The sequence below is a fragment of the Triticum urartu genome, chromosome 5A, assembly GCF_056163025.1.
Source record: "Triticum urartu cultivar PI428250 chromosome 5A, HENAU_Tu73, whole genome shotgun sequence".
NCBI classification, from domain to species: domain Eukaryota; kingdom Viridiplantae; phylum Streptophyta; class Magnoliopsida; order Poales; family Poaceae; genus Triticum; species Triticum urartu.
This window is the reverse complement of record NC_141877.1, coordinates 215,148,295-215,220,383: the sequence shown is the minus strand read 5'-3', so window position 1 is coordinate 215,220,383 and position 72,089 is coordinate 215,148,295. Positions and strand designations below refer to the sequence as shown.

The window sequence follows — 72,089 nt, the reverse complement described above, 5'->3', positions numbered from 1 at the left end:
CATCCTTACTGGTCATGCTCAAAAGAGGCACGGATCAATTTGTAGCAACATGAACACATGGCATAAAAATTACAGCAGGAAAAGGACTTAGTGAAATTCTAAGTCCCTGAAACCAGCAACATTAAGTAAGCTACTTTGCATGCTTGTGCTAGTCACCACAGAGATCACAAAAATACATGGCATACACCCCTGTAAAGATGGCATGGCATACTTCAAAACACATGTAGAGCTCAAAATCATAGCATGCACACATTAATCATGGCAAAAATGACAAAAGTGCATTTGCTGAAAATAATCTGAAACTAACATCACATAGCCCTCTTCCAACAGCATTTCGGGCATCAAGATAAACTCAAATGAACATGATGCAATGAGATGCAATAAAGTACTCGTCGAGACGAACATTTCGATATGCTACACGCACAAATCGGAGCAATGGTGATGAAGTTATGATGCTGAGAACATGTGTAAAAATTATTGAGAGAGAGGGAAAAAGTCAACCCTAGGAATTAGGGTTTTCCAGATCTGAGATCCGATCGGCACTATAGCTGGTGGCGCGTGAACCGATGATCGTCGTCGTACTCGCCGGAGATTCACCGGAGACTGCGGAGGAAGGACGAGGTGGCCGGATCCGGTGACTCGGCGCTCGCCAGTGGCCGAATGGTGATGGCGGCGACGCCGGGAGGTGAGGGCGGCGGTGGAGACTAGGAGGCGGGGTCGGAGCGCGTCGGGTGGCAAGGCGCGGCTGGTCGGCGGTGAGCTGTTCCAGCGAGGTGGCGGGGAGAGCGGGGCTGCGCTGAGGCGGCGAAAGGCTCGGGCGGCGGCGCGCGGTGACCCGGGCCGCGGGGGCTCTCCTCGGGCCCGGCGGGCCTTGGCGGCGGCCGGCGCCGGTGTTGCCACGTGGCGGAAATAGGTAGGTTCGGCGGAGCGGTCGGACGTGTCCGGCCCAAATCGGACACGTCCGGCGGTGAGGGGAGCGGATTTTTTAGGGTTAGGGGTGGAGAGATCCGAAAAATTTCGGGGAGGAGGCCTTTATATAGAGGTAGAGGGAGCTATGAGGCTCCAAATTGAGCACGGTTTGCGGCCACGCGATCGTGATCGAACGGCCTAGGTGATAGAAGGGGTTTAGGTGGGTTTTGGGCCACTTTGGAGGGGTGTTGGGCTGCAACACACACGAGGCCTTTTCGGTCCCTCGGTTAACTGTTGGAGTATCAAACGAAGTCCAAATGGCACGAAACTTGACAGGCGGTCTACCGGTAGTAAACCAAGGCCGCATGACAAGTCTTGGTCCAATCCGAAAACGTTTAACACTCGCACGCGAAAAGAGGTAGATAGGAACACCGGAGGACATAGGAGCATCGGAATGCAAAACGGACAACGGGGAAAATGCTCGGATGCATGAGACGAACACGTATGCAAATGCAATGCACATGATGATATGATATGAGATGCATGACAAAGACAAAATCACACGGAGACAAAAACCCGACAACGAGGAAATAACATAACTTAGTGCCGGAAACGGCAAGAGTTGGAATACAAATATGGCAGGTTACATACGGGGTGTTACACCCCCCGACTGCTGGGACCCACCAGCTACACCATCGCATGCAAGGAAGTGCATCCGGGCAAACCCATCGGCTACACCTTCGCACGCAAGGAAGTGCGTCTGGGCAAAAAAACAAAACGATTCGCCCCCGTGACTGCTGGGACCCACCAGCTACATCTTCGCAGGCAAGGAAGTGCCTGACAGTCGGGACCCACTTGCTCGAAGCGTACGTAACGTTGTCATTCTGCTCGCGAACGTGTACGTACATACTGGTCGATGTAGAGGCGCGCACGTGTCGTAGTAGAGGCGCGTAGGTAGCATGTACACATACGTACAGCGGCCAGGGTGCAAGAAAGAAAATACGGCCACGTATGTGTACATACGGGCAGGGTCTCGAACGCTTACTCACGCATACGTACGGCCAGGGCTCGTGTACATGGCTGGGTCGGAACAGAGAAACAACGTCGTCATCGTGTTCATGGGGAGGCAACGGTATGAGTCATGCTCATGGGGAGGCAACGAAATGCGTCGTGTTCATGGGGAGGCAACGGAATGCGTCGTGTTCATCGGGAGGCAACGGAATGCGTCGTGTTCATCGGGAGGCAACGGAACGCGTGGGAGCCAACCGGCTGGGTCGGAACGGAATGCGTGGTCGTGTTCATCGGGAGGGCTTGGATGGAACAGGCGATGGAAACGAGGCCTGGCGTACCGCAGAACGGAGGAAATGGACCTCCTACGGTCGAAACGGGGGTCTTGTTGATCGGGAGGGGTGTGGCGTACCGCAAAACGGAGGAAACTGACCTCCTACGGTCGAAATGGGGGTCTTGTTGATCGGGAGGGGTGTGGCGTACCACAAAACGGACGAAACGGACCTCCTACGGTCGAAACGGGGGTCCTGTTCATCGGGAGGGATGTGGCGTACCACAAAACGGGACTCCACGGGATACTGTTCATCTCCACCGTCGACCTCCTCTAGCCTCCACGGGCTACCGTCGACCTCCTCCAGCCTCCACGGGCTCCTGTTCATCCAGCCTCCACCGTAAGCTACTCCACCGGCTACTGTTCAACCACCCCTCCACCGTCTACTGTTCATCCAGCCCTCCACACCACGGGGTCCTGTTCAACCACCCCTCCACGGGCACCCCTCCATCGTCTACTGTTCATCCAGCCCTCCACACCACGGGGTCCTGTTCATCCAGAGGCAACGCCACCGCTCACTATTCATCCAACACCCCCCCCCCCGCAACGCTCACTGTTTATCCAATCGATCGGCTTTAGTTAGCAGCAATAGCAAAGGAATCGCTCGATCGAGTTCAGTTAACAGCCATCGATCGATCGCTCAGGTTCAGTAACACGTAGCCTGCAGTGCAATTGCTCGGGTTCAGCTAGAGCCCAACACCTCGCTCGGGTTCAGTTAGAGCCAACGCCTCGCACACACGCCCGTACGTGTACGAGAGAAACGCGCATGGCTCGGCCCCCGACCTCCCACCATAACCTGGAACTCCCCAAAAATTTCCTCGCCCTTGCTTCTACCATAGTTTTTTTTGTCATGGACGGCCCAAAGAATTTCATGCAGCTGCGTCTCCGGCCCGCCCAAGACGAAAAGCCCATTTTTTGTCATGATTTTTTGTCATAGAAGTAGGATCCCACCACATCTATGATGATAACAGGTTTTGTCACAATTATCGTCATAGAGGTGTCATATGTATGACAGAAAAAAAATTCGTTTGGCCCAACGGATGTGTCTTTTTTGTAGTGGATGAAGTAGGCTTGTCGTCCATCTTCCAAGGCATAGGCTCACCATCATAGAAAGATGAACAAGTCTCCGGGATCCTCAAATCTGCAGCCAAACTCATCCTCTTGAATCTATATTCATACTCACAGTTTTGGTTTTGCGGGTCATAGATTTGGGCTTGGAGGTGCTCGATCTTCTCATGAAGCTTGAAGATGGTCTCCCCAATGTTCTTGGCATCCAGCTTGTGGTTGTTGGTGAACTCTGCGATCATCATATGGTTGGCGTTGAGTCCGTGTTCCACCATCTCCTGGCACTTGAAAACTTGTTGCTCCATTGCCTCGAGCCTTGTCTCCACGCTTCCAGTCCTCCTTGGTCCCTCAACATCGCGGATGTGCAGCACCCCCTCATGCATCTCAATGGTTTAAGGGTGTTGCAGCACTTCCGCGAGGTGGGGGTTGATGACCTTCTCGAAAAACTTGTCCTTGGGGGCACTTGGAGATGTCATGATGATCTAGATCTGTCAGAAAAACAGCTCAAAATAAGAATAGAGGACAATTGCGTGATACAGGAGTCAAAACCTTCGGGAGATTATATAATGAATTTTTACAGACCAAAATACGTAACGTGCAACAAAACGGAGTCCGGAGAGCACACGAGGTGCCCACGAGGTAGGGGGCGCGCCCAGGGGGTAGGGCGCGCCCTCCACCCTCGTGCAGCCCTCGTGTCCTTCCCGGACTGCTTCTTATTTTTCTATTTTTCTAAATATTCCAAAACGGAGAAAAATTGCCATTAGAATTGTTTTGGAGTCAGTTTACTTACCGTACCACATACCTATTCCTTTTCGGAGTCTGAAGCGTTCCAGAAAGTGTCCCTTGTGTATTCCTTCGGGGTTACGGTTTCAATAACATTGGTTTCAACAGTTATAGGATTGCCTGAGATATAATGTTTGATTCTTTGACTGTTCACCACCTTCGAAGTTGTTGATTTTTATGGGACCGAAACGATAGACCTCCTCGAAAACGTAAGGACCTTCCCATTTAGAGAGAAGTTCTCCTGCAAAATATCTTAAACGAGAGTTGTATAGCAATACATAATCACCTACATTAAACTCACGCTTTTGTATCCTTTTGTCATGCCATCTTTCAACTTTTTCTTTAAACAATTTGGAATTCTCATAGGCTTGGGTTCTCCATTCATCAAGTGAGCTAATGTCAAATAACCTTTTCTCACCGGCAAGTTTGAAATCATAATTGAGCTCTTTAATAGCCCGATAAGCCTTATGTTCTAGTTCGAGAGGTAAGTGACATGCTTTTCCATAAACCATTTTATACGGAGACATACCCATTGGATTTTTATATGCAGTTCTATAGGCCCATAATGCATCATCAAGTTTCTTGGACCAATTCTTTCTAGATCTAGTAACAGTCTTTTGCAAAATTAATTTGAGTTCTCTATTACTCAATTCTACTTGACCACTAGACTGTGGGTCATAAGGAGATGCAATTCTATGATTAACATCATACTTAGCAAGAATTTTGCGGAAAGTACCATGAATAAACACTACACCACGGCATGAGTTTAAGGGCAATTAAGTGCCGGGGAAAATATGAGATACAGGGCAATGTATCTGCCAGGAATGCTCTAACTGCCGGGAAAAGTAATTTAGGTCAAGATATCCGCCGGGACAACTTCTACAAGTAGGTCAGTCCATCTGCCGGGGACAGGTGTTTATTTGCTACGTCAGATAAACTGCCAGGAACCGTTGTGCAGGGCAGAAAATCTGCCGGCACCCGGAGACAGACAGGGTGCGAAATATACGCCCCCCGCGCGCGCGAGACTGTTAAAATTTCGCTCCGCGGGTTTCTCACAGCCATCCATTCCCCACCCTACCTTATCCATTCTCCGCGAGTACCTTATCCAATCGTCCACCTTCCGCAGCGAGGCATCGCCTCCCAGATCTCGCTGCTTCTACACCCACACCGGCGCCGGTGCGCCGCATCTCCCAAATCCGTCCCTGGATCGACCCGCCTCCTCCAGTCTTCTCTATCCACCATCCGAACCAAGAGCTGTTTCCGTCATCTCCACTTCCCCAAGCCGCCCCTGTCGCTGGCACTTCCACCGTGATGTTCACGATGACGGCCGGCTGAGGGATCCGTCGGAGGTCAGCGGCGAGTTCGGAGGCGACCTCCGCAAACCGCCTGGCGATTTCTCCTCTGTCCAGAGCACGCAGTCGACGCTGGCGCCGGCAAGTTTGTTCACCATGGCGACCGCGCCTGGCCTTCGGTGCCCTCTAAGCTCTACCCGCCTTTCACCTTGCGTTGCCTATGGTGTGCCCCTGCCATGTCAGGTAAGCCTGCAGGTCCGGCGCCCACAACCTCTCTGTTCCTCTGCTTTCCTCAACATGTGTCCGTATGCTGCTCCCTCTTGTACCTTTTCGTTCCTCTGCTCTACTTCTTACTGTTAGGAGTAATCTTGAGTCATGTACGAGTTGCTAGAGAAGTGCTTGCTATTTCAGCTAGGTTAATTAACGCAAAAGTGAGTTACTAGATCTTCCTCACCCTAGTATTGTTTGCCACTGTAATTCCTGCTGCACTGTCTTCAGTTAGCTAAGTGTTTATTATTCAGTTTCGTCAGAATAAGCATGCACCGGGAGTCTGTTCTGGTGCGTGCACCTAGTCTTTGTTTTTCTGCATGCAGTAGCTAGTGCCGCAGTGTTCGCTCTCGTGGGATGGCACGAGATCATGCCGGACATGGCGGCGTTGAGGCAGCGTGCAAGTGGCTGTGGGATGGCACAGCCGTTAGCTCAAATGTGGCCGGTAGACTAGGATGATTCTGTTACTGTAACAGCATATAAATAAAAGGAGAAGAAAACGCTGCAGTAAGTTGCATGCAGCACAAATTACTCTGTCTTTTGTTCTTCAGTTACGAAGGATGAGTGACAGAGAGCACCGGCTGCAACTACAAGTATGTCTTCAGGTGTCTACGCGTGGAAGAGTACTAGTTGTATCAGAGTAGGTTTAGGCTAATTGTGTTCAATGTGGCCGGTGATTAAGTGTCCTGGTACTGGTAGTACTAGGACGGCCATGTACGAGTTGGTTTCAAGATCAAGAACAAGCAGGTCCTTGGTCGGTTGTCTCATGCATATTTATACATATGCGGGTTGCGTGACATTGTACCACAGGGAGCTGACAAGAAAAAGCGGAAAAAAGAGGGCACGATACAAGCCCTTGGCTACAAGTTTTTTGTGTGTGTGAGTGTTCGTCGTCTCTGATGTGATTGATCCATGGGCAGAATTCCAACACTTACAGATAGTAACTGAATGGTCCAGATAAAGTTTATTGTCGAGAGTTTTGCTGCATGATAGGTGTACTAAATATGTTCTGTTTTAGTCTCTCTTCCCCTCTTGTTGAAAGCAAATCTTCACTCCAAATATAGCTTAATCAATCAAATTCATATGTGCTGTTTAGAATTTCTGCAGTGAAACAAGCCCTTTTGATTCTAGCGTTGTTGCCTTGGAACAAATAATCATTCTAGGGTTTGTTAAGATATTTTGTTTACAGTTCTGCATATATAGGCAGCCAATAGAAGTGACATAACATGGGCTTTTGTGGGTCTGTTCTTGGTTGTTCAGAAATGTGGCCAGATGACATTGTGACAATTGATTTTGAGTCTGCTAGCATACATATTTTCTGACATGCAGTTCTTTAGTTATACTTAATGCCACATTCTGTGCCCTGGTTGTGTTTGTGAGATACTGAGATGTCTTTCTGCTTTCATTGCATATGTAAGATGGTCGGGAGCTTGTAAAACTGCATGTCATATCTGATGGTTGGATATATGATTTTGTTGTTCGCCTCCTACCCTGAAAGTACATGGTGTAATTAAGTTATCTACGTTAATATGACAAGTTTCTGGAATAAGCGTGATGAATAGATGTATCTTCCTATTATGAAAGTGATTATGTTTTTTAATGAAGTGATGCAGCTGCAGCGGCGTGTAACATGTATTCATTGCAATATTGTCTTATTTGTGGAGAGATTGGTCAGTATTTTGTGGTTGATGGTTGTAGCTGGCTTTTCCTCCTAAAATTTACATGTGGTGGGACCAGAATACATGTGCCATCAAATTCACTTTTTCTCCTAACATACTTATACTTAGCAGTCTGATCTTTGTAGAAAAAACCTTGCTGGGTCATGGTGAATGTTGCGAAATGGAATAGAAAGAAAATTCTTGTGCTTGCACAGAGTGGAAGCGGATGTGATTGGGGGGTCACCGTCAAGAGAGTGCTTCCTTGGCTCGCTACCAAAGGAAAATGGTGAGTTGCTACTTGAAACTATCATCTTTATTCTTATATTTTTTAGCAAAGGCAAAAATATTCTAGGTTCTGCTCTTCATTCAGAATATTCACAAGTAAATGATTTCCTTCCTAGTATATCTGACATTTCAGCCACTATCATGGAAGTAATAGAGCTGGTCATTTGATTAGGCTCACAAGTAGCTGGATTTTTTTATGTGAAGATGCATCAATGCATTTTAGGACTCGACGAGTTGTGTGGCCTCACGGAAAATTGGCTTCCTCGCGTCGATGTGCTGCTTGCTTTCTTCTTTGTATTTGTTCAAGGTGAAGGTTTGGTGACTGATATGATTGGGTACATGCATGCTATCCTGGGACACCTCAAGGATTAACTGTTGTTCATAAAACATGTTTGGTATGTGTATAACTGTATATGGTCCTTGTGTCCGTATATTTTTTAGGGGAATAACTGTTGTAATCTCTACTAACTTTGTACTAACCCAGCATCAATTAATATGGATCGGAGGGACTAATATAATTCTGACTAGCTCTTGCTTTCAGGTGATTGTCAAAATGCATTCCCGAACTTCAATACTTGTGAGATGCTGTAATTGGTTCTTTTTTCAGGTCACTAGTATACTACTCTTGCAGTCACAAGTTCGTAGATGTGTGTTCTGTGAGCTAAAAGGATCTATTTCTAGCATCTAAAGAAGTTATGGACATTTTAGTATCTATCTGATGAAGTAGCACTCTAGGATGGATCAGTTTCTTACTGAAACCAGATGGTATATATCTAGTGATGTAATACTGGACATATGAACCTACAAATGTATGCCTATGTATGTACTCCCTTCGTCCCATAATATAAGAACGTTTTTTACACTAAACGTTCTTATATTATGGGACGGAGGGAGTATGTAGACACGATGGATTGTTGTCCTTTTGGATGTTATGTAGTACTGGACTTATGAACATATACAAAGTGTATACCAATGTATGTATGCAGACATGATGTATTGTTGAGATATATATTATGTCTCAGTTGATGCGACTTTAATTACTCTACATTGTATTCTAGATTATTGTACAAAATTGAGTGGAGAGAAGTGATATCGGTTGAACTCGAAGGGGATTTGTGTGTTGGCAGTGTACTTGATTAAGGGCACATCAATTGCCGGGAATTGTTCTAACTGCCCTGCATTGCTAGCCTGCCAGCAAAAATCTATGTGCCGGGAATTGTGCTAACTGCCGGCCAAGCTTCAGCCAGTTAGGTCAAAGTAACTGCCGGGGTTTCTTGTAAGTGCCGGGAATTCTCTTTCCCGACAGGACTTTCCAGGGCAGTTTGCAATTGCCGGCAAAAGGCATTCCTGGCAGATAGTCTGACTCTACTAGCTTGTTTTCCCGGCAGATAAAGTGACCCCTAAGTTTTGTCATGGTGTAGTGAAAATGTGAACCACCATCAGTCATTAAATATCTAGGGACTCCAAACCTCGGAAAAATAACTTCTTTAAGCATCTTAATAGAGGTGTTATGATCAGCACTACTAGTTGGAATAGCTTCTACCCACTTAGTAACATAATCAACAGCAACTAAAATATGTGTATATCCATTAGAGGCAGGAAACGGTCCCATATAATCAAAGCCCCAAACATCAAATGGTTCAATAACAAATGAATAATTCATAGGCATTTCTTGATGTCTACTAATATTACCAATTCTTTGACATTCATCACAAGATAAGACAAACTTAAGGGCATCCTTGAAGAGAGTAGGCCAATAAAAAACAGATTGCAATACCTTATGTGCAGTTCTATCTCTAGCGTGGTGTCCTCCATAAGCTTCGAAGTGACACTTGTGTAGGATCTGTTCCTGTTCATGCTCAGGTACACAACGCCTAATAACACCATCTACTCCTTGTTTATAAAGATGTGGGTCATCCCAAAAGTAATGTCTTAAATCATAGAAAAACTTTTTCTTTTGCTGGTATGTGAAACTAGGTGGTATAAATTTAGCAACAATGTAATTAGCATAATCAGCATACCATGGAGCAGTATGAGAAGCATTTATGACATTTAATTGTTCATCAGGAAAGCTATCATCAATAGGTAGTGGGTCATCCAGAACATTTTCTAACCTAGACAAGTTATCTGCAACGGGGTTCTCATCTCCCTTTCTACCAATAATATGCAAATCAAATTCTTGTAGCAAGAGAACCCATCTAATAAGTCTAGGTTTAGCATCTTTCTTTTCCATAAGATATTTAATAGCAGCATGATCCATGTGAATAGTTACTTTAGAATCAACAATATAAGGTCTGAACTTATCACAAGCAAATACAACTGCTAAGAATTATTTTTTAGTGGTAGCATAATTTCTCTGGGCATTGTCTAGAGTTTTACTAGCATATTGAATAACATTTAATTTCTTATCAACTCTTTGCCCTAGAACAGCACCTACAGCATAATCACGAGCATCACACATAATTTCAAAAGGTAAATTCCAATCAGGTGGCTAAACAATAGGTGCAGAGATCAATGCTTTCTTAAGTATTTCAAATGCTTCTACACAATCATCATCAAAGACGAATGGTATATCTTTTTGTGATAAATTAGTCAGAGGCCGAGAAATTTTTAAGAAGTCCTTAATGAACCTCCTATAAAAGCCAGCATGACCAAGGAAACTTCTTATACCTTTCATTTCCTTGGGACACGGCATCTTTTCAATAGCATCAACTTTAGCTTTATCAACTTCAATGCCCCTTTCAGAAATTTTGTGCCCCAAGACAATACCTTCATTAACCATAAAGTGGCACTTCTCCCAATTCAAGACAAGGTTAGTTTCTTCACATCTCTGCAAAACTCAATCAAGGTTGCTTAAGCAATCATCAAAAGAGGATCCATAAACAGAGAAATCGTCCATGAAAACCTCACAAATCTTTTCACAAAAGTCAGAGAATATAGTCATCATGCATCTTCGAAAGGTAGCAGGTGCATTACATAAACCAAAAGGCATATGTCTATAAGCAAAAGTACCGAAAGGGCAAGTAAAAGTGGTCTTTGATTGATCATCAGCTGACACAGGTATTTGAGAGAAAGCAGAATAACCATCTAGAAAGCAAAAATGTGTATGTTTGGATAATCTTTCTAGCATTTGATCCATGAAAGGTAAGGGGTAATGATCTTTTTTAGTAGCCTTATTTAATTTGCGGAAATCAATTACCATCCTATAACCTGTAATAATTCTTTGCGGAATCAATTCATCTTTGTCATTAGGAACGACAGTAATACCTCCCTTCTTAGGAACACAATGGACAGGACTTACCCACCGACTATCAGCGACGGGATAAATTATACCTGCCTCAAGGAGCTTTAGTATTTCTTTTCTTACCACTTCTTTCATTTTAGGATTCAGCCGTCGTTGATGATCAATAACTGGTTTGCCATCTTTCTCCAAATTTATTTTGTGTTGACATAGAGTGGGACTAATGCCCTTAAGATAATCAAGAGTATATCCAATAGCAGCATGGTGCTTCTTCAGAGTTTTCAATAATTTTTATTCCTCCTTCTCTGAAAGGTTAGCACTAATAATAACAGGATATATCTTCTTTTCATCAAGATAAGCATATTTAAGAGTATCAGGCAATGGTTTAAGCTCAAACACGGGATCACCCTTGGGTGGAGGAGGATCCCCTAAGATTTCAACAGGCAAGTTGTGTTTCAGAATAGGTCCCTGTTTAAAGAACACTTCATCTATTTCCCTTCTTTCATTCATAAACATATCATTTTCATGGTCTAGCAAATATTGTTCTAAAGGATCACTAGGAGGTACGGCAATAGCAGCAAGACCAATAATTTCATCTTTACTAGGAAATTCCTCTTCATGGTGTTGTCTACGAAATTTAGAAAAGTTGAACTCATGAGACATATCACCTAAACCAATAGTAACAACATCTTTTTCATAGTCTATCCTAGCATTAACAGTGTTTAAGAAGGGTCTACCAAATATAATGGGACAAAAGCTATCTTGTGGGGAACGAAGAACGAGAAAATCAGAAGGATATTTAGTTTTCCCACACAAGACTTCAACATCTCTAACAATCCCAATTGGTGAAATAGTATCTCTGTTGGCAAGTTTAATTGTGACATCAATATCTTCTAACTCAGCAGGTGCAATATCATGCATAATTTCCTTGTATAAGTCAATAGGTATTGCACTAGCACTAGCACCCATATCACACAACCATGATAACAATGATCTCCTATTTTAACAGAAATAACAGGCATGCCTACCACAGGTATATGTTTATCTTTAGCACAAGGTTTAGCAATTCTAGCAGTTTCATCACAGAAATAAATAACATGCCCATCAATATTATCAGCCAAGAGATCCTTAACAATAGCAATATTAGGTTCAACTTTAACTTGCTCAGGAGGTGTATAGGTTCTAATATTGCTTTTACGAACCACAGTTGAAGCTTTAGCATGATCCTTTATCCTAACAGGAAAAGGTGGTTTCTCAACATAAGCAATAGGAATAATAGGATCATTATAAGTGATAGTCTTTTCTTCAACTTTAATAGGTGCAGCTACTTTTACTTCTATGGGAGGATGATATTTAAACCACTTCTCCTTAGGGAGATCAACATGAGTAGCAAAAGATTCACAGAAAGAAGCTACTATCTCATAGTCAAGTCCATATTTAGTGCTAAATTTATGGAAAACATCGGTACCCCTAAAAGATTTAACACAATCAAACTTAGGTGTCATACCTGACTCCTTACCTTCGTCGAGATCCCAATCTTCAGAGTTGCGTTTAATTCTTTCCAATAAATCCCATTTGAATTCAATAGTCTTCATCATAAAAGACCAGCACGAGAAGTATCGAGCATGGTGTGATTGTTATCAGAAAGCCGAGCATAAAATTTTTGGATAATCATTTCTCTTGAGAGCTCATGATTGGGGCATGAATATAACATTGATTTAAGCCTCCCCCAAGCTTGAGCGATGCTTTCTCCTTCGCGAGGCCAAAAATTATATATATAATTGCGATCACGATGAACAAGATGCATAGGATAAAACTTCTGATGAAATTCCAATTTCAATCGTTTGTAGTTCCATGATCCCATATCATCACATAGCCTATACCATGTCAATCTCCCTTCAAAGATAAAGGGAAGACCTTCTTCTTGATGACATCATCGCGCATACCTGCAAGCTTAAATAATCCACATATATTAGGTTTCATCCACATATATTAGGTGCTCATCAGGATGTAATGTTCCATCTCCTGCAAAAGGATTAGCTAGCAGTTTTTCTATCATACCTGAAGTAATTTCAAACTAGACATTTTCATTTTCAGTAGGTTGAGTAGGTTGAGGAGCGACTCTTTGCTCTATTGGTCGAGGTGAAGATACCCCGAACAAGCCCCTCAAAGGATTACTTTCCATAGTAACAAGTGACAGTAAATTTCAGCACACTATATAAATTTTTCCTTACCAAATTCCACCTACCAAAGGCGCTTCACTCCCCGGCAACGGTGCCAGAAAAAAGTCTTGATGACCCACAAGTATATGGGATCTATCGTAGTCCTTTCGATAAGTAAGAGTGTCGAACCCAACGAGGAGCAGAAGGAAATGATAAGCGGTTTTCAGCAAGGTATTCTCTGCAAGCACTGAAATTATAGATAACAAATAGTTTTGTGATAAGATAATTTGTAATGAGCAACAAGTAACAAAAGTAAATAAAGTGCAGCAAGGTGGCCCAATCCTTTTTGTAGCAAAGGACAAGCCTGGACAAACTCTTATATGAAGGAAAGCGCTCCCGAGGACACATGGGAATTATCGTCAGGCTAGTTTTCATCATGTTCATATGATTCGCGTTCGGTACTTTGATAATTTGATATGTGGGTGGACCGGTGCTTGGGTGATGTCCTTACTTGGACAAGCATCCCACTTATGATTAACCCCCATTGCAAGCATCCGCAACTACAACAGAAGTATTAAGGTAAACCTAACCATAGCATGAAACATATGGATCCAAATTAGCCCCTTACTAAGCAACACATAAACTAGGGTTTAAGCTTCTGTCACTATAGCAACCCATCATCTACTTATTACTTCCCAATGCCTTCCTCTAGGCCCAAATAATGGTGAAGTGTCATGTAGTCGACGTTCACATAACACCACTAGAGGAGAGACAACATACATCTCATCAAAATATCGAACGAATACCAAATTCACATGACTACTAATAGCAAGACTTCTCCCATGTCCTCAGGAACAAACGTAACTAATCACAAAGCATATTCATGTTCATAATCAGAGGGGTATTAATATGCATATAGGATCTGATCATATGATCTTCCACCAAATAAACCAACTAGCATCAACTACGAGGAGTAATCGACACTACTAGCAACCTACAGGTACCAATCCCAGACTTAGAGACAAGAATTGGATACAAGAGATGAACTAGGGTTTGAGAGGAGATGGTGCTGGTGAAGATGTTGATGGAGATTGCCCCCCTCCCATGAGAGGAGCGTTGGTGATGACGATAGCGATGATTTCCCCCTCCCGGAGGGAAGTGTCCCGGCAGAATAGCTCTACTGGAGCCCTAGATTGGTTCCGCCAAGGTCCCGCCTCGTGGCGGCGGAGTCTCCTCCCGAAAGCTTGCTTATGATTTTTTTCCTCCACGAAAGACTCCATATAGCAGAAGATGGGCATCGGAGGGCCAACAGGAGACCCACGAGGCATGGGGCACGCCTAGGGGGTAGGGCGCGCCCCCCACCCTCGTGGCCAGGGTGTGGGCCCCCTTTGGTATTTCCTTAGCTCAGTATTTTTTATTATTTCCAAAAATTAACTTCCATGGGGTTTCAGGACTTTTGGAGTTGTGCAGAATATGTCTCTAATATTTGCTCCTTTTCCAGCCCAGAATTCCAGCTGCCGGCATTCTCCCTCCTTATGTAAACCTTGTAAAATAAGAGAGAATAGGCATAAGTATTGTGACATAATGTGTAATAACAGCCCATAATGCAATAAATATTGATATAAAAGAATGATGCAAAATGGACGTATCAGGGGGATGGTCTTGAGTGCAGAAGCCGGCAAATGTTGCTTGGAACTGAACTTCTAGCACCCTTTGTAATGCTTGACCAACTCCTTGCCGTCTTCCAAAGCAGTCGGCTGGAAGAAACCATGGTGGAAGGCTTTGGCGACAAGAGATCTGGAGGCCGCGTGTTGGCTGCACTCGCCTTGGTGGATATCTTTGAGAATTACTTGGCCCTTCTCTGGCTCTACGCAGCGCTGGAAGACTCCAGTCATGTTGCGTCTAACAAGCTCTCTATTTACTATCATGTAGGCTCCTGCTCGGTGCTGCACTTGCCGGGCCGAGATCTCATCAGTCGGCAACTCTCTGTTCACCAGAAATTTGAGGATGGGCTGGGCCCATGATGGTGCTTGAATTTCTTCTACTGCCAGTATGTCCACTTGTACTAGGGTGGTTGGGCTGGGAGGAGGCGAGCTGGCTGCCGCTTGCTACATCGTTGAAGTCTCTGGCCGACTGCCGCAGCCCCGGCCCGGGCCAGGTGCGACTGCCGCAGTCCCCAAGCCGCTTGGTGAAGTCCCTAGGCCGGCTGGTGCAGCCCCCGGGCCGGGTTGTGGAGTCCCTGAGCCGGGTGCGACTGCTGCAGCCCCCGTGTCCTCTGCCGAAGTCCCCGAGCCGACTGTCGCAGCCCCCGAGTCAGATCCGACTGCTTCGGGAGGAGCCGACACGAAGATGGACTCGGATTCTGGAGAAGGCTTGATCGACGGCTTGCGAAGGCACTGAAGGGAGACGCCGGCTGGTATTGCTTGACGGGTGGAGCCGGTTCATGCCAGAGCATCAGCTGGCTCATTTTCATTTCGTGGTACGTGAAGGAACTCGCACCCTTCGAAATATCCGCTGAGCTGCTAAACTAGGAAACAGTAACTTGCCATGTTTGCTTCCTTGGCATCCCAATCGCCAGATGACTGCTCGACCACCAAGTCAGAGTCGCCGTAGCACAGGATCCGGCGGATGCCGATTTCTTTGGCCACCCAGAGGCCGTGCACAAGCGCCTCGTACTCGGCCACGTTGTTGGAGGCGGAAAAATGGATTTGCAATGTGTATATGAGCTTTTCTCCTTTGGGAGAGGTGAGGACAACGCCGGCTCCCAAACAGGTGCGCATCTTCGAGCCATCAAAATGCATCCGCCAATAGGTGGAGTCCGGAGCTGGTGGCAGGTACTGAGTCTCGGCCAAGTCGACGAGGAAATTGGCCAGTGCTTGGGACTTGATGGCGGTGCGTGGCTGGTAGAAGATGGTATAAGGGGCCAACTCGATGTCCCATTTGGCCACCCGACGAGATGCATCTCTGTTGCCAATGATCTTAGCAAGTGGGGCAATGCAGACAACAGTGATCGGGTGCTCTTGAAAGTATGGCTTCGGCTTCTTGGCTGCAAAGTGCACGCCGTAGTGATAACCCACAAGTATAGGGGATCAATTGTAGCCTCTTTCGATAAGTAAGAGTGTCAAACCCAACGAGGAGCTAAAGGTAGAACAAATATTCCCTCAAGTTCTATCGACCACTGATACAACTCTACGCACGCTTGACGTCCGCTTTACCTAGAACAAGTATGAAACTATAAGTACTTTGTAGGTGTTGTTGGATAGGTTTGCAAGATAATAAAGATTATGTAAATAAAAAGTAGGGGCTGTTTAGATAAAGACACAACTAAGTTAGTTTTAGTAAAGAGCTTTTTGTTACGAGAAAGTTATTTGTCCCCAGGCAATCGATAACTAGACCGGTAATCATTATTGCAATTTTATTTGAGGGAGAGGCATAAGCTAACATACTTTATCTACTTGGATCATATGCACTTATGATTGGAACTATAGCAAGAATCTGCAACTACTAAAGATCATTAAGGTAAAACCCAACCATAGCATTAAAGTATCAAGTCATCTTTATCCCATACGCAAACAACCTACTTACTCGGGTCTGTGCTTCTGTCACTCACGCCACCCACCATAAGAAAATCATGAACATATTGCAAACCCTACATCGGGAATCCCTCATGCTTGAGCGACACGGAGAGCACCATAGGACAGCACCAACAATAAAACATGCAACTCAAACCAATCACGATCATCAAATAACCCATAGGACAAAATGGATCTACTCAAACATCATAGGATAGCCATACATCATTGGGAAATAATATATAGCATTGAGAACCATGTTTAAGTAGAGATTACAGCGGGTAAAAGAGGGGTTACACCACTGCATAGAGGGGGGAGAGTTGGTGATGATGGCGGTGAAGTTGTTGGTGAAGATTGCGGTGAGGGGGAGAGAGCCCCCTCCCCTCCTTCTTCTACTTCCTTGACCTCCTCCCTAGATGGGAGAAGGGTTTCCCCTCTGGTCCTTGGTCTCCATGGCATGGGAGGGGCGAGAGCCCCTCCGTGATTGGATCTGTCTCTCTGTCTCTCTCTGTTTCTGCGTTCTCAGATTTTGCCCTTTCACCATTTCTTATATTCCCGGAGATCAATAACTCCGATTGGGCTGAAATTTTAACACGATCTATCCGGATATTAGCTTTCTTGCGGTAAAAGAAGGGCACCAACCGCCTTGCGGGGTGGCCACGAGGGTCAGGGGTGCGCCCCCTGCCTTGTGGCCCCCTCGGGCATCGTCCCGCGTGGATTATTCTTCCCAAAAATCACATATATTCCAAAAAAAAATCTCCGTCAGTTTTTATCCCGTTTGGACTCTGTTTGATATGGATATTCTGCGAAGCAAAAAAACATGCAACAAACAGGAACTGACACTGGGCACTGGATCAATATGTTAGTCCCAAAAATAGTATAAAAAGTTGCCAAAAGTATATGAAAGTTGTAGAATATTTGCATGGAACAATAAAAAATTATAGATACGACGAAGACGTATCAGCATCCCCAAGCTTAATTCATGCTCGTCCTCGAGTAGGTAAATGATAAAAAAGATAATTTTTGATGTGGAATGCTACCTAGCATAATCTTGATCACATATCTAATCATGGCATGAATATTAAGACACGAGTGATTCAAAGAAATAGTCTATCATTTGACATAAAAAATAATACTTCAAGGATACTAATAAAGCAATCATGTATTTTCAAAATAACATGGCCGAAGAAAGTTATCCCTACAAAATCATATAGTCTGGCTATGCTCCATCTTCACCACACAAAATATTCAAATCATGCACAACCCCGATGACAAGCCAAGCAATTGTTTCATACTTTTGACATTCTCAAACCTTTTCAACTTTCACACAATACATGAGCGTGAGCCATGGACATAGCACTATAGGTGGAATAGAATGGTGGTTGTGGAGAAGACAAAAAGGAGAAGATAGTCTCATATCAACTAGGCGTATCAACGGGCTATGGAGATGCCCATCAATAGATATCAATGTGAGTGAGTAGGGATTGCCATGCAACGGATGCACTAAGAGCTATAAGTGTATGAAAGCTCAAACTAGAAACTAAGTGGGTGTGCATCCAACTTGCTTGCTCATGAAGACCTCGGGCATTTGAGGAAGCTCATCATCGGAATATACAAGCCAAGTTCTATAATGAAAATTCCCACTAGTATATGAAAGTGATAACTCAAGAGACTCTCTCTATGAAGAACATGGTGCTATTCTGAAGCACAAGTGTGGTAAAAGGATAGTAACGTTGTCCCTTCTCTCTTTTCTCTCATTTTTTTTATTTTTTTCTCTTTTTTTGGTGGGCTTCTTTGGCCTCTTTTTTTGTGGGCCTCTTTGGCCTCTTTTATTTTTTTGTAAAGTCCGGAGTCTCATTCTGACTTGTGGGGGAATCATAGTCTCCATCATCCTTTCCTCACTTGGGCAATGCTCTAATAATGATGATCATCACACTTTTATTTACTTAGAACTAAATATTACAACTCGATACTAGAACAAAGATATGACTCTATATGAATGCCTCTAGCGGTGTACCGGGATGTGCAATGATCTAGCGTAGCAATGACATCAAAAAACGGACAAGCCATGAAAACATCATGCTAGCTATCTTACGATCATGCAAAGCAATATGACAATGAATGCTCAAGTCATGTATATGATGATGATGGAAGTTGCATGGCAATATATCTCGGAATGGCTATGGAAATGCCATGATAGGTAGGTATGGTGGCTGTTTTGAGGAAGGTATATGGTGGGTTTATGGTACCAGCGAAAGTTGCACGATACTAGAGAGGCTAGCAATGATGGAAGGGTGAGAGTGCGTATAATCCATGGACTCAACATTAGTCATAAAGAACTCACATACTTATTACAAAAGCCTATTAGCTATCAAAACAAAGTACTACGCGCATGCTCCTAGGGGGATAGATTGGTAGGAAAAGACCATCGCTCGTCCCCGACCGCCACTCATAAGGAAGAAAATCAATAAATAAATCATGCTCCGACTTCATCACATAACGGTTCACCATACGTGCATGCTACCGGAATCACATACTCCAACACAAGTATTTCTACAATCCACAACTACCCACTAGCATGACTCTAATATCACCATCTTCATATCGCAAAACTATTGCAAGGAATCAAACATATCATATTCAGTGATCTACAAGTTTTATGTAGGATTTTATGACTAACCATGTGAATGACCAATTCCTGTCATCTCTCTAAATAGATATAAGTGAAGCAAGAGAGTTTAATTCTTTCTACAAAAGATATGCCCACGCTCTAACAAATATAAGTGAAGCAAAAGAGCATTCTACAAATGGCGGTTTTCTATGTAAAGAGAAACAGGCAATCCGAACTTCAAATGATATAAGTGAAGCACATGAAGCATTCTATAAAGCCATACTCAAAAGATATAGGTGAAGTGCAATGAGCATTCTATAAATAAACCAAGGACTACCTCATACCAACATGGTGCATAAAAGAAAAATGAAAACTAAATGCAAAAGATGCTCCAAGATTGCACATATCGCATGAACGAAACGAATCCGAAAACATAACGATATTTGTTGAAGAAAGTGGGGATGCCTTCCGGGGCATCCCCAAGCTTAGACGCTTGAGTCTCCTTGAATATTTACTTGGGGTGCCTCAGGAATCCCCAAGCTTGAACTCTTGCCTCTCTTCCTTCTTCTCACATCGAGACCTTCTCGATCATCGAACACTTCATCCACACAAAACTCAACAGAAAGCTCGGTAAGATTCGTTAGCATAATAAAGCAAATCACTACTCTAAGTACTGTTGCAAACCAATTCATATTTTGTTTTTGCATTGTAGCAACTATAATATAAATTTTCCATGGCTTAATCCACTGATATAAATCGATAGTTTCATCAAAACAAGCAAACTATGCATCAAAACAGAATCTGTCTAAAACAGAACGGTCTGTAATAATCTGAACATTCACCATACCTCTGGTACTCCAAAACTTCTAAAAAAATTAGGAAAAAATAAACAATTTTTATAGAAAGACATTGCAAAAAGTTTCAGAACCGTTTGACGTTCCAGTAAAAAAATGTAAAATCGCGCACTACAGCCAAAGTTTCTGTCCTGCACCGTACAAACCAACAAGCAAAGTAAACATCCTAAAGGCAAATCTTGGCACATTATTTTTATTTTAAAACTTTATAAAAGCACACAACATAAATAAATGACTCTCTAAAACTTTTGGGTTGTCTCCCTGGCAGCGCTTTCTTTAAAGCCATTAAGCTAGGCATATAGTGCTCAAGTAATGGATCCACCCGGATCCCAAGGTATATCAAAGCCAATTTTAATTAACAATGATTTTTAATTTAGTAGTGAGCACAAAGTAACATAAATCAATCAATGACGAATTCTAACTCTCTTCCTATGCATCGGCATGTCATAAAAGAACAATTCATGCACACATAGTAAAGGCCAATGCATAGTATAAACAGTTTCTTGCAATTTTATCGTATTGGAAACATAGAGAGGTGGAGATATAGTTCCTCTCTCATAATAATTGCAAGTAGGAGCAGCAAGCACATGCATATTATATTCATCAAAATCATCATGTGTAATAGTAAAATGTAACCCATCAATATAACCCTTAATAAGGGTAAACTTCTCCGATATAGTGTAGTTGGGAGAATTCAAAAAGATAATAGGACTATCATGCGTGGGTGCAATAGCAACGATTTCATGTTTAACATAAGGAACAATAGCAAGTTCATCTCCATAAGCATAATTCATATTGGCATCTTGGCCACAATAATAGCAAGCATCATCAAAAAGGGATATTTCAAGAGAATCAACGGGATCATAACAATCATCATAGCAATCATCCTTCGGTAAGCATGAAGGGAAATTAAACAATGTATGAGTTGAAGAGTTACTCTCATTAGAAAGTGGGCACGGGTAGCTAATCCGCTCTTCCTCCTTTTGTTCTTCGCTCTCCTCATCATCTTTTTCATCCAATGAGCTCACAGTTTCATCAATTTCTTCTTCCATAGACTCCTGCAAAATATTAGTCTCTTCTTGGACAGCGGAGACTTTCTCAATAGACGTATCAATATCGGCATTGAATTCATAATTCTCATAGCAATATTTAAGGATAGCTAAATTTTCAGGTCTATAAACTGAATCATCAAAAATTTCACACTCCTTAAACAAAGATTCAATTTCATAAGCACCCATAAAAGCAACAAATTATTCTATTTGTTCCACATCATAGTAATCATATATACCATTAGCATAAGAAGCCAGGGTTTTATCATCATTAAATTTGCATGAAAAGGGAAGGTGTGGAGCCTTCATCCTAGAGCAACAACTATAATCATATCTCAAGCAAAGTTGCCGAGCATACCAATGCAACATAGGAATTTGATCCCATAACAGTTTCCTTTTTGAGTCAAGCGATAATCCCTAAAGTATTCACGTTGATCCAACATGTCTCCCATAACATAATTGAATGGGGTTTTCTCAGGATTATCAAAGTAGTACATAATATCTTTCACATAATGAGCATCGAGGGTTTTAGGAGGTTCCCCATCTCCATGAGTAGTAGGTACACCTATTTTTTTGGTATTTCGTGTTCCATATCCATAACTAAATATAGAGAAGAACTCAGAACAGCAAATAAAAATTACTTAGTGATAAAGCAAACAAGCACACACGAGAATATTCACCCCACGCTATGACTCCCTGGCAACGGCGCAGAAAAAGGTCTTGATAACCCACAAGTATAGAGGATCAATTGTAGCCTCTTTCGATAAGTAAGAGTGTCGAACCCAATGAGGAGATAAAGGTAGAACAAATATTCCCTCAAGTTCTATCGACCACCGATACAACTCTACGCACGCTTGACGTCCGCTTTACCTAGAACAAGTATGAAACTAGAAGTACTTTGTAGGTGTTGTTGGATAGGTTTGCAAGATAATAAATATTATGTAAATAAAAAGTAGGGGCTGTTTAGATAAAGACACAACTAAGTTAGTTTTAGTAAAGAGCTTTTTGTTACGAGAAAGTTATTTGTCCCTAGGCAATCGATAACTAGACCGGTAATCATTATTGCAATTTTATTTGAGGGAGAGGCATAAGCTAACATGCTTTGTCTACTTGGATCATATGCACTTATGATTGGAACTCTAGAAAGCATCCGCAACTACTAAAGATCATTAAGGTAAAACCCAACCATAGCATTAAAGTACCAAGTCCTCTTTATCCCATACGCAAACAACCTACTTACTCGGGTCTGTGCTTCTGTCACTCACGCCACCCACCATAAGCAAATCATGAACATATTGCAAACTCTACAGCGGGAATCCCTCATGCTTGCGTGACACGGAGAGCACCATAGGATAGCACCAATAATAAAACATGCAACTCAAACCAATCATGATCATCAAATAACCCAGAGGACAAAACGGATCTACTCAAACATCATAGGATAGCCATACATCATTGGGAAATAATATATAGCATTGAGCACCATGTTTAAGTAGAGATTACAGCGGGTAAAAGAGGGGTTACACCGCTGCATAGAGGGGGGAAGAGTTGGTGATGATGGCGGTGAAGTTGTTGGTGAAGATTGCGGTGATGATGATGGCCCCCGGTGGCACTTCGGCGCCACCGGAAGCGAGGGGGAGAGAGCCCCCCTCCTTCTTCTTCTTCTTATTCCTTGACCTCCTACCTAGATGGGAGAAGGGTTTCCCCTCTGGCCCTTGGTCTCCATGGCATGGGAGGGGCGAGAGCCCCTCCGAGATTGGATCTGTCTCTCTCTGTTTCTGCGTTCTCAGATTCGGCCCTTTCACCGTTTCTTATATTCCCGGAGATCCGTAACTCCGATTGGGATGAAATTTTAACACGGTCTCTATCCGGATATTAGCTTTCTTGCGGCGAAATAAGGGAACCAACCGCCTTACGGGGTGGCCACGAGGGTCAGGGGCGCGCCTGCCCCCCTAGGGCGCGCCCCTGCCTCGTGGCCCCCTCGGGCATCATCTCGCGTGGATTTTTCTTCCCAAAAATCACATATATTCCAAAAAAATCTCTGTCCGTTTTTATCCCGTTTGGACTCCGTTTGATATGGATATTCTGCGAAACAAAAAACATGCAACAAACAGGAACATGCACTGGGCACTGGATCAATATGTTAGTCCCAAAAATAGTATAAAAAGTTGCCAAAAGTATATGAAAGTTGTAGAATATTGGCATGGAACAATAAAAAATTATAGATACGATGGAGACGTATCACGTAGCACATCTTCTGGTAATGGCACCTATGATAGCAAATCTCTCCGGGTGCTCAGGGTCCAAAGGGATCTTCTTTGTTTCTTTGGCCGGCTGGAAGGACCCCTGGGTCTCTGACTCTTTGGGCTCTGGTGACATGTCCGACTGCTTGCCGGCCATGGCCACCACCTGGTCCAGGAGCTTCTTCTCAGCAACAATCACAAGGGACTCGGCCAACCGGCTGCTAGTCGCAGCACAATCGGCCGACTTCTCATAGTCCCCAGATATCGTGATAATTCCCTTGGTTCCTGGCATCTTCATTTTGAGGTAAGCATAGTGTGGCACCGCCATGAACTTGGCTAGAGCCGGCCGGCTCAGGAGTACATGATAAGGGCTCTCGAGGTCCACCACCTCAAACCAAATCGCTTCACGGCGGAAGTGGTCCTTGTCTCCGAAGATGACATCTATCTTGATCTTGCCGATTGGTGAGCAGGACAGGCCGAGCACAATACCATGGAAAATAGTCCGGTTGGGCTGGAGCTGCCTCTCCTTAATAACTTTTCCATGGTATTGCGGTACAGGATGTTGATGCTGCTGCCGCCATCTATCAGAATTCGGGAGAAACGAGCAGCTCGCCTCTCTGTTGCAAGGGTGGCATCCAGCACCGGAGCATAAGAACCCGGAGAGGGCATCACCTCCGGGTGGTCTTCCTGGCTCCAGCTGATGGGCTTCTCAGACCAATGCATGAATTCTGGAGCACTTGAAGCAACGGCATTCACCTCTCGGTGCTGCTAACGCCGGCTGCGCCGATCGTCTGCCATGCTGGTGAAGACGAATAGGCTCCATGCTCGTCGGGGTAATCATCTTGAATGGCGCCGACTGCTGGTCGAGCCACCGGCTGCTGAGGAGGAGGAGGCGGCTGGCCGGCAGGTGGAGGGGGCAGCAGTCCTTCGCCCTTGGAGATTTGGGTGAGCCAATGGCACTTTCGGGTGGTATGGTTTGACGGCTTCGGGCCGCTGTGGAATTTGTAGGGAGCATCAAGGGTTTGCTCATAGGAGAAGGCGGGTAACCAAGCAGGCTTGCCGCCCTTCTGGCGCTTGGGGAGTGGTTGTCCTTCAGGTTGCTGGTCTTTGACTGTTGCGTTTGGACTCCGTTTAATATTCTTTTTCTGCGAAACCCTAAAATAGGCAAAAACAGCAATTCTGGGATGGGCCTCCGGTTAATAGGTTAGTCCCAAAAATAATATAAAAGTGTATAATAAAGCCCAATAATTTCCAAAACAGAATATAATATAGCATGGAACAATCAAAAATTATAGATACGTTGGAGACGTATCAAGCATCCCCAAGCTTAATTCCTGCTCATCCTCGAGTAGGTAAATGATAAAAGCAGAATTTTTGATGTGGAATGCTACTTGGCATAATTTCAATGTAATTCTCTTAATTGTCGTATGAATATTCAGATCTGAAAGATTCAAGACAAAAGTTTAATATTGACATAAAAATAATAATACTTCAAGCATACTAACTAAGCAATTATGTCTTCTCAAAATAACATGGCCAAAGAAAGTTATCCCTACAAAATCATATAGTCTGGCTATGCTCTATCTTCACCACACAAAGTATTTAAATCATGCACAACCCCGATGACAAGCCAAGCAATTGTTTCATACTTTTGGTGTTCTCAAACTTTTTCAATCTTCACGCAATACATGAGCGTGAGCCATGGACATAGCACTATATGTGGAATAGAATGGTGGTTGTGGAGAAGACAAAAAAGGATAAGATAGTCTCACTAGGCGTATCAACGGGCTATGGAGATGCCCATTAATAGATATCAATGTCAGTGAGTAGGGATTGCCATGCAACGGATGCACTAGAGCTATAAGTATATGAAAGCTCAACAAAAGTAACTAAGTGGGTGTGCATCCAACTTGCTTGCTCACGAAGACCTAGGGCATTTTGAGGAAGCCCATCATTGGAATATTCAAGCCAAGTTCTATAATGAAAAATTCCCACTAGTATATGAAAGTGATATCATAGGAGACTCTCTATATGAAGAACATGGTGCTACTTTGAAGCACAAGTGTGGAAAAAGGATAGTAACATTGTCCCTTCTCTCTTTTTCTCACATTTTTTGGGTCTTCTTTCCTTTTTTTTCTTTTGGCCTCTTTTTTTCTTCTTTTTATCCGTCTGGATTCTCATCCCGACTTGTGGGGGAATCATAGTCTCCATCATCCTTTCCTCACTGGGACAATGCTCTAATAATGATGATCATCACACTTTATTTACTTACAACTCAAGAATTACAACTCAATACTTAGAACAAAATATGGCTCTATGTGACTGCCTCCAGCGGTGTACCGGGATGTGCAATGATGCATGAGTGACATGTATGAAAGAATTATGAACGGTGGCTTTGCCACAAATACGATGTCAACTACATGATCATGCAAGCAATATGACAATGGTGAAGCGCGTCATAATAATGGAACGGTGGAAAGTTGCATGGCAATATATCTCGGAATGGCTATGGAAATGCCATAATAGGTAGGTATGGTGGCTGTTTTGAGGAAGGTATTTGGTGGGTTTATGGTACCGGCGAAAGTTGTGCGATACTAGAGAGGCTAGCAATGGTGGAAAGGTGAGTCTGTGTATAATCCATGGACTCAACATTACTCATAAAGAACTCACATACTTATTGCAAAAATCTATTAGTTATCAAAGCAAAGTATTACACGCATGCTCCTAGGGGGATAGATTGGTAGGAAAAGACCATCGCTCGTCCCCGACCGCCACTCATAAGGAAGACAATCAATAAATAAATCATGCTCCGACTTCATCACATAACGGTTCACCATACGTGCATGCTACGGGAATCACAAACTTCAACACAAGTATTTCTCAAATTCACAACTACTCAACTAGCATGACTCTCATATCACCATCTCCATATCTCAAAACAATTATCAAGTATCAAACTTCTCATAGTATTCAACACACTCATAATTTTTTTTATATTTTTTTTACTAATCTTGAATGCCTAAATTAAAGCAAATTACCAAGCTGTTTTGCATGACTCTCAAAATAATATAAGTGAATCATGAGAGAACAATTGTTTCTATAAAAAAATCCACCACCGTGCTCTAAAAGATATAAGTGAAGCACTAGAGCAAAAACTATATAGCTCAAAAGATATAAGTGAAGCACATAGAGTATTCTAATAATTTTCAAATCATGTGAGTCTCTCTCAAAAGGTGTGTACAGCAAGGATGATTGTGGTAAACTAAAAAACAAAGACTCAAATAATACAAGACGCTCCAAGCAAAACACATATCATGTGGTGAATAAAAATATAGCTCCAAGTAAAGTTACCAATAGACGAAGACGAAAGAGGGAATGCCTTCCGGGGCATCCCCAAGCTTAGGCTTCTGGGTGACCTTGAATTTTACCTTGGGGTTCCATGGGCATTCCCAAGCTTAGGCTCTTGCCACTCCTTGTTCCATAATCCATCAAAACTTAACCCAAAACTTGAAAACTTCACAACACAAAACTCAAAATAGAAAATCTCATGAGCTCCGTTAGCGAAAGAAAACAAAACACCACTTCAAGGTACTGTAATGAAATCATTCTTTATTTATATTGGTGTTAAACCTACTGTATCCCAACTTATCTATGGTTTATAAACTATTTTACTAGCCATAGATTCATCAAAATAAGCAAACAACACACAAAAACAGAATCTGTCAAAAACAAAACAGTCTGTAGTAATCTGTAGCTAACGCAAACTTCTAGAAGCCCAAAAATTCTAAAATAAATTTATGGAAGTGAGGAATTTATCTATTAATCATCTGCAAAAATAATTAACTAAATAGAACTTTCCAAATAAAAATGGCAGAAATTCTTGTGAGTGCTAAAGTTTCTGTTTTTTACAACAAGATCAAAAAGACTTTCCCCAAGTCTTCCCAATGGTTCTACTTGGCACAAACACTAACTAAACACAAAAAACACAACCAAAACAGAGGCTAGATAAATTATTTATTACTAAATATGAGCAAAAAGTAAGGAATAAAAATAAAATTGGGTTGCCTCCCAACAAGTGTTATCGTTTAACGCCCCTAGCTAGGCATAATAGCAAGGATAGATCTAGGTATTGCCATCTTTAGTTGGCAATTATTTAATGAGACATCTATCACCCTTAGGAGTTTCTTTCTTTTTATTAATTATCAAACTTCTAGGCACAAAATCAAAAAATTCATTTGTAGCAAATGGTTCCTTAATGATAGGAAAAAGATTGGGATGAATACTTATAGATTTGAGATCCGCAGTTTCCTTGCTAGAGGATTCACCCTTATTTTTAGGAACATACATAAACTTGGCAATTTTAGTTGGAGGACTTGGAGTATTCTTTACGGAAGAAAAAGCGGTTCCCAAGTTGGTAATGATACCCTCAAGTTTATCGATTCTAGTGGAATCCTGATTTATTCTTTCATTAACTATGGGTTCCTTCTCCTTAATATTTTTCAAAGTGACTCCTACTTTAGATCCATATTGGCTAATTTGGTTGTGGATCTTTTTATCCAAATTTTCAATTAATTCTATGGTAGCAACTTTATTTTCAATAATTTCAAGTCTTTGCATTACATGCTCCAAAGTTAACATAGTTCCATTAACCAAAAGAGGGGGTGAGCCAAACAAATCTATCATAGCATTATAAGAATCAAAAGTATGGCTACCCAAGAAATTCCCTCCGGTAATGGTATCAAGGATATATCTGTACCAAGGAGCAGTGCCTACATAAAAATTGCGGAGAAGAACGGAAGTAGATTGCTTCCTGGTAGATCTATTTTGAGCATTGCAAATTCTATACCAAGCGTCTTTTAGATTTTCTCCTTCCCTTTGCTTAAAATTAAGAACTTCATTTTCGGGAGACAATAGAGAAGATAGGGGACTAGCCATAACGATAGGCAAGCAATCCAACACACGAGCAAACAAGAAGCGAGCGAAAAAGAGGCAAATGGAAAAGAGAGAGGGCGAATAAAACGACAAGGGTGAAGTGGGGGAGAGGAAAAAGAGAGGCAAATGGCAAATAATGTAATGTTGGAGATAAGGGTTTGTGATGGGTACTTGGTATGTTGACTTTTGCGTAGACTCCCCGGCAACGGTGCTAGAAATCCTTCTTGCTACCTCTTGAGCACTGCGTTGGTTTTCCCTTGAAGAGGAAAGGATGATGCAGCAAAGTAGCGTAAGTATTTCCCTCAGTTTTTAAGAACCAATGTATCAATCCAGTAGGAGGCCACACACGAGTCCCTCGCACCTACACAAAAAAAATCCTCGCAGCCAACGCAATAAAGGGGTTGTCAATCCCTTCACGGTCACTTACGAAAGTGAGATCTGATAGATATGATAAGATAATATTTTTGGTATTTTTATGATAAAGATGCAACATAAATAAAGCGAAATAAAAACAGCGCAAGAAATAGCTTGTTGACGGGAGATTAATATGATGGAAAATAGACCCGGGGGCCATAGGTTTCACTAGTGGCTTCTCTCGAGAGCATAAGTATTACGGTGGGTAAACAAATTACTGTTGAGCAATTGACAGAATTGAGCATAGTTGTGAGAATATCTAGGTATGATCATGTATATAGGCATCACGTCCGAGACAAGTAGACCGACTCCTTCCTGCATCTACTACTATTACTCCACACATCGACCGCTATCCAGCATGCATCTAGAGTATTAAGTTCAAAGGAACAGAGTAACGCTTTAAGTAAGGTGACATGATGTAGAGGGATAAACTCATGCAATATGATATAAACCCCATCTTGTTATCCTTGATGGCAACAATAAAATATGTGCCTTGCTGCCCCTACTGTCACTGGGAAAGGACATCGCAAGATTGAACCCAAAGCTAAGCACTTCTCCCATTGCAAGAAAGATCAATCTAGTAGGCCAAACCAAACTGATAATTCGAAGAGACTTGCAAAGATAACCAATCATACATAAAAGAATTCAGAGAAGATTCAAATATTGTTCATAGATAGACTTGATCATAAACCCACAATTCATCGGTCTCAACAAACACACCGCAAAAAGAAGATTACATCGAATAGATCTCCACAAGAGAGGGGGAGAACATTGTATTGAGATCCAAAAAGAGAGAAGAAGCCATCAAACTACTAACTATGGACCCGTAGGTCTGAGGTGAACTACTCACACTTCATCGGAGGGGCTATGGTGTTGATGTAGCATGGAACAATCAAAAATTATAGATACGTTGGAGACGTATCATTAGGTAATCGCGGGTGGACTCATCTGGGCCTTGAACGCACAACGAGAGCTGGCGGGGCTTGGGAGGCCGCTTGTAGGTGCTGGTGAAGTTGCGGATGAACACTTCGGTGAAATCTACCTAGTTGTTGACGCTGTAGGGCTTGAGGCTGTTAAGCCATATCCGGGCCGTGCCCTGGAGCATGAGCGGGACATACTTCACGGCAACGCGTTTGTTGCCGTTTGCTATGCTGACGGCTGTGGAGTAGTCCACCAGCCAATCCTCTGGCTTCATGGGGCCGTTGTATTTGGACGTGTCTCTTGGGAGTGAGAACCCTTTGGGAAAGGGCTCATCGCGAATGCGGGGGCCGAAACAAGGCAGACCCATTGCATCTTCTTCTTTTAGCGCCAAGGATCGAGCAAGGCGGTCGATCCGGTGGCGGGCGTCATTCTCTCCAACTCCTTCTTGGCGACCCAGCCGGTCACCGAGAGTCGGGTGATCAACAGGCGGCAGGGAAATGCGCCTCTCCCTTCGAGGAGGTGGAGGTGGCGGATGGTCGCCCCGTCATTCTACTGCTCGTGAGCGGTCGTCTTGGTCGCGCTCGATGGTGATGCGAGTCCAGCTGCGGCTGGCAGCCAGCTCCTTGTCTCGTCTGTCGCGGGCGCCGTCTGTCGGCGTCCAGGAGGTCACGCCATGCTCCTGGCGAAGGGGCGGGTTCTCAACCCGCTGGTTAGGCTCTTCCATGCAATAGCCAGCTTCTTGTTGCGCGGCAGCCGCATCAATAAGCTGTTGAACACACTTCGTCATGTAGCGACACTCGTCGCCCTCCGGACGGTCCATCTCATCAGCTGCCGCCTGGGCGGCTCGTATGTTCCCCATGGGCATGGCGTAGGCAGGACGCTCTGCCCTAAACATGTTGGTAACGACACCGCCTCGCTGCCGGACCATGCCTATGCGGCTGGGTCCGCCAGCAGTCAGCGTGCTGCCTACAGCGTGGTCGATCTCGCGCTGGAAGGCTTCGGAAAGGCGTCTCATGGTGGCCAGTTCCTTGGCATTCTCAACGAGCGAGACGCGGCAAGCTCCCAGCGTCTCGGCGTTGGCGTCTGCATCAATGGGCGTAGACAGGTCCCGCATTGCCGCCTGCAACGGGTCCTGGGCCGCTCCGCCAGAAGCGTCGTCGTGGCTGATGACAAGCACCTCTGTGACGGTGCTGCCGCCACTCTCCGCGTGCGGGAGTGGATCGTCGATGACCATCATGTTGGTGGGGAAGGAGTCGAAGGAAGCTATGTCGGTGTTGACAAGCATCGAATCTGTGGAGCCAACCGACTCCAGGTCAGTGGTGGGCTAGCTGGTGATGTGAAGCTTGCCGAGAAGGTCGATGAAGCAGCTCTCGGAGCTGGCTGCTCCCGCGTCGGGTGCGGGCTCGGTGGAGAGGTGAATCTCGCCAACAAGATCGGCGAGGCTGGCCGCCGTGCAGGCGACTTCTGCGCCATGCAGTGCGTCGGCGCAACCGCCATCGGGCGAGCCGGGCTGGCTGCGCTCGCGAGGGAGGAATAGGGTTCCCGTCCAGAACAGATATCCGGACGACGCTGTACCTAGCCCCACAGTGGGCGCCAAATGTCGGGGGTGTCGTGCGACATATGCCAACGGATGTCTTATCATGGAGGGGGCTAATAATACGTCGCCGGTGCCAGAAAACGGGATAAGGCGCAAACATGCCCGCCGACGAATCTTACCTAGGCTCGGGGCTCTCCTAGGAGATAACACCCCTACTCCTACTCTGCGGGGTCTCCGCATGATCACTCAAGCAACAATGGTGGCTACAAGCTTGCTCCTTTAGCTATTTCTCTAGAGGGGAAGAAGAACAATGCTAGCCCTAGCCTCCTTCCTCTATATGCGTGTGTGAGTGTGTTAAGGTCTCAGTGAGGCTGAACCCTTTGCATGGGTGCCCTGGGGGTTTATATAGGCCTACCCCCAGGGGTACAATGGCAATCCAGTAGGGTGTGGACCCGGTTGTCAGTGTCTATAGGTGCCGGCTTCTTCGCCGACTGCTGGGGCCCGTCGCCTGGTAGGCCCCGCCGGCTGTATCGTACTTCACCGACAGGCCGCGCCTGCCACTTGCGGGTCTCGCCAGCTACTCATTAATGGGGTAATGCTGCTGATTATGCACGCTTTGTCGGGGACGGCGTGGCTACAATGTCACCGCCTGGCGGGCGTTTACTGTAGCCACTCCCCGTCCCTTCTGGTTAATGGCGCACAAACTTTGAGGAAAGAAGAGGGCCGTCTGCCGGGAGTCGGCCTCCCCTCATGCCGACAGGTCCGAGTTTGCCGCCTTTTGGCTTCTCACTGTCAGGTAGGACCCGCCGCCTGGGGCCGTACCGACAACTCGTAGTGGGAGCATGACCTTCTCTCCCATGGTGATGTCATGGGCTGCGTGGCAACAGTGCTGCGCCGGGCGAGGGTTGTTCGCCCAGTACGCCGCACTGTGGCCACGCTCCTCCTTGAATTTGGGGGTGGCATGCATCGCTGTAGCCGCGCCCTGTCTCATCATCATAATGTGGTGCAAACTTTGAGGGCGATTGGGCCCGCCTACTAGGAGCCGACCTCTCTGCAGGCCGCCTGCTAGAAGCCGGCCTCTCTGGAGGCCGCCTGCTAAGAGTCGGCCCACCTCGGGGCCGTCTTCTGAGCCTTGCCGTCTTCTGGCAGCCGGCCGCTTGGACCAGCCGGCCGCAAAGAAGGCGGTGCTTTGGTCTTTGATTCTTGAGGGGCGCAACCAGCCCTGATGTCTTGAAACACCATGAGAGGTTGATGAGGCTACCCGTGGTCATTTACTCCGACAATCACGGTCTCATCGTCATGTAGAAATAACAAGAGATTGATGAAATCATAAGATCTCAAGACACGTGCAAATCAATTGCTTGTACAGAATAATACACCACGTTGGTTTGTTCTTCACGTGCGGAAGGTCTTCCAGTTGATTTTTTGCCTTCACACAAGGAACCAACAACGTAGAGATTGCCTCAAGTTTGCGTGCATAATTGATTCGCGAACAAGCAGCAACGGAAGATGGCGTGAACTATTCCATGGTCCACGCACAAGCAACAGTAGTACTACTCCAGCCGCTTGATTTTCCTCCTCGATGGACGCACCGATCGTAGCGCAAAACATCTCAAATAGGCGAGGAAGCTGACTAGTCAATGGAGTTGACACTCCAGGTGGGGGCACGCGGAAAATCACACGCGAGAGGATCATGGCGACCACCGGCGACAAAGTACGCAGTGAATTGGGTTTAAGCGACTGCTGTCGACCCTTACTCTGATATCAATGTTAGAGGGTTTGTGGTCTACCCCTATTTCTCTATTCTTTTCCGTGGTGGCGCTCAGAATTCGCATATCTGGCTAGGAGACAGGGACCGTCTTATACTGTATTTTCAAAGAGTTCACCTCTTATACAGATAAGGTTCCTAGTCGTTGGAACTAGCTTTTGAGATAGAGTTCAGATCAAATTACCAATCACATTTGTCTGTTAAAGGATTCTACTCGTTATGTCCCTAGAGCACGCGTCTGTGAGCAACACGCCATAATAGAGTGCAAATTTCTCTAATTACGTAGATCAATATTAGGGCTATAATCTAACTATACGATCTAACTCCTTTCAACCATAAGTGTACCATGTAGTCTTTTCAATATAAACAATATATTGTATTCCATTGATAATCGATCAGCTTCCTTAAGAATATACTCCCTCCGCCCGGAAATATTTGTCGTAGAAATGGATACAAATGGATGTATCTAGAACTAAAATACATCTAGATACATCCATTCCTCGGCCAAGTATTTTCGGACGGAGAGAGTATTACTTAAGTACATACCAATAAGTAACAATTCCATGCTAAACATGTAAAGCAATTTTATGTATAAATACATGTATAATTCTGTAATGTGGTATTTCAAATATTAACAATTCTAAGTAATTTAAATATAGTTGTAGGACACATAATTCCAACATTCACCTCTTGTTCTATTTGTTTGGCACCGCTCCTTGTCATGTGACCTAAATAGATCTTTTATGTAGAAGTTTTATTTGATAGCTGAGATTTATAATGAGGAGAAGATGATAAACGAGGTGAACCTGAGATGTCATCAGTCTTACAAAGATTAGACTAGCCACAGTAAAAGTAACATAGATGATAACATCACACATATCTATACAAAATAGATGATGTGACAAGTAATTAATAAAGAAAGAGAGACACGTGCAACATAACTAGTTATTCATTGTTTTTGCGGTTGAACATAACTAGTTACTCATAACATCACATATATTAAGATAAAATGAATCTATAACCTAATAAATAAAGTGTTGGATAATATCATATAATAACAGTATATGTTACTTCCGAGTGTAAAAGTAATAACATAGATTAGTACGTATGTCTACGATTACTCCCCACTGATACTAGTCTTATCGGTCTGAATCCGATTCATCAGGCCCGAACCCCGCAAACCCACCCCGCTTTGCACAGTCCATAGCTAGAAATAGAAGGCGTTGCATAGAAACGAGCGGTTGATACGGCGCCCTCGGCCCTCCCGTGCGGCTTCGCTTACCCACTCGCAGCAGGCTAGCTGACTAGCAAGTAGCACCCGTCGCCGAGAAGTATCTCCCTTCCGCTCCCCTCTCCCCTACCCTTCCGGGTCTCGCCCTCCGCCTCACTGGTCCGCCTCCGCCGTCTCGTAGTTTCTCCCCCCGGCAGATCTTCCACCTTGTCCCCTCAGCCATATCGATCTGCTTCTCCTCCCCACCGCCATGGCTGGGTAGTGCCGCCGCAGTCGTGTGAATTGCTGTGGCCGGTCGTATTTGCTCTCCGTTGAGCGACTAATTCCTCTCCGAGGTACGCGCCCTGTCTTTCGGTGGTCCTGTGAACATCCCTCGTCGCTACCTCGTGCTAATCCCCGCTTTAACAATACTGCTCTCAGCAGGTGCTCCCCGGCCGCTGTCTCCACTAAGTGCGCTTCACTTTCCTATTACTCGTGGATTTGAGGTAAAATCCGTCCCAGTAGCATTGATATGTGATGGAAGTGATGCCAAGTTAGGTATATGTAATCGGTGTTAGTAGTAGGTTTGGTTGGATTTCTTACTAGTATAGAAAAATGATTATTGAACTTGGGGTTCTAAGTGCAATATATTCACATGAAAAATATATATACCTAATATCGAATGTTTTTCAGCAACTTTTGAGTATGTCTGGCATTTCGTGGCTTTAGGGTGACGATCTCAATATCTTTTGCACGCTCGTAGTAATCCTTTCCAATTGTTGCATGTCTTTCATTGCTGGCCTGTCTCTTATGAACCTACTATATATATCTCTGATTTCTTCCCTCTGAATTTGTATGCAGTGCCGTGGTGTGATGGCAGACGTTCAAGATGGTCATTATGATTCGTCCACTGACAGCTTGCGCGTTGAGCCTATTTATGAATCATTTCTTTGTCCACTCACAAAACAAATTATGCGGGATCCTGTCACTTTAGAGAGTGGTGCTACATTTGAACGGGAAGCCATTTTGAAGTGGTTCCAGGAATCTGATAGCAGTGGAAGGAGCCTTGTCTGCCCTATTACTAGGAAGGAGCTCAGCAGCACTGAGTTTAATCCAAGCATTGCTCTGAGAAACACTATTGATGAATGGATGCATAGGAATGAGGCAGCTAAACTTGATGTAGCCCGTAAATCCTTAACTTCCGAGAATTCAGAACATGATACTTTGCAAGCACTTGAATATGTTGTGGAGATATGTCAGAGAAGTAGATCCAGCAGACATGTAGTGAGGAAGCTTGGCTTGATAAGCTTAATTTCCGAGCTATTGAAGAATAGCAGTACAAAAGTACGGCAAAAGTCATTGGAAAGTCTTTGCTTTGTAGCTAAAGATGACAATGATAACAAGGTGCTTTTTTTATGAATCTACTTTCCATAGTTTTAAATTTGTCACCAATCTTGTGTTTCTAATATCCCAGAATTTTTTTCACAGGATGAGATTGCTGCCGGGGACAATATTCGCACAATAGTGAAGTTCTTATCTCATGGCCACGTCCAAGAGAAAGAACAGGCTGCATCTCTGTTATATGAACTTTCACAATATAAACCTCTTTCAGAAAAAATTGGGAGCGTTCCTGGGGCCATACTTATACTTGTTGGCTTGTCAAGTAGTAAAATAGAAAACCTGTTGACAGTTGATAGGGCTGATAAGACACTTGTGAATTTGGAGAGCTGTGAAAAAAATGTTAGACAGATGGCGGAAAACGGTAGACTGCAACCGCTTCTTAGGCTTCTTCTTGAAGGTATTATTTATACAATTTCCTTATTTAAAAAAAAGGCAGAGGTCATGTATGTTGCCATTGCCATTAAACTACTGACAGTGATATGTGCTACCCCTGGCGATATTCTCATTAATTTGCTTCTTATCTGTGTTTTGCTTTCCTGCATTCCTGTTTTATTGCTCTTTTATCTCACCATCCATATTGAATAGTCGTTTCTCACCACTTTTTGTTACCATAGTTATAAAAATACTTTTTCAAATACATAAAGCAGAAAATTATAACATACGAGGAATTAGACTCATAAGATAAAAAGAGAGTAATTATATACATTAGGATGTGGTGCATTACCCAGCTGCCTAGCTGCAGAATTCAAATTTATTTCAAGATGAAGGTAATTAATCATGGGATTGCTGCATGCCTAAGATGAACTATTTCGAACAGATTATTTCAGTTCACTTGTATATAGCTTTGTCACTGTGGTATTACTTCAGTGCATGGATAAGAATTCCCCCTCTAACATCAATATGTTGGGGCAGTTCATGTTGATTGGGTTAACTATTATGTGCAAGGTTCAGTTGGTATATGTCCACTTAAGTATTAGATTTTTCTTACTATGGGTATCTTCTAGTTAGCACGTGCACTGTATAAAAAATGTGTCACTGGAACGATAGAAATGTGTTATGACTGATATTCATTTTCCAATGTTCTTTCTTTGTACTCAGGGCTTAGTTCCTTCTTGTGTGCATTTGTAGGTTCAGCTGATACACAATTATCTATGGCTGCTTATGTTGGGGAGCTTGTTTTAACCAACGAGGTGAAGGTCTTTGTGGCACAAACAGCAGGCTCCGCACTAGTCAATATCATGAAAAGTGGGAATAGGGAGGCTAGAGAAGCAGCTCTGAAGGCACTGAATCAAATTTCATCTTACGACGTCAGTGCGAAGATACTAATTGAAGCAGGTATTCTCCCACCTCTCATAGCAGACCTCTTTACAGTTGGCAGTAATCAGCTTCCAATGAGGTTGAAGAAGGTATCAGCAACAATTCTTGCAAATGTTGTGGCATCAGGTGCAAATTTTCAGTCCATTCCACTTGACCACAACAGGCAGACACTGGTATCTGAAGAAATTGTTCACAATCTGCTTCATCTCATCAGCAATACAGGACCTGCAACTGAGTGTAAGTTACTCCAGGTGCTTGTTGGTTTAACTAGTTCTTCTACAACTGTCCAAGGCATAGTTGATGCCATCAAAAGCTCAGGGGCTACTGTCAGTTTAATTCAGTTTATTGAAGCACCTCAAAGAGAGGTTCGCATGGCTTCCATCAAGCTCTTGAATAACATATCACCATGTATGGGTCAAGAACTGGCTGAAGCTTTTCGTGGAAATTTTAGTCAACTCAGCAGCTTGATTAGAGTCATTGCCGACAACAATGGTATTTCTGAAGAGCAAGCACCAGCTGCTGGTCTTGTAGCTGATCTTCCTCTGCAGGATTCGGTGCTAACCAGACGTCTTGTTGAAGATGGGGCTTTCACCACAATAATATCCAAAGTGATAATGATCAGACAAGGGGAGAGTCGTGGGGGGCGTTTCGTCAACCCTTTTCTTGAAGGTCTAGTTAGGATAGTCTCCCGGATCACATTTATCTTGGAGGATGATCCAGATATCATTGCTGTTGCTCGTGAATACAATCTCACTGCACTATTTAGTGATCTGCTTCAGATGAATGGTCTTGACACTGTCCAGATTGTCTCTGCCACCGCACTAGGAAATCTATCTGGCCAGTCAAAGCATCTAACGAAGATTCTGCCACCTCCCAACGGGGGATTGTGTTTTTCAATATTTCCATGCCTCAGTCAGAAGTCTGTAGAAACTGGTGTCTGTAGAGTTCATCATGGAATATGTTCGTCAAGGGAAAGCTTCTGTCTCTTGGAAGGGAAGGTGGTGGAGAAGTTGGTTGCTTGCTTGGATCACAACAATGAGAAAGTTGTTGAAGCCTCTCTAACAGCACTGTCCACATTATTAGACGATGGAGTGGACATTGATCAAGGTGTGATGGTCCTGTGCGACGCAGAGGGCGTCAAACCAATTCTTGATGTATTGTGTGAGAATCGGACTGAGGCGCTGAGGCAGAGAGCGGTGTGGGCAGTAGAAAGGATCCTTAGGACGGATGAAATAGCTTATGAGATCTCGGGAAACCAAAATGTCAGTACAGCCTTGGTTGAAGCTTTCAGGCATGGTGACTTTAGGACAAGGCAAATTGCAGAGCGAGCACTAAAGCATGTTGATAAGCTGCCCAATTTCTCTGGGATATTTTCGAAGATCGGAGCACAGTGACCATGTTATGCAGAAGTAGGCTAGTTCTCTTATACCGGTCGCCTGCAGATCCTTTGGGTTGCATAAAGATACGTAACTCAAATATTGGCGCATGCCTAATCTCACACCAATCAGTTGCTTTCCCAGCTTAATCGTGTTAGTACTGCCGCTCTCCAAGTAGTTCCCAAACTAATCGAATTGATAGAATGGGAACTGAAGGTATTGTTGGTGTGTATCGTATAGTGTATATTTCCACCCTGTATGCTTGTTGTATCTGTATTATTCAGATGCTCAGATGCATAGCATGATATTTTTGTGTGAATATCCATTTCTGTGCCTGAGCCCATCTGATCTCGATGAACAGTAAAATAATAAAATACTAGAAAAATAAAAAAACTGATTATTTTTGCATGTCTGTACCAATTTTCAACGCGTTTGAACATCTGAGAGAAAGAAAAATATTGGTCTGAACAAAACATAAACAGTAAACTGTTTCACATACCACCAATTTTGATTTTTTTTTCTACTGAGAGCTACTTAGATGTGCAAACCCGTTGAAAATTGGCATGAACCTCACGCACCAAAACATTTTCCATAAAAAAAAGTTATTTTTTTATTTTTTTATAGTAATTTTTTTATTTTGCTGTTCATAGTCGAGAGCCATTTAGCGGCTCTCATTTTTGTGTTCATGCTGTAATCATACATAAGTTGGTTGAAACCTGAAAGAGAAAGAAAGAGCTTTTGCACACAATAAATTTTGTAGTTTTCATTCATTCCTTGTGTTGTTCATCGGACGGGAGTGTGTTATGGTTCCGTATGATGCGTGTTCCAGCTGAGTTCATAGTTTGTGCAATCTTTAATTAAGTAGTTAAGTTTGTGCAATCTTTAATGAAGTAGTTAATTGCTCTGAGAATACATATTTCAGTACCAGCTGAGTTCATAGCTTGTGCAATCTTTAATCAAGTAGTTAATTGCTCTGAGAATACATATTTCAGTAGTTCGACGTCTGATATATTTCAGTAGTTTAACACCGGCACATGTGCATGAAGTGGTATTTTTAACTTCTTTCTACCGTTAAATTGTTCTTTCTCTCCTTCCAGCTAAAATCTTTCCCTTTCCAGCTCAATTGTAATCCTCCATCCACACATTAAGGCCTTGTTTGGTTCCAAATAAGTCACCAACTTATAAGTCGAAAAGTAAAAAAATGACTTATTTTATCAAACAGACCCAACTTATAAGTCATAAGTTGCTTCATCCTAACTTAAAACTTATAAGTCACCCCCTTTTACATGGGTCTCACCATCTTTACATAAAAAAAAACAAGCTGGAAATGTGTGGTCAGGTGACTTATAAGTCAGGTAACAATCAAACAGGCGTGACTTATAAGTCACTGGTTTTAAATCACCTGACTTATAAGTCAGGTGACTTATTGAAACCAAACAGGCCTAAATTTTGAACACATAGCCATGCACTTTATCGGCCTGTTTAAGGAATGCTCCGGCTTGTATAGATTCTAAAGCTATCATCTAAGCAAAAACCTATGATGTGGCAAGTTAATTAAGAGAAGAAATGAGTGTAGTGACCCTACAAAGAAACAATGCTAAGCGCGCAAATTTAGGCAAAACATTTAAATGAAAGTAGCTCACCAATGCATGAAAGAATTTAGTTGCTAAATGAGGAAGCTTAGCAACAACAAGTTAAGTACCCACGCATGACCCTTTCCAATGCTCCATGGTGTACATGTGCTAAGGGTGTCAAATAGGCAAAAAAGTGATTTGTCAAAACAATTAAAAAGAAGAGAACATTAATGCATAGTATCATATATTAGTATCATGTAATACTTTATTTATTGCCATGCATGACACATAGTAGCATAGCATTTATTATGATACGGTATTATGATATGATACTCAACTCTCTCTTTCTTCATTTAGTTCTACGACACCTCGTCAAAATTAACTAGTCGGCATGCATAGTACCTAGCTATGTTACCACATCACTCTCTTTCTTTATTAATTACTTGCCACATCATCTATTTGTCTAAATATATGTGATGTTACCACCTATGTTACTCCCATTGTGGGTAGTCTTGGTGACCTCAAGAGGAAACGGTGCTAAGCACGCGGACCTATGCACAATGACTACCAACCAATACATGAAGAAGTTTAATTGTTAAACAATTCAGTAAGTGAAACTTAGCTACAAAAGCTAAGCACCTATGCATTGTGAAGACTAGTTGCTAAGATTTTTGATGCACTTAGCACTACAGGTAAGCACCAATGCATTGGAAGTGGCCAAGGCTTTAGTTGCTAAACTTTTTAATGTGTTTAACACTTCATCTAAGCACCGGTGCATTGGAAGAGGCCTAATCCTTATTTAGTCTAACACACACCGGAAAACCCTTTTGGAGCTCGGCCTCCGGTGAGACCTCCAAATTTAAATTTGAAATTTCATCGAAATTCATATTTTTACATTTCAAAAAATTCTGAAATAAATTACAGATATATATGAAGGCATAACACACATGTGTGTAAATTTTTGGTTCAAAATACATTGAAATGAGGGTTGTGCAAAAAACACAAATTTGGGCTGTTTAATACATTATACTATTCATCCTTTTAGGATATGAATTTATCTTTTTTGTACAGGTCGCAACTCAAGGTATTTAATCATGAATTTTTACACACATGTGAGCTACATCCTTACATACACACATATTTTTTCAGATTTTTTTGAACCATAAAAATTTGAATTTGAAATTTTCAAAAATAAAAGCATCCATGGAGCTCGGCCTCCAAAACGTTTTTCTCATCACACACACACACAAAGAAGCATATACTAGCTTAGCCTTCATCGAGTCCTTCGGCACTTCAATTTTTGACGAACGTCAATCCACAATACTTCACTTTTTTTGCAGGTGTACAACACTCTTTACTCATGATACTAAAACCCGCTAAAACACTTACCGTCCTTCACTAGTCCCTTTAATCTGTATCAACAATGCCAAAATATACTAAATGGCATAATTGCACTATTTTTTTAAAAAAGATGACAACAAAATTAATGCTCACAACCAGATATAACAAGTAAGGACATGACAACTTAGCGCCCGAGGGCTCCCTAATTTAATTGAGCAGACCCTTCTAATATGAAAAGTGTAACCAGTCCCTCGCACATGCTTCCAAAAAAAGAAACACCATGGTCCCCTGCCACTCACCTTGTGCAAACATGATCCAGAGACGTTAACAAAGAAATCAGCCTAGATCTTGTCTTCACATGTATTTATTTGAGAGTTTAGAAAGTTTAAAAAGCCATAACTTTTGCTGGGTTGAAACCCAAAAGAAAAGATTGAGGAGCTGGATGAAGGCTAAGTTTAGGGACCGTATTTTAGGTATTTTGAACTACAGGGATTAAAGTGGGGAAAATTCACCCACAATCTCGACACTTAAGCTGGAACCCACTTTAGTCCTTGTAGTTCAAATTACCTGAAATACGGTCCCTAAACTTGTCAAAAGGGTTCACCTACGGTCTCTAATACAAATTTGGCTACCGTATTTGATGAGGTGGCACCGATCAACTGGATCCAGTTGGCTTTGACTAGACACATCGGTGAAAATGATGTAATACACAGGTACTCAAGTTTTTTTGTAAAATCGGTAGAACTAAAAGGAGCTGATGTTTCGCCCACCGCTCGCCGACCATATGATACACTCCTCGCAGAGCATCACGGCCCACTCCAGCTCCGCCACCACCTTCGACATCACCGACTGCCTGCACCCGTTCCGCGTCGAACCTCCGCCGCCGGCGTACGCCGGTGGACACTCGCTCGACGCGCTTGATGGCGACCTCCTGCCCGTCGGGGAGCTTCATGCGGGAGCGGCAGCTTCGGGTCCGTGTACTGCCCATCCAGCTCTAGTGGCCATGAGGGCTCGTCGTGGGCGACAGACTATGACCTGTACGAGCTGCTGGGGGTAGAGCCCTCATCGCCATATGACGACTTCAAAGCCAGCTATCAGGCGCTGCAGAAGCGCTGCTACCCGGACGTCGAGGGTAACGGCGGCAACGCCGGGCATGGCCGTGGTGCTCAATGAGGTGTACGCGCTACTGTCGGACCCGACGCAGCACCGAGCCTATGGGAGGACGCGCGTTGGTCTGAGTTCCAGGGCTACACGGGGCGCCCGCTCTACTTGTCGTGGCGCAGCGGAGACACCGAGACGCTCGCTGTGTTCGTCAACGAGGTCGCTTGCGTCGTCTTCCTCAAGTGCGCGCTCCTTCGGCGTCTAAAGTTTCCCCACTAAAGTGCAGCCAGTATGGTCATCCTGCCATGGGAGGACGTGAGGGCCGCAGGAGCATGCTAGTGTGCTGCGTCGTCGCCGGTCGCTTCCGTCATACCTGCCGACGTACACCCTGAAGAGTGATAACCCACAAGTATGGGGGATCAATTGTAGATTTTTCGATAAATAAGAGTATCGAACCCAATGAGGAGCTAAAGGTAGAATTTATATTCTCTTCAAGTTCTATTGACCACAGATACAACTCTACGCACACTTAACATTTGCTTTCACCTACAACAAGTATGAAATTAGAAGTACTTTGTAGGTGTAATCTATAACTACTTTGCAAGAATAAAACTAGAAGTACTTTATGAGATAATAAAAAATTAGTTATTTAGTAGAAATATTATTTTTGTAAAACAACAGAAGGATTTTGTCCCTAGGCAATCGATAACTAGACCGGTAATCATTATTATAATTTTATATGAGGGAGAGGCATGAGCTAACATACTTTCCGTACTTGGATCATATGAACTTATGATTGAAACTCTAGTAAGCATCCACAACTACGAAAGAACATTAAGGTAAAACCCAACCATAGCATTAAGTATCAAGTCCTTTTTACTCCCATACACAACAACCCCTTACTCGGGTAGAAGCTTCTGTCACTCTCGCCATCCACTATAAGCGAATCATGAAAGTATTGCAACAACCTACAACGGTAATCCCACATGCTTGCGTGACATGGACGGCACCATAGGACAATACCAAAATAAAACATACAACTCAAACAATCACGATCATCAATCAACCCATAGGACAAAACAAATCTACTCAAACATCATAGGATGGCCATACATCATTGGATAATATATAGCATGAAGCACCATGTTTAAATAAAGAATTACATTAGGAATAGAGAGGTTACACCGTTGCACAGAGGGGGAGAGATTTGGTGATGACGGCCGCGAAGTTGTTGGTGTAGATCGTCGTCATGATGATTGCCTGGCGTCGTTCCAGCGCACCAGGTGAGAGGAGGAGAGAGCCCCCTCCTTCATTTTCTTGCTTGGTGCCCCCCTAGATGGGAGGAGAGTTTCCCCTCTCATCCATGGTCTCCATGGCTCCCGGAGGGCAGGAGCCCCTCCCAGATTGGATCTCTATCTGTTTTCTTCTGTTTTGCGTTTTTTGTTTTCAGGCTGAAAACCGATTCTTAAATTCTCGGAGATCCATAACTCTGACCGGGCTGAAATTTTAACACATTTTTTCCTGATATAATCTTTATTGTTGCGAAAGAAGGGCGTCAACCGACTTACGAGGGGGCCACAAGCCACATGGGTGCGCCTAGGTGGCTTGTGGCCACCTCGGGCACCGTCTTGCGTTGATTATTCTTCCCAAAAATCACATATATTCCAAAATAAAACTCCACAAATTTTTATCACGTTTGGACTTCGTTTGATATAGACATTACATGAAACAAAAAAATATGCAACAAACATAAACTAGCACTAGGCACTGGATTAATATGTTAGTCCCAAAAATAATATAAAATGTTGCCAAAAGTATATGAAAATTGTAGAATATTGGCATGAAACAACAAAAAAATATAGATACGACGGAGACGTATCAGCATTCCCAAGCTTAATTCCCGCCCTTCCCCAAGTAGGTAAATGATAAAAAAAGGTATTTTTATGTGGAATGCTACCTAACATAATCTAGATCATATAATCTAATCATGGCGTGAATATTAAGATACGAGTGATTCAAAGCAATATTCCATAATTTGATATAAACACATCAATACTCTAGCATACCAACAAACAATCATGCCTTTTAAAATAGAAATGCTAAAGAGTGCTATCCCTACAAAATAATATAGCCTTTTCATGCTCCATCTTCTTAACACGAAATATAAATCATGTACTACCCCGGTGTTAGCCAAGCAATTGGTTCATACTTTTTAACGTGCTTCAGCTTTTTCAATCCCCATGCAATACATGAGCGCAAGCCATGTACATAGCAATATGTGTGCAATAGAATGCAGTGGTAGAGATTAATATGGAGAAGACAAAAAAGAAAGAAAGTCTCATATCCACGCGACTAATCAACGGGCTATGGAGATGCCCATCGAATGATGTCAATGCGAGGAGTAGGGATTACCATGCAACAGATGCACTAAGAGATATAAGTGTATGAAAGCTCACACTAAAAACTAAGTGGGTGTGCATCCAATTTGCTTGCTCATGAAGACCTCGGGCATTTGAGGAAGCCCATCATCGGAGTATACAAGCCAAGTTCTATAATAAAAGATTACCACTAGTATATGAAAGTGAGAACATAGGAGACTCTCTATATGAAAAACATGGTGCTACTCTAAAGCACAGGCATGGTAAAGTATAGTAACATTTCCCCTTCTCTCTTTTTCTCTCATTTTTTCGTTTTCTCTCATTTTTCTTTTTCTTTTTCTTTTTTTGGGCTCTTTTTTTCTTCTTCTTTTCTTTTTTTGTCTGGTGTCTCCTCCCGACTTGCGGCAGAATCATAGTCTCCATCATCCTTTCCTCACCGGGACAATGCTCTAATAATGATGATCATCACACTTTTATTTACTTACAACTCAATATTACAACTCGATATCTAGAACAATATGACTCTAGCGTAGCAAAGATAAAAAAACAGATAAGCCATGAAAATATCATGCTAGCTATCTTACGGTCATGCAAAGCAATATGATAATGAATGCTCAAGTCATGTATATGATGATGATGGAAGTTGCATGGCAATATATCTGAGAATGGCTATGGAAATACCATAATAGGTAGGTATTGTGGCTATGGAAATGCCATAATGTGTGATAGAGCGCATCATATCACAGGGTTTGGATGCACCGGTGAAGTTTGCACCAACTCTCGAGGTGAGAAAGGGCAATAATGCACGTTACAGAAGAGGCTAGCAAATTGCGGAAAGGTGAGAGTGCGTATAATTCATGGACTCACATTAGTCATAAAGAACTCACATACTTATTGCAAAAGTCTATTAGCCCTCAAAGTAAAGTACTACTACACATGCCCCTAAGGGGTAGGTCGGTAGGAGTTAACCATCGCGCGCGGCCGACCTCCATGCAAAGGAATACACGCAATAATAAATCATGCTCCAACTTCTTAGCATAACTAAAGACTATACGTGCATGCTTCGGGAATCACAAACCTCAACACCAATTTTATTACTAAACCACAACCATTCACTAGTACCTCCCACATATTACCATCTCTATATCGCAAAACTATTGCAAGGAATCAAACATATCATATTTAGTGAGCTAAAAGTTTTATGTAGGATTTTATGACTAACCATGTGAATGACCAATTCCCATTGACTCTTTAAATAGGTATAAGTGAAGCAAGAGAGTTTAATTCTTTCTACAAAATACCACACTCTAATAAATATAAGTGAAGCAAAATAGCAAGTTTTCTAGATGTAGAGAAACAAACATCCAACCAAATGATATAAGTGAAGCTCATGAAGCATTCTATAAAGCCATACTCAAAAGATATAAGGGAAGTGCAAAGAGCATTCCATAAATCAACCAAGGACTATCTCATACTATCATGGTGCAGCACTAAAATAAAAATAAAAAACACATGATGCTCCAAGAATTTACGCATACCATGTGAACAAAACAGAAAAAAAACATACCGATAATTGTTGAATAAAGATGGGATGCCTTCCGGGGAACCCCCAAGATTAGACATTTGAGTCTCCTTGAATATTTACTTGGGGTGCCTTGGGCATCCCCAAGCTTTAACTCTTGCCTCTCCTTATTCTCCTCATATCGATACTGCCTCGATCTTCGAACACTTCATCCACACGAAACTTAACCAAACTTTTTATCGGGGTTAGTACATATAACATCAAATCCCATCATGTCCTACTGTAATATTATTGTATAATTATAATCAAACATTACCCAATGTATGATATCACAATTCTATGGCTCCCAAGTCAACGGGGCTCAACAAGATTTCAAACATAAGCAAATAACGAAATTATATCAACAATCTATGAAAATAGGACAGTCTGTGAAGATGCAGATGGTACATATACTTATGTAACTCAAAACTTTCTGAAAAATTAGGACAAAATAAATAATTTTCATAGAAGTACTATGTAAAAATTTTTAGAAACTTTTGATGTTCCAGTAAAAAAATATAAATTGATGCACCACCGCCAAAGTTTCTGTTTTTGCACCGCACATACCAAACAAGCAATTTAAACACCCTAACGATAAATCTTGGCACATAATTTTTATAATACAATGGATTTGTACAAGGGGGTAATTATTTTTGTTCAGAGGTTTCTGTAATCAAGGTTCACAAAGTTTCCATGGGCATGAAAAAAGTTCAAGGCTAGCTCCCACTTCAACAATGCTCATCTTTCTTACTTTCACTTTTATTTTTGAGAAAGTTTTAGGTTCCCCTCTATATTTTTTGTTTTAAACTTTTAGAAGCACACAACATAAGTAAATGACTCTAAAACTTCTAGATTGTCTCCCAGACAACGCTTTCTTTAAAGCCATTAAGCTAGGCATAAAGTGCTCAAGTAATAGATCCACCCAGATCCCATGGAATATCAATGCCAATTTTAAGTAACATTGATTTGTAATTTAGTAGTGAGCACAAAGTAATATATATCACATAACAATGGAGTCTAACTCTCTTCCTATGCATCGACATGCCATAAAAGAACAATTCATGCACACATAGTAAAGGTCGATACATATCATAGTTTGTTGCAGTTTTATTGTGTTGGAAACATAGAGAGGTGAAGATGTGGTTCCTCTCTCATAATAATTGCAAATAGGAGCAGAAAGCACATGCATATTATATTCATCAAAATTATCATGTGTAATAGTAAAAAGCTGAAGGAAATATGCCCTAGAGGCAATAATAAATTTGTTATTTTATATTTCCTTATATCATGATAAATGTTTATTATTCATGCTAGAATTGTATTAACCGGAAACTTGATACATGTGTGGATACATAGACAAAACACTGTGTCCCTAGTAAGCCTCTACTAGACTAGCTCATTAATCAAAGATGATTAAGTTTCCTAACCATAGACATGTGTTGTCATTTGATGAACAGGATCACATCATTAGGAGAATGATGTGATGGATAAGACCTACCCGTTAGCTTAGCATAATGATCATTAAGTTTTATTGCTACTGCTTTCTTCATGACTTATACATATTCCTTTGACTATGAGATTATGCAACTCCCGAATACCGGAGGAATACCTTGTGTGCTACCAAACGTCACAACATAACTGGGTGATCATAAAGATGCTCTACAGGTATCTCCAAAGGTGTTTGTTGGGTTGGCATAGATCGACATTAGGATTTGCCACTCCGAGTATCGGAGATGTATCTCTGGGCCCTCTCGGTAATGCACATCATGATAAGCCTTGCAAGCAATGTGACTAATGAGTTAGTTGCATGATGATGCATTACGGAACGAGTAAAGAGACTTGCCGGTAACAGATTGAACTAGGTATGAAGATACTAATGATCGAATCTCGGGCATGTAACATACCGATGACAAAGGGAATAACGTATGTTGTCATTATGGTACGACCGATAAAGATCTTCATAGAATATGTGGGAACCAATATGAGCATCCAGGTGCTGCTATTGGTTATTGACCGGAGAGGTTTCTCGGTCATGTCTACATAGTTCTCGAACCCATAGGGTCCGCACGCTTAACATTCAATAACGATTTTGTATTATATGAGTTATGTGATTTGGTGATCAAATGTTGTTCTGAGTCCCGGATGAGATCACGCACATGACGAGGAGTCTCGAAATGGTGGAGAGGTAAATATTCATATATAGGACGATAGTATTTGGACACCGGAAGTGTTTCGAGGGTACCGAGTACGTATCGGGTCACCGGAAGGGGTTCCGGGCTACCCCCGACAAACTATATGGGCCTTATGGGCCAAGAGGGGAAACACACTAGCCAAAAAGGGGCTGGTGCGCCCCCCATATGGGTTGGCCAAATTGGAGAAGGAAAGGGGAAGGAGGAAAGAAAAAAGGGAATAGGATTCCCCCTTCTCCCTCTTCCCTTCCTACTCCGAATAGGAATAGGAAAGGGGGGAGGCCGAATTGGGAGGTGCCCAAGTAGGATTCCTCCTACTTGGGGCGCCCCCTTGGCTGCCTCTCCTCCCCTCTAACCTATATATATGAGGGGGGCACCGCTAGAACACAGAACAAACATTGTTAGCCGTGTGCAGTGCCCCCTCCACAGTTTACGCCTCCGGTCATATTCACGTAGTGCTTAGGCGAAGCCCTGCGCAGATCACTTCACCATCACCGTCACCACGCCATCATGCTGACGGAACTCTCCCTCGACACTTTGCTGGATCAAGAGTTGGAGGGACGCCATCGAGCTGAACGTGTGCAGAACTCAGAGGTGTCGTACGTTCGGTGCTTGATCGGCTGAATCAAGAAGACGTTCGACTACATCAACTGCATTAAGCTAACGCTTCCACTTTCGGTCTATGAGGGTACGTGGACACACTCTCCTCAACAAAAGCAACCCATCAATATAATCCTTAATAAGAGCAAACTTCTCCGATATAGTGTAGTTAGGATAATTCAAAAAGGCAATAGGACTATCATGTGTGGGTGCAATAACAACAATTTCATTCTTAAAATAAGGAATGATATGTCTCCGTCGTATCTACTTTTCCAAACACTTATGCTCTTGTTTTGGACTCTAATTTGCATGATTTAAACGAAACTAACCCGGACTGACACTGTTTTCAGCAGAACAACCATGGTGTTTTTTGTGTACAAATAAAAGTTCTCAGAATTGGACGAAACCCTTTTGAGATTTCTTATGGAATATATAAAAAATACTGGAGCGCAGATCCACAAGAGGGGACCCACCAGTGGCCCACGAGGCACATGGGCGCGACCACCCCCTGGGAGTGCCCATGTGGCTCATAGGGCCCACATGGCTCCGCCGACCCTAATCTCAAGCCTATAAATTACTATTTTTGGATTAAAAATAGGAGAAGAACTTTCATCGCGTTTTACGATATGGAGCCACCGCCACCTCCCGTTCTTCATTGGGAGGCCAGATCTGGAGTCCGCTCGGGGCTCCGGGGAGGGGGATTCATCGCCATCATCATAACCAACCCTTCTTCATCACCAATTTCATGATGCTCACCAAAGGGAGTGAGTAATTCCTTTGTAGGCCTGCTGGACGGTGATGGGGTTGGATGAGATTTACCATGTAATCGAGTCAATTTGTTAGGGCTTGATCCCTAGTATCCACTATGTTCTGAGATTGTTGTTGCTATGACTTTGCTATGCTTAATGCTTGTCACTAGGGCTCGAGTGCCATGATTTCAGATCTGAACCCTTTATGCTTTCATGCATATATTTGAGTTCTTGATCCTATCTTGGAAGTTATACGCACCTATTACGTGTTATGATCCGCATACCCTAAGGTGACAATAATTGGGATTCTTTCCGATGATTACCATAGTTTGAGGAGTTCATGTATTCACTATATGTTAATGCTCTGTTCTGGTTCTCTATTAAAAGGAGGCCTTAATATCCCTTAGTTTCCTTAGGGACCGCGCTGCCACGAGAGGGTATGACAAAATATGTCATGCAAGTTCTTATCATAAGCATGTATGACTATATATGGAATACATGCCTACATTACATTGATGAATTGGAGCTAGTTCTATGTCGCTCTAGGTTGTTACTGTCACATGATGAATGTCATCAAACACAATTATCCATCATTGATCCAATGCCTACGCTTTTCATATATTGATCTTTGCTAAGTTACTATTGATGTTGCTGCTGTTAAAATCACTACAATAATGCTACTGTTACCGTTACTACTGTTACTATTACCACCGCTATCAAACTACCATACTACTGTGCCACTGATCAATTTGCTGCATATATTTAGTTCTCCAAGTGTGGTTGAATTGAAAACTCAACTGCTAATACTTACAAGTATTATTTGGCTCCCCTTGTGTCGAATCAATAAATTTGGGTTGAATACTCTACCCTCGAAAACTGTTGCGATCCCCTATACTTGTGGATTATCAAGAACTTTTTCTGGCGCCGTTGCCGGGGAGCATAGCTCTATTTGCCGAGTCACTTGGGATTTATATCTGTTGATCACTATGAAGAATATGAAGGATGGTAGAACCGAGATCATTCCCTCTAAAACAAGGGGCGGTAAGGAACTGCCATCTAGCTCTGCACTTGGTTCACCTTCTGTTTTGAATAGGCTTGCGAGACCACCACCTGCTATTAATTCTGATGTGTCGCACGTAATTGATGATGCTACTTCTACTATGTATGATGCTATTGATGATGCCAGTACTTTGCTTGATGAAACTAGTCCACTAGGTGAATTTCTTGATGAACAACTTGCTAAAGCTAAAGAATTTGAAAATGGTGAAACTGATGAAATTTATGATTCAACTATTATACCTAGCTCCCCTACAATTGAAATTCCTAAGATACCCGAGGGCTATGTTGTTGGTGAGGTGATAACTAGAGAACCTCTTGCTTGCAATGATAGAGATGATGTTAAGAAATTACTATGTAAGCTAAAAGAAAAAGAAAATCTCTGAATGCAAGAATGAAATATGATCCTAAGTTTTCTACTTCACCTATCTTTGTCACTGATAAGGATTATGAATTCCCTGTTGATCTTGAGTTAATTACTTTGGTTGAATCCGATCCTTTCTATGGTTATGAATCAGAAACTGTTGTGGCACACCTTTAAATTGAATGATATAACCACCCTATTTGCTCGTGAGGAAAAAAATCGCTCCTACTATATCCTTAAGTTGTTTCCTTTCTCACTAAAAGGTGATGCTAAGATATGGCTTCATACTCTTGCTCCTGGCTGTGTGCGTAGTCCCCAGGATATGATATATTACTTCTCCGAAAAATATTTTCCTACTCATAAGAAACAAGCTGCCTTTCAAGAAATATTTAACTTTGCGTAAATTAAAGAAGAGAATCTCCCTCAATCTTGAGGGAGGCTTCTCCAATTACTTAATGTTTTGCCTGATCATCCTGTTGAGAAAAATGAAATAGTGGATATCTTTTGTAATGGACTAACCGACGCTTCTAGGGACTACCTGGATAGTTGTGTTGGTTGTGTTTCAGGGAACGAACTGTTGAACAAGCGGAATAACTATTGAATAATATATTGAGGAATGATAATGATTGGACACGTCCCGAAGATATACAAGAGGCAGAGAAATCTATGAAAGAAAAGGGTATTAAAGCTAAAGATGTTAAGAATTTACCACCTATTGAAGAAATACATGGAATTGACACCCCGACACAGGTAGTAAAGGTAAATTCTCTTAATAGATTTGTTGAAGGTGATATTGCTTATAATAAATCCGCTAGTCAATGCCTGGACAAATTTGACAATTACATTGTTAAGCAAGAACACTTTAATATGTATGTTACCAAGCAATTAAAACATAATGCCTTCATGATAGATCGTTTGAGTGATTTAATGTTTAGAATTGCTAATGATGTGAAAGGTCTAGGTAAACATGCATACATGGTCCAAACTCACTTAGAACAAGTTTCTAAGTATCAAAATGATTTGCTCAATGAGATGAATAATAATATGAATGATTATGATGTTAGAGTAATGACTAGAGGAGGTAGAATGACTCAGGAGCCACTTTATCCTGAAGGTCACCCTAAACGAATTGAACAAGATTCTCATAGAAATCTAGTACATCTAAGAAGAAAAATAAAAAATAAAATAAAAATGATAGGACTTTGAAGCGGTCACCCTAAAAGAATTGAACAAGATTCTCAGAGAAATCTAGTCCATCTAAGAAGAAAAATAAAAATAAAAATGATAGGACTTTGCATGCTTCTAGTGAACATGAGGTAGAAAAACCTTCTGAGAATAGTAATGAAGTTTCTATTTCTGATGATGAGACACAATCTGGTAATGAACATTCAAATAGTGATAATGATAATGATAATGATGACATTCATGTTGATGCTCAACCAGACAATGATAAAGAACCTGATAATGATGCTCAAGTAGAACGTGCTGTTGATCTTGATAACCCACCTCCTAAGAATAAACGTTACGATAAAACAAATTCCATTGCTAGAAAAAATGGTAAATAAAGAGAACCATTGGCTTAGAAACCCATGCCTTTTGTACTAAGCCACCTAAGAATAAGGATGAGGAAGAATTTCAATGCTTTGCTAAAATGCTCAGGCCAGTCTTTTTGAGTACTTGTTTGACTGATATTTTAAAGATGAACCCATATGCTAAATATATGAATGATATTGTCACTAATAAAAGAAAGATACCTAAAGCTGAAATCTCCACCATGCTCACAAATTATTCTTTTAAGAATGGAGTACCTAAGAAACTAGGAGATCCAGGAATACCTAATATACCATGCTCCATTAAAAGAAACTATGTCAAACTGCTTTATGTGATTTGGGAGCCGGTGTTAGTGTTATGCCTTTCTCTTTATATAGAAGGCTTGATTTGAATAAACTGACACCTATTGATATATCATTGCAAATGGTTTAAAAATCAACTGCCACACCTATCGGTATTTGTGAGGATGTGCCTGTTGTAGTTGCAAACGTGACTATCTTAATAGACTTTGTTATACTTGATATGCCCAAGGACAACAACATGTCGATTATCCTTGATAGACCCTTTTTGAATATTGCAGGGGCTATTAATGCTTGCAAAAAAGCAAGATCACTTTATCAATGGTGATGAGCATACGATACACTTTCCGAAGAAACAATTTCAAGTGAATGGTATTAATATTATTGAAAAAGCTTCGAAAATTACTATTGGAAGTTTTCAACTCCCTCTTCCTACTGTAAAAAAGAATATAAAACTCTTATTATTGGGGAGATGCATATACCCGTTGAGGTAACCTAGTGTTATACGAAGATTCTTTGGATTCATGTTACTCGTAAATAGTTTGTTAATAAGACTTGATCAACTTTATTAATGGATTCTTTTTTGGGGCATGAGGTCGATGAATTTAGTAAGCACAACCTTATGTACCTACTATTTGTTCTCTATTATTCTTAGTTAAATACAACAAAATGCCATGATTTTCCTATTTTCTGAATTATCCGTGCAATAAAAAATGGCCAAAAAATAAAAGTGCTCAGAATGATGTAAAATTTTAACATGATTTTTTCTGGAATATTTGAGAATTTTTTGCACTGATGACAACCTTGGGGGATGCCCCTACTGCCCACGGGGCACATGGGCATGACCCCCTAGGCGCGCCCATGTGGCTTGTGGGCCTCACATGACTCCCTCACTTATCCCTTTAGCCCACTTCATCCCTTACCTCTAGAAAAAATTCCTGGTAGCTCTCTCCCTCGTGTTCTTGCCCCCAAACCTGAGATTTTTGATCTCTTTGCTCAGAGCTCCATTTCCGAAACTGTTTTGGGGATTGCTCCTTGGTATGTGACTCCTCCATTGCTCCAGTTAGGTTTTGCTTTACTGTATTATATTTTGCATAATTAGCTTCTCTTGGTGCTACAAGAAATGAGCTTGCATGTTGAATTACTTGAGTTCCAAGTAGTTTGAATGCTTGATATAGCCTCTAGACATTCATATGAGTAGTTGCTAACAATCTTGTGAAGTTTTATTGACATCATTTAGTGGTCCAATTTTTTTTAGAAATTTGTTCTTAGGAAAATGAACTTATTTAGGAGGAGTTCTTTGAGGAGGTGGTCCTCGGAGGGATCCTCAAGTGGGAGCTCGGTACATCAAGCGTATGTCGAACCAAGGGAAAGTTTTGCACGGACCGCTGAAGCAAAATCATGCTGGTGGCCGTGTGATGAATTCCTGATAGGTGCGGGTATTAAGGAAGAATTCAAACAATACAATCATAATACTGAGCTCGCTCCCTTCCTCACAGATAAGTGCACACAACACTACGACCTTACACATTCGTTCATGAAAAAGTTTGAGTATCACTCTTGCAGTTCTAGAGTCTCGTTTCACTTATATGATAGATCCTATGGAATGTCTCTAGAAGAATTCTATGATGCATGCAAAATTCCATATTGGGGTTCGCTTAGCAAACCACCTAGACCTGATTATGAGATGTTCCTTAACAGCCTTTGAAATGGTGAGGATAGGGGAGTTACACATGCTAGAATAAAAAGCATTCATTTTCCCGCTATTCGTTACTTTGCACTGTTTAATGGAAAATGTATCTCTCGTAAAAAAAGATTGTAGTGCACTTTGTGCCCCCAATTTGAGCATTATTCACACTGCCGTAACATGACTTAAACCGTATAATCTTGGGGCAATTGTTGCACGTAGGTTGCATCGCAACATCGGTAATGGTGATCTATATGGAGGAATTTATGCCTCTCGCATAGCTGCGAGGCTAGGGTCTCGCCTAGGCCCAATGATCCTATTCTACATGACAAATACTTAGACTTTGAGGCAATGCAACTCCATGATTTTATTAGGGATGGAGCTTCGAACTATGACTATAACTTAATATTCGATAAATATCATGTCGTGTCTGTTATTTTGCCTGCACCTGCTCTCTTTGATTTTCAGAGGAAACAAATATGTTTCATCTATGAGAGTGAGGCACGTGAGTACAATGTAGCAGTAGAAGCTGCACGGAGAGCCTCCACGAGCCACCACTTTGATTATTACCTAGACCAGCGTTGGTGATTACTAAGCTAGGCAAGAGCCTAAGCTTGGGGGAGTACATTTTCTCACCGACATTACATTCACGTTCACACATTGCATTCTAGTTGTCGGTGTTCCTCCTCTTTCATTGTATAATCCTTGTTAGTTTTACTTTTGCTTTCTTCTTGTGTGCTTGCAAAACTTAGAGAAAATCCAAAAATATTTCTCGCTTCTTTTCGATTTTCCTTTCTAGTTTAATTAGTTGTAGTATTAAAAAGAAAACCCAAAAACATTTCTCGCTTCTTCTTTTGCTGGTCGGGAGCTTTCCTGTGTAAATAGTTTTTCTCAATTTTGTTTTTCCTTCGTTAATTTGCTTCCTTTAGGTAAAAACTAAAAACTCCAAAAATATTTTTGTGTGTTTCTCTATAATTATTTTCTTCTATTGAGTCATCATAAGGAGAAGACCATGATGAAAATGTTGAGTGGCTTTCTATGACTTGTGTCGTGGTCTTGTCACGACAGATGCCCTTGTGAAAGGACTTAGTCGCAACGTAGGTTAGCTTGAAGGGGTTGAATGGGACAAAGGACACATGGATTTCCTAGGTTCAGCCCCTCTCAACGAGGTAAAAGCCTACTCCTGCTTTTGTTGACTATTGCTTGGGTATTGATTACAAGGGAGCGGAATCGCTTGACCTAGCTATCGATCAATTGTTTCTTGAATTAACCCGCCGTAGGGTATCGCCTTTATATACACAGGTCGAGGCCCTGGGCTTACAAGAGTCCAAGTCAGATCACACAATGTGACCAACTCAGTTTCTAAGTCGACTTGCCTTACCAGGCAAGTCACCATCGGGCGGTTCACACCCCTGGGTCTAGGGCCTCCAACATGCCCGCTTCTTAAGCCGCCTCTAGTCTTCATGTCTTTTCAGGCGCATCTAAGCCTTTTATTCTTGAGTTGCCAATAGTGTAACCCGGCCCTCCTGGGAGGGTCACACTGCGGGGTTTTGTCCCCAACATTAGGCCCCAGATTGATTTGAACTTGTTCATGTCAATCTTCACTTTCTTCTGGTTGGCGAGTCTTCTTTCCAATGCTTAACTTTGAACAAATCACTGTAACCCACCATGACATCATGCGAGATAAATCCAGAAAAATCCTATGACATCACAACCGATCTTTTTACATTAATTGGTCATCCGAGAATCGAGGCGCCTCCAGTGTTAAGATAATTATGACATCTCCTTGATTTCTGCACCTGTTGTTTCACTGTTTCACCTTTTCCCTTATAAATAGGCACAAAGGGGGTTCCTTTTTCACTTTTACCTCCTTCGCCTCCACTTCTTCTTCCTCCTTGCGACCTCTGCAGCACAAGAGCTCTGACGCTCCAACCGTTCTTCACCAGCGACTCCGACAAAGGCCGCTGCATGAACCTGACCGGACCAGATAACGGCGGCGCACCGCCCACTCTTCTTCAACTTCGTCAGGTACTCCTTTTCTGCTTCAGATCCGCATTAGGTTATAGCAGTTCATATAGCCCATTAGCATGTTCGTCACGGTTCTCTCAAGTCATCCACTTCCTGCTTTACAGAACTTATTAGTTCAATCCAAAAATGAAGTAGACGTAGGGAGGCAGCAGTTTTAGCCCTTATCTTGCATCTCCTATAGATCCCCTTTCTTTAGAGTCCATGCACGCTTGCCACTTTTTCACTACTTGTAGCGACCCGACCTCAAACGATCAAGTCTCTATGCTTCAGTGTCATCCCTGGATCGGTAATGCTGACACACACAATACTCGAAGGATTTATAACATAGTGGCAATCACACACTTATTACATCGAATGTCTCAAGAGAGAACTTATTACAATAAATATGGCTTAAGGCCATCTAATACGATAACAACCGAAGGATTGGAAGATAAAGTGAGTCCATCAACTCCAACGGCACAGCTGAGTGCATGACAAACGACCTATCGCACCTTACTCCCCGTTTGAAAAGTCTGCAACATGATACGTTGCAGCCCGAATACGGGTCATCACATGGAATATGCTGGCATTGTAACACAGGAGAGTAATGAACAGATAAAAACTATCACTACATGCATATATGGTTGGTGGAGGCTCTATGGTTAAAATGTTTTGCGAAAAGCTAATTTTCCCTACAACGAAGGAATATATTTTATTTAACTATCATGGTAGTTGAACAACATTGAGAAGGTTCCTCCAACTCAACCCCAATTAAAAGTAATTATCAACCCAACAAATTAATTTAGAGTGATGAGATCCATATGATAATCCACGAACCAGATACTCAAGATGTCCATAACTGGGGACACGGCTAACCATGATTTGTTTGTACACTCTGCAGAGGTTTGCGCACTTTTCCCCACAAGACTCGATCTCCTCCATTGGATTTCTCGCACTACATGGTGTTTGAGAAGCGGATGACCGAGACACAATCTTTCAGAAGCATTTTGTATTTACTCCGGGCGGACCGGTACACCTACAATCCCCTACATCTGCTAGTCCACCTCTTCAAGATCTCACGCAACTTACTCAACTATCCTAGAGCACATAATGGCTTGTGGCAGCACACGGAAATTTCTAGCATGAATAGTCTTATGATCCCTTTGAGCCTGGGTGGCGGACCGTAGGATGATCACACGGGTACTCCGAGATATCCTAGGACAACACTGGATTCTCCAGGTGCCCACAAGCAATCCACCCAGATGTGTATTAAAGTAGCCACCTTAAGTTGAACCATTAATTAACAACTCACATCTGTCATGGATACACTCAAACCCAATCCACGTCTATGAGCATATCATGGCAATATAAGCATAATGTAGAAGTAACTCCCAGGGGTTTGATAATAAAACACGTAATAGGTTCTACCTCATCATCTACTTCCCAGACCCACATGTTAAGAGATCCTACTCATGCAAAGTGTGAGGGTTGAAACTAATGCATAAAACTGGGTGATAAAGGGGTATGATCAAAGTGTTACTTGCCTTGCTGATGATCTGCAAATCCTAGGGACTCGTAGTAGCACGCTTTGCACTCCGGGTGTTCTTTCGCAAACAAACAATAGCATACATAAGAAATCAAGAAAATATGCACGGGTAAAACTCAAATAAGAAGATCTAACTAGAAAGTTCAACTGAAGAACTCCGATTTGCAAAAAGAATAAAATCAAACGGAGCAACGAAACTCAAACTATGAAAGAAACAAGATCCGATTACTAATCTAGACTAAAGTCAAATTTTACAGTAACAAAATCTTGTTCAAGTTGGTTAAACAGAAAGAGGGCTTCGAGACGAAGATCCATGCGCTTGAATCGCCTGATTCCGACTAACGAGCGAAAAGATAAACTAAAACGAAAAACAGGGCAGAAATCGCGATCAAAAATAATCACGGAAAACCCTGGAAAAAGAAAAACTGAAGAACAGACTAACGAACGAACGTTTGCTGTCTGTGACTAACGGATGAACGGCGTTCGCTAAAACGAACGTACGAACGAACGTCCGCAAAATAAATAAACCGACGGAAAAACCGAACCGATCTAATCTAAAAAAATGAATTTTGGTTTTTCGAAATATAACCGAACGTTTTTTTTTAAAAACCGATGGCTACCTCGGCAAACGTGACGGCGGCGGCGGCGGGAACTCCGGCGGGGTCGGCGGCTCGGTGAGGCGGCGTCGGCGGCGCTAGCGCGGGCGGCGGCGGCTGGGGTGCGGGGCTTGGGGTGGCTAGGGTTTGGGGGGGGGGGCTGGAGGGCCGCGACTTATAAGAGGCCGGCCGGGTCGGTGTCCCAGGCGGACACGGCCCGGTAGGTCGGTTTCCTTTTTTTTAAACATGTCGCAGAAAAACAAAGAAAAGAAATACTAAACGGACTCCAAAAATTCCGAAATAAATTTTCCCCGTCCTCCAAAAATATGCCGGACAAGGTGAACACTTATTTAGGACTCTTACGCAATTTTGAAAAACACATATTTTTCCTAATTCAAATAAAATAGCATTAAAATCCAAATAAAAATGTTTATTTGTTTTTAATATTTTCCTCCCATATTTCCTTTATTTTGGAGAAGTCATATTGTCTCCTCTCTTATATTTTAATATGAAATGTTTTCGGAGAGAAAAATAATTGAAACAAATGATCCTCGTTTCGATATTTGATAAAGTTCAAATATGAAAACGGTGAAATCCCCAACTCTGTCCGTGGGTCCTTGAGTTGCGTAGAATTTCGAGAATCGCAAAGCAAATATGCAAATTAAAATATGATATGCATGAATGATCTATGTATAACATTCCAAATTGAAAATTTTGGGATGTTACAAACCTACCCCCCTTAAGATGAATCTCGCCCTCGAGATTCGGGTTGGCTAGAAAATAGGTGTGTGTGGTCCTTGCGTAGATCATCCTCTCGTTCCCAGGTGGCTTCATCCTCGGTATGGTGGCTCCACTGAACTTTGCAAAACTTGATAACCTTGCTGTGGGTAACTCGACTGGCAAATTCGAGAATCCTGACTGGTTTCTCCTCATATGCCAAATCACTGTCTAACTGAATTGCTTCCAGGGGCACTGTATCTCTCAGAGGAATATCGGTCACCTCGGCATGACACCTCTTCAACTGGAAACATGAAACACATCATGTACTCCTGACAGTCCTTCGGGTAATTCCAACTTGTTGGCAACCTCTCCCATGCATTCCAAAACTCGGTATGGTCCTACAAATATCGGGGCTAACTTTACCTTAGCTCCAAAACGTTTAACTCCTTGCAGAGGTGACACTCGTAGATATACTCTGTCTCCGATTTCATAGGCTACCTCCTTGCGTTTTGAGTCGACATAACTCTTCCGGCTCAAAGCATCTGCTACGACTTGGCCTTGCCTGGATGATAGTGCAATTTCATATCATAATCCTTTATAAGCTCCAACCATCTCCTTTGCCTAAGGTTCAACTCCTTCTGTGTGAAAATGTACTTCAAACTCTTATGATCCGTGTACACATCACAATGGTTCCCAATAAGAAAATGTCTCCAGGTTTTAGCGCATGCATTACCGCTGCCAACTCCAAATCATGTGTGGCATAATTCAACTCATGCGGTCAAAGTTGTCATGAGGCATATGAAACAACTCTTCCGTCTTGCATAAGTACTCCTCCAAGTCCTAAGCGAGATGCGTCACAATACACTTGGAAATCCTTGCGTATATCCGGTAGAATCAGCACTGGAGCCGTAGTCAAGCATTTCTTCAACTCCTGGAAACTTGCTTCACATTCTTCATTCCAATGGAACTTAGTGTCCTTCTTCAACAACGTCGTCATAGGCTTCACAATCTTAGAGAAATTTTCAATGAATCTCCGATAGTATCCTGCGAGTCCAAGAAAACTGCGGATCTCTCCAACTGAGGTGGGTGCCAACCACTCAGTGACTGATTTAACCTTGGTAGGATCTACTGCTATACCTTCTCCTGATATAACATGTCCAAGAAATCCAACTTCCTTGAACCAAAACTCGCATTTGCTGAACTTGGCATATAACTGATGTTCCTTGAGCTTCTCGAGAACTAAACGCAAATGCTCCTTGTGTTCCTCTTCATCCTTTGAGTATACCAAGATATCATCAATGAACACCACAACAAACTTATCCAAGAACTCCATGAACACCTTATTCATCATACTCATGAAATATGCAGGGGCATTAGTCAATCCAAATGACATCATTGTGTACTCATATAGCCCATACCTTGTGGTAAAAGCTGTCTTAGGTATATCCTTTTCTCGAATCTTTAGCTGGTGATATCCTGATCGCAGGTCGATCTTCGAAAACACTTTAGCTCCTTGCAGTTGGTCAAACAGATCATTGATCATCGGCAGTGGGTACTTGTTCTTGATTGTCACTTCATTCAATGACCGATAATCAACAACCATTCTCAGAGACTTATCCTTCTTCTCAACCAATAGCACTGGGGCTCCCCATGGTGATGAACTTCGTCGAATGTAACCTTTCTCCAATAACTCCTTAATTTGTTTCTTGATCTCCTCCAGATCATTTGCGGGCATCCGGTATGGTCTCTTTGATATAGGCCTGGTGCCTGGCAACAGCTCTATCAAAAACTCTATGTCTCGATCTGGTGACATGCCTGCTAACTCCTCTGGAAATACATCCGGGTAATCCTTCACAACAGGCACTTCCTCCTGAACAACTCCCGTGAGAGAATTTACTTGGGTTCTCCTTGGCACATGCCTAGATACATACTTGATCCTTTTTCCCTCTGGGGTGGTAAGTAGAATTGACTTACTGGCGCAATCGATGTTTCCTCCATACATAGACAGCCAATCCATTCCTCGTATCACATCCAATCCTTGCGACTCCAAAATTATCAAGTCAGAGGGGAAAACATGATTACCTATGGTTAATGGCATCTGAAAACATCCATTGCTTGCCATATACTCGACTTCGGGTGAGGTTACTAACATAGGTGTCTTAAGAACTTTAGTGGGCAACTTATACTTATCCACAAATCCCCTTGATATGTATGAATGCGATGCACTAGTATCAAAAAGAACGATTGTAGTAAACGACTTAACTAAAAACTTTCCGATAACTGCATCTGGTTGCTCTTCAACCTCCTCCACGTTCATGTGGTTCACTTGTCCTTTGTTAAATGGATTGGGCTTCTTCCCATAGCTCCCATTACCATTTACGTTCTTCGCTTCAGGGCACTCAGTGGCATAGTGTCCAGTCTTCCCGCACTTGAAACAAGTAACGTGGCTTAGGTCCCTCTTGGCGGGTGTGGCTGGATTGGAGCGGTTTTGGTTGTTACTTGCTCCATTCCCATTCCCATTCTTTGGGCCATTATGATTATGAGAACTTCCTCCATTGTGAGTCTGGCCTCCATGTTTATGGGTAAGCCCTCCCGAGTTTGGGGTAAAGCGAGGCTTCTGCTGAGCTCCTGAATTGTACTTCCCTTATCCATATTTCCTCTTGCGGCTCTCTATCTGCTGCTGCTTCCCTTCGATCATGAGAGCTTTATCTACCAACTCCTGGTAGTTGTTAAATGCGGCCACCATTAGATACATACTCATCTCATCATTCAGCCCTTCGATAAACTTCTCCTGCTTCGCGGCATCTGTGGCCACATTATCTGGAGCATAGCGGGATAACTTACTAAACTCCTCCACGTATTGGCCTACAGTACGGTTCCCTTGGCGTAAGTTGTGAAACTCACGCTTCTTCATGCTCATAGCTCCAGTGGATAGGTGGGCGGTGCGGAATGCTTGCTGAAACTGCTCCCAAGTGACATTGGCTATAGGAAAAGTGGCTGTGTAATTCTCCCACCATGCGGCTGCGGGTCCATCCAATTGGTGTGTGGCAAAACGCACCTTCTCAGCATCTGTGCAACCGGCAGTGGTTAACTCCCTTCCAATCCTATGTAGCCAATCATTAGCAACTATTGGCTCGGAGCTATTGGAAAACACCGGCGGCTGCAATCTTAGAAAGCGGGCCAAGTTGTCAACTGGTGGTGGTGGCGGAGGGTCATTATGGTTGTTGTTGCCTTGGTTCTGAACTAGCAACTGCATCAATGTATTCTGCTGCTGGATCAACTGAGTGAGCTCCGGTGGGAAGGCAACCTCGGGGTCACGTCTTGGAGGCATCTACTAGGTTTAGAGGGAAGAGATTAGAATAGAATGAGGTCTAATGAGAAAACACTACACATATGCACATCAGACAAACACAATCATATCATGTCACTCAATCAATCAAGCAAGGGCATACAATCGGTCTAACTATCGCTACAGTGCTCGGACTACTAATATTTACATGGGGGAGTACTACTAATAGTATGGTGGTCTAATAGAAATTTTGACCGGTGGAAGAATCCATGATATCCGCTCCAGCTTCGTCTTCATAGTCATCATCAGTACTATAAGGGTCGGAGTCGGTGTCGTCGATGATGATGTATTCTTCAGAACAAATCTCCTTAGGTTCGTCGTCTTCTCCTCCTGGCGCGGGGTCTCCCATAAAAACTCCTAGCTTCCTGTTCATGTCATCATTCCTCTCCACAAGTATCATCATTTCCTCCTCATATCCATCGCGTGTAGACTTAAGCTCTTCTTCTAGCTCTATGACCCTGATCATCGCCTTATTCAAATCTATAATGCTTGCGCACATCTAGTTCTCCTGGCGACGAATGTGATGGTTTAATTCCTGGATGAATGCTGCAATGGACCTGTCCTTCCTGGTGCTGATCATCTCCCATTGCTCATCTTGGCTCCCACATATCTGGTAGATAGTGTCCTTAAGCTCCTTGTGGTAAACTTCGCCAATGCGTCCTATAGCAATGTGGGCTGCCATACTCTTGCCTAGACTCCAGGTGGGTGCATCAAAGGAAAACTCCATGGGATTAGTGACTGACGTGAACGTCCTTCCTGGAACTTGAACTTGAATCATCCAGCACTCCTCTTCTGGTAAAGTGGCGGTATAGGTCCAGGTGAAGCTTGGTATTCCGATGTTCAGGTACCTAGTGACTTCCTTCAAGTGTCGTCCAAAAGGTGTGTCTTCATCCGGTTGCGCAAACTTGTTCCTCGAGTCCGCCATCCTAAAGAGTAGAAACTGGAGAGGAGTCAGAAATAAGTAGAGAAGAATGACCTATGGCTTTTCTTAGTGGTCGTGTCCTACATTCAGCGTGTGCTCTGATACCATCTTGTAGCGAGCTGACCTCAAACAGTCAAGTCTATGTGCTTCAGTGTCATCCCTGGATCGGTAATGCTGACACACACAGTATTCGAAGGATTTATAACAGAGTGACAATCACACACTTATTACATCGAATGTCTCAAGAGAGAACTTATTACAATAAATATGGCTTAAGGCCATCTAATACGATAACAACGGAAGGCTTGGAATATAAAGTGAGTCCATCAACTCCAACGGCATAGCTGAGTGCATGACAAACGACCTATCGCACCTTACCCCTCGTCTGAAAAGTCTGCAACATGATACGTTGCAGCCCGAAAACGGGTCAACACATGGAATATGCCGGCATTGTAACAAAGGAGAGTAATGAACAGATAAAAACTATCACTACATGCATATATGGCTGGTGGAGGCTCTATGGTTAAAATGTTTTACAAAAAGCTAATTTTTTCCTACAACAAAGGAATATATTTTATTTAACTATCATGGTAGTTGAACAACATTGAGAAGGTTCCTCCAACTCAATCCCAACTAAAAGTAATTATCAACCCAATAAATTAATTTAGAGTGATGAGATCCATATGATAATCCACGAACCAGATACTCAAGATGTCCATAATCGGGGACACGGCTAACCATGATTATTTTGTACACTCTGCAGAGGTTTGCACACTTTTCCCCACAAGAATCGATCTCCTCCGTTGGATTTCTCGCACTACATGGTGTTTGAGAAGCGGATGACCGAGACACAATCTTTCAGAAGCATTTTCTCTCTACTCCAGGCGGACCAGTACACCTACAATCCCCAACATCTGCTAGTCCACCTCTTCAAGAGCTCACGCAACTTACTCAACTATGCCAGATCCCATAATGGCTTGTGGCTGCACACAGAAGTTTCTACATGAATAGTCTTATGATCCCTTTGATCCTGGGTGGCGGACCGTAGGATGATCACACGGGTACTCCGGGATATCCTAGGACAACACTGGATTCTCTAGGTGCCCACAAGAAATCCACCCAGATGTGTATTAAAGTAGCCACCTTAAGTTGAACGATTAATTAACAACTCACATCTATCATGGATACACTCAAAACCAATCCACGTCTACGAGCATATCATGGCAATATAATCATAACGTAGAAGTAACTCCCAGGGGTTCGATAATAAAATAGGTAATAGGTTCTACCTCATCATCTACTTCCCAGACTCACATGTTAAGAGATACTACTCATGCAAGGTGTGAGGGTTGAAACTAATGCATGAAACTGGGTGATAAAGGCGTATGATCACAGTGTTACTTGCCTTGCTGATGATATGTAAATCCTAGGGACTCGTAGTAGCACGCTTCGCACTTTGGGTGTTCTATCGCAAACAAACAATATCATACATAAGAAATCGATCAAAGATGCACGGGTAAAACTCAAATAAGAAGATCTAACCAGAAAGTTCAACTAAAGAACACCGGTTTGCAAAAAGAATCAAATCAAACGGAGCAACGAAACTCAAACTGTGAAAGAAACAAGATTCGATTACTAATCTGGACTAAAGTCAAATTTTACAGTACCAAAATCTTGTTCAAGTTGGTTAAACAGAAAGAGGGCTTCGAGACAAAGATCCAGGCGCTTGAATCGCCTGATTCCGACTAACGAGCAAAAAGATAAACTAAAACAAAAAACAGGCTAACGAACGAACGTTCGCTGTCTGTGACTAATGGATGAACGGCGTTCGTTAAAACGAACGTACGGACGGACGTCCGCAAAATAAATAAAACGACGGAAAAACCGAACCGATCTAATCTGAAAAAACAAATCAAGGTTTTCCGAAATAAAACCAAACGGTTTTTCAAAAAAAAAACACCGGCGGCTACCTCGGCAAACGTGACAACGGCGGCGGCGGCAACTTCGGCAACTCCGGCGGGGTCGGCGGCAACTCTGGCGGGGTCGGCGGCACGGCGAGGCGGCGACGGTGGCTGGGGTGCGGGGCTTGGGGCGGCTAGGGTTTGGGGGGGGGGCTGGCGGGCTGCGGCTTATAAGAGGCCGGCCTGGTCGGTGTCCCAGGCGGACACGGCCCGGTAGGTCGGTTTCCTTTATTTAAACATGTCGCCAAAAAACAAAGAAAAGAAATACTAAACGGACTCCAAAAATTCCTAAATAAAATTTCCCCGTCCTCTAAAAATATGCCGCACAAGGTGAACATTTATTTAGGACTCTTATGCAATTTTGAAAAATGCATATTTTTCCTAATTCAAATAAAATAGAATTAAAATCCAAATAAAAATGTTTATTTGTTTTTAATAGTTTTCCTCCCATATTTCCTTTATTTTGGAGAAGTCATATTATCTCCTCTCTTTTATTTTAATATGAAATATTTTCAGAGAGAAAAATAATTAAAACAAATGATCCTCGTTTTGATATTTGATAAAGTTCAAATATGAAAACAGTGAAATCCCCAACTCTCTTTGTGGGTCCTTGAGTTGCGTAGAATTTCGAGGATCGCAAAGAAAATATGCAAATGAAAATATGATATGCATGAATGATCTATGGATAACATTGCAAATTGAAAATTTTGGGATGTTACACCACTGTACCTTAGGCTTCGGAATTGTTCTTCATTTCTTGACCTGCCGTAGATCGAAAATTTTAAGCACAATCCATGAATTGTTTGTTCCATACTTAGCATAATTTCAACCATCTTGATTTGATAGACAACTAACCCTCTATTCTTTGTTTGGGCGGCTTAAATAAGAACTTTTGTGACCCGCCAGAACCTGGCTGGCTTAATCATAACTTATGACTCACCAAGAAATCCAAAGTTTTGTATAACCCGCTGTCAATGCTTGCCGGCTTAGACCTTCTCAACTTAACCCGCCATGCACTTATAATCTGATAAATTGCTCCGTTCTATGGCTAGGTGATACCTCTCCAGCGTATCTACAATTTTTGATTGTTCCATGCTTTTATATTATCTGTTTTTGATGTTTTATATGCATTAATATGCTATTTTATATTATTTTTGGGACTAACCTATTAACCTAGAGCCTAGTGCCAGTTTCTGTTTTCCTTGTTTTTGAGTTTTGCATAAAAGGAATACCAAACGGAGTCCAAACGGAATGAAACCTTCGCGATTATTTTTTGGACCAGAAGATAACTAGGTGACTTGGAGATGAAGTCGGAGGAGCCATGAGGCGGGCACAACGACGGAGGCGCACCCAGGGGGGTAGGGCGCGCCCCCACCCTTGTGCCCCCCGTGATCGTCCTGACCTAATTCTTTCACCTATATATTCCCAAATATCCCCAAACCACCATAGCCATCCACGAAAAGACTTTTCCACTACCGCAACCTTATGTACCCGTGAGATCCCATCTAGGGACCTTTTCCAGCACCCTACCGGAGGGGGATTCAATCACGGAGAGCTTCTACATCAACTCTATTGCCCTCTAATGAAGCGTGAGTAGTTTACCACAAACCTACGGGTCCATAGCTAGTAGCTAGAAGGATTATTCTTTCTCTTTGATTCTCAATACCATGTTCACCTCGATGTTCTTGGAGATCTATTCGATGTAATACTTTTTTGCGGTGTGTTTGCCAAGATCCGATAAATTGTGGATTTATGATCAACTTATCTATGAATATTATTCAAATCATCTCTGAATTCTTTTATGCATGATTTGATATCCTCGTAATTCTCTTCGAAATATCGGTTTGGTTTGGCCAACTAGATTGGTTTTTCTTGCAATGGGAGAAGTTCTTAGCTTTGGGTTCAATCTTGCGGTGTCCTTTCCCAGTGACAGTAGGGGCAACAACACACGTATTGTATTGTTGCCATCGAGGATAAAAAGATGGGGTCTTCATCATATTGCTTGAGTTAATGCCTCTACATCATGTCATCTTACTTAGTGCATTACTCCGTTATTTATGAACTTAATACTCTAGATGCATGCTGGATAGCGGTCTATGTGTGGAGTAATAGTAGTAGATGCAAAATCGTTTCGGTCTACTTGACACGGACGTGATGCCTATATTCATGATCATTGCCTTAGATATCATCATAACTTTGCGCTTTTCTATCAATTGCTCGGCAGTAATTTGTTCACCCACCATATTAGTTGCTACCTTGAGAGAAACCTCTAGTGAAACATATGACATCGGGGTCTATTTTTCGCCATATAAACTTTCGATCTATAATATTAGTTTTTGATCTACTATTTTTGCAATCTTTTACTTTTCGATCTATAAACCAAAAAATACCAAAAATATTTGCTTTACCATTTATCTATCTTTATCAGATCTCAATTTTGCATAACCGTGAAGGGATTGACAACCCCTTTATCGCATTGGGTGCAAGTTGTTTGATTGTTTGTGCAAGTATTCGGTGATTTGTGCGTTGTCTCCTACTAGATTGATACCTTTGTTCTCAAACTGAGGGAAATACTTATCTCTACTTTGCTGCATCACCCTTTCCTCTTCAAGGGGAAAACCAACACAAGCTCAAGAAGTAGAAGGAAGAATTTCTGTTGCCATTGCCGGGGAGATCTATGCCAAGTCAAGACATACCAAGTACCCATCATAAACTCTCATCTCTTGCATTACATTATTCGCCATTCGCCTCTTGTTTTCCTCTCCCCCACTTCTAAAAGATTTTCAAAAAGATTTGCCTTTTCTTCGCCACTCTTCCGTTCGTCTTCTTTGTTTGCCTTTTGTGTGCTCGTGTGTTGGATTGCTTGCTTTGTCATGATGGCTCAAGAGAATACCAAATTGTGTGACTTTTCCAACAGTAACAACAATGATTTTATTAGTACTCCGATTGCTCTCGCTACTAGTGCGGAATCTTATGAAATTAATGCTGCTTTGTCGAATCTTGTTATGAAAGATCAATTTTCCGGCCTCCCTAGTGAAGATGCCACATCCCATGTTACTAGTTTCGTTGAGTGATACATCTCCGTCATATATACTTTTCCAAACTCTTTTGACCTTGTTTTGGACTCTAACGTGCATGATTTGAATGGAACTAACCCGGATTGACGCTGTTTTCAGCAGCATTGCCATGGTGTTATTTTTGTGCAGAATAAAAAGTTCTCCGAATGACCTGAAACTTCACGAAGCCAAGTTTTGGAATTAATAAAAAATATTGGCGAAAGAATTAGCAGCGGGGGCCCCACACCCTAGCCACAAGGGTGGAGGCGCGCCACCCGACCTTGTGGGCTCCCTGGACCTCCACCGACCTCAACTCCAACTCAATATATTCTCTTTCGGGGAGAAAAAAATCAGAGAGAAGGATTCATCGCGTTTTACAATACGGAGCCGCCGCCAAGCCATGTTCTTCCTCGGGAGGGCAGATCTAGAGTCTGTTCGGGGCTTCGGAGAGGGGAATCCGTTGCCATCATCATCATCAACCATCCTCCATCACCAATTTCATGATGCTCACCGCCGTGCGTGAGTAATTCTATCATAGGCTTGCTGGACGGTGATGGGTTGGATGAGATTTACCATGCAATCGAGTTAGTTTTGTTAGGGTTTGATCCCTAGTATCCACTATGTTCTAAGATTGATGTCGCTATGACTTTGCTATGCTTAATGCTTGTCACTAGGGCCCGAGTGCCAAGATTTCAGATATGAACCTATTATGTTTTCATCAATATATGAGAGTTCTTGATCCGATATTGCAAGTTATAGTCACCTACTACGTGTTATGATCTGGCAACCACAGAGTGACAATAGTTGGGACCACTCCCGGTGATGACTGTAGTTTGAGGATTTCATGTATTCACTAAGTGGTAATGGTTTGGTCCGGTACTCTATTAGAAGGAGGCCTTAATATCCCTTAGTTTCCACTAGGACCTCGCTGCCACGGGAGGGTAGGACAAAAGATGTCATGCAAGTTCTTTCCCATAAGCACGTATGACTATATTTGAAATACATGCCTACATTACATTGATGAATTGGAGCTAGTTCTGTGTCACCCTATGTTATAACCATTGCATGATGCATGCCATCCGACATAATTATCCATCATTGATCCATTGCCTATGAGCTTTTCAAATATTGATCTTTGCTCAGTTACTTTTCCGTTGCCACTGTTACGATTACTACAAAACTGCTACTGTTACTTTTTCCACCGTTACCGCTACTTCCATACTACTTTGCTACTAAATACCTTGCTGCAGATATTAGGTCTTTCAGGTGTGGTTGAATTGACAACTCAGCTGCTAATACTCGAGAATATTCTTTGGCTCCCCTTATGTCGAATCAATAAATTTGGGTTGAATACTCTACCCTCGAAAACTGTTACGATCCCCTATTCTTGTGGGTTATCAAGACCTTTTTCTAGCACCGTTGCCGGGGAGCATAGCTCTATTGTTTGAGTCACTTGGGATTTATATCTGTTGATCACTATGAGGAACTTGAAAGATCAAAGAACTAAGATTTTTCCCTCAACTACGAGGGGAGTTAAGGAACTAGCATCTAGCTCCGCACTTGATACTCCTTCTGTTTTGAGTAAACTTGTAACACCTACACCTGCTATTGATTCTGATATGTCGCATGTTATTGATGATGCCACTTCTACTATGCATGATGCTTATGATGATACTACTTCTGTGCTTGATAATACTGTGCCACTAGGTGAATTTCTTGATGAACAACTTGCTAGGGTTAGAGAAAATGAAATTACAAAAACTAATGTTATTATTGTAACTGATGACTATGATTCTCCCCCTAGGTATGAGTTTCCTGTTGTTCCCGAGGGTTATGTTATGGATAAAGAAACTGCTAGAGACTTCTTTGCTTGCAATGATAGAGAGGATCTTAAGAAATTATTAGCTAAGCTGAAAGAAAAATCCTTGAATGCTAGAATGAAATATGATCATGCTTTTGCTACTTCACCTAGCTTTGTTACTGATAAGGATTATGAATTCTCTGTCGATCCTGAGTTAATTACTTTGGTTGAATCTGATCCTTTTCATGGTTATGAATCTGAAACAGTTGTGGCACATCTTACTAAATTGAATGATATAGCCACCCTATTTGCTCATGAGGAAAAAATTCGCTATTACTATATTCTCAAATTGTTTCCTTTCTCATTAAAGGGTGATGCTAAGTTATGGTTTAATTCTCTTGCTCCTGCTTTTGTGCATAGTCCCCAGGATATGATTTATTACTTCTCTCAAAAATATTTCTCGGCTCATAAGAAACAAGCTGCTTTAAAGGAAATATTTAATTTTGTGCAAATTGAAGAAGAGAGTCTCCCACAAGCTTGGGGGAGGCTTCTACAATTACTTAATGCTTTGCCTGATCATCCTCTCAAGAAAAATGAAATACTTGATGTCTTTTATTATGGACTAACCGATGCTTCCAGAGACCACCTGGATAGTTGTGCTGGTTGTGTTTTCAGGGAAAGAACTATTGTGCAAGCTGAATTGCTACTGAATAATATATTGAGTAATGAAAATTATTGGACAATTCCTGAACCAATTCCCAAGCCAACTCCTAAGAAAAGGGGTATTCTATTTCTCAGTCCTGAAGATATGCAAGAGACAAAGAAATCTATGAAAGAGAAGGGTATTAAAGCTGAAGATGTTAAGAATTTACCGCCTATTGAAGAAATACATGGTCTTGATAACCCGGCATAGGTAGTAGAGGTAAACTCTCTCCGTAGATTTGATGAAGGTGATATTCCTTATAATAAGTCTACTAGACAATGCTTTGATGAGTTTGATAATTTTATTGTTAAACAAGAGAACTTCAATGCTTATGTTAGTAGACAATTGAAGCATAATGCTTACATGCTCGATTACTTGAGTAATTATATGAATAGTACTGTTAATGATCTTAAGCTTATTAGTAAACATGCTTCCATGGTTACAACTCAAGTAGAACAAGTACTTAAAGCTCAGGATGATTTGCTCAAGGAGTTGAATAGTAAGAATAATGATAATGCTGTTGGGATTATGACTAGAGGTGGTAAGATGACCCAGGAACCTTTGTATCCTGAGGGCCATCCTAAGAGAGCTGAGCAAGATTCTCAGAGGACTAATACAGATGCACCTAGTCCTTGTACTAAAAAGAAAAAGAAAACTGATAGGACTTTGCATGCTAGCGACCCTGCTATAGATACACTAGAGAACCCCAATGATATTTCTATTTCTGATGCTGGAACACAATCTGGTGATGAACATGAACCTAGTGCTTATG

General features: G+C 42.4%; 1 protein-coding gene across 2 annotated transcripts; it reads left to right on the top strand.

Annotated features, from left to right (window-relative positions):
• Positions 1-34,132: 34,132 nt before the first annotated feature.
• On the top strand, positions 34,133-38,525 carry LOC125531257 (U-box domain-containing protein 44). Of its 2 annotated transcripts, none has more exons than XM_048695667.2 (5): positions 34,133-34,468; positions 34,557-34,618; positions 34,974-35,516; positions 35,601-35,910; positions 36,642-38,525. In XM_048695667.2, exons 3-5 carry the CDS (start codon positions 34,986-34,988, stop codon positions 38,222-38,224), a joined length of 2,424 nt encoding a protein of 807 aa, XP_048551624.1. In that variant the 5' UTR covers positions 34,133-34,468; positions 34,557-34,618; positions 34,974-34,985; the 3' UTR covers positions 38,225-38,525. The 2 variants fall into 2 exon arrangements, with proteins under 2 accessions (XP_048551624.1, XP_048551623.1); XM_048695666.2 differs by having other exon boundaries at positions 34,554-34,618.
• Positions 38,526-72,089: the final 33,564 nt, after the last annotated feature.

What these genes read in the sequence shown, in the direction of transcription:
- LOC125531257 (XM_048695667.2), top strand. Translation starts at nt 34,986, where the DNA reads ATGGCAGACGTTCAAGATGGTCATTATGATTCGTCCACTGACAGCTTG. An exon ending in AAGATGACAATGATAACAAG is followed by an intron (nt 35,517 to 35,600) that starts GTGCTTTTTTTA and finishes TTTTTTTCACAG; the next exon opens with GATGAGATTGCTGCCGGGGA. An exon ending in TCTTAGGCTTCTTCTTGAAG is followed by an intron (nt 35,911 to 36,641) that starts GTATTATTTATA and finishes GTGCATTTGTAG; the next exon opens with GTTCAGCTGATACACAATTA.